The sequence below is a fragment of the Hylobates moloch genome, unplaced genomic scaffold (genome assembly GCF_009828535.3).
Source record: "Hylobates moloch isolate HMO894 unplaced genomic scaffold, HMol_V3 SCAFFOLD_2, whole genome shotgun sequence".
Taxonomy (NCBI): Eukaryota; Metazoa; Chordata; class Mammalia; order Primates; family Hylobatidae; genus Hylobates; species Hylobates moloch.
This window is the reverse complement of record NW_026652277.1, coordinates 117,364,624-117,436,712: the sequence shown is the minus strand read 5'-3', so window position 1 is coordinate 117,436,712 and position 72,089 is coordinate 117,364,624. Positions and strand designations below refer to the sequence as shown.

Genomic DNA, 72,089 nt, shown 5'->3' with positions numbered 1-72,089 from the left:
TCCTTTTATTGTTCCCCGACAAACCAGTTTTGGGAAATAAGTGACTACTTTAAGTCTACTTGGCTGATTCCTTTGAGCCTTGGTCTACTTCAAAGATTTTTAATTCTCTCCCCTTGGCTTTATTGTAAAGGAGATTAAACAAAGAGATGGAGACTGTTTGGAGGACTTGTTAACTTCTATTGATTTCTGGCGTGTGCCATACAGAAATTAGGCAGGTACTTGATGGGAAAACACCAGAAAATACCTACACTTTTTAAATAAAGACCATATTACCATTTCAGGGGATTGGGTTCAGGCCAGTCGTCTATTTAGAACCGCTTTCTCACTTCTGTCCCATTTCGTCCCAAAATATGATGAAGCCTCCAGACCAAGTTGAGAAGGCGAGGTCAACTGTTCATCACTTTTCTCGGGCACACCCCCGGCCTGCACTTTCTCTGGAGAATGGGAAACAGCCCCAGAACCAATAGTTTCGAATGGGGATCCTGTGCCCTGGTCCGCGGCCCAGGGTTGAAGAGGAAGAAGTTCTACAAGTGGGTTATTGATCACGTCCCCTGGAAGAGGTCCTTGGACTAACTCCCCTAAAACCAACAACCTGGACTTTTCTATTAAACAAAAAAAAACCAGAATAAACAAAAACGAAAATCACCGCAATCTGTTAAATGTTGTAGAGAAGAGGGGCGAGGTGGGCGTTTGGGATAACTCTTTCTTACATCTACTTTGTGAACTAACAAGACGTTGTACTTCAGAGTTAAACCGGAGAGCTCCCCGTTTTCTTTTAGGGAAGCCTCCAATTAGCGTGAGGACATTTATTTTCACAAATAGTAGCCTAGTAATCAAGTTCATCAGATATTTGTGACTCCTGTCGGCACCTGCCGCGTGCTGCTCGTTCTGGGCACAGCTCCCCAAATCCTGTGAAGCCAGCACCCGAGCCCGATGCAGTTCTTCCAAGAGAGGCCTGAGTTGTGGTGTATTTCCAAGCCTAGCGCCAGAGGCCCAACCACTGCACAACAGGGTGGAGGGCCCTCAGCAGCACCCATGCTAGCTTCTCCTCGAGGCTTTGTCGGCTGAAGGTGCTGGAGCGATTGTGGTTAGCAAGGGTGGCAGGACGCAAGGTGGCGACACCTGCAACTCAGCAGTTTATCTGAGGAGGGTCTTCAAAGAAGCTCCGTGTGGTGCCCCTCACTCGAAACCTATGTTCACCACACTGGGCAGGTCCAGGACACTCAGAATCATTCACCCTGTGCTCTCCCACTCAAGACTCGGGGAACCTTTAGTGGATTGCTTCGGAGGCTCAGCCTGCTAGTCTGTAAAATGGGAATGATGGATACAAACAAACACTTTGCTTCCTCTCCGCGGTTCACTTCGGTTTGTAACAACAATCTGTAGAGTGCATGCATTCTGGAAGCTCCAAAACTGGTTGTTTGCCTAATGGGAAAATCCAGGCCAGGCCAAAGGTTTCAAGTCTAAGCATCTCAAGTCAGACCGTGAGAGGACACATGGATGGCTGGCCTCGGGCCAACTCCAGGGCCTGTGTATACATGGCTGCCGAGGCAGAGAAGAGCCGCTTGAAAGGTCTGGAGGGCCACACACTGCGGCCTCTGGGACCGTGCAGCCACACTATGCCCAGGTCACTTTCTGAGGGAGCTGCCACTGATTTTTGCTCGGAAGCCTCCAATTGCGCCTCTGAGGGCTGCGAAGACTGCCCTCAACGGAGAAGAGGGAGCCTTTGATCCAGCGGCCCATGAATGGCAAAAGCCGGGGGGTGGGGAGGAGGAGAGGAAGCGGCTCCGAAGAGTCAGGGCAATAAATTGAAGCCATGAACATGTCCCTCTAACCTCTGGCCTGGCGACTCCGGGATGACACCCAGTTTAAATTACCAGCACTGCAAGCGGGAAGGGGCGAGCGCTGGGCCTGGGTTCGGGGCGCCTCCCCGGCCCTCCTTAAAGAGTGAAAAAGCGTGAACGACACGCGAACAATTTTATCAATAGGACCATGTAAAGGCCGACTGTGAGGAAAGTTATTTATTAATATAGCCAATTGTGGTTGGTTCCCAGCCCCGCGAGAAGAAAGAGACTGCGCCAGAGGCATTCACACCAGCTCGCCGAGTTTTATTCTGTCCTGTGGCTCAGAGTTGAAGTTCCCCAAGTGAAATAAATTGTCCACAAAGGAGAAAAGGAACACGTTTTCTTTTATTTTTCCTCCCCTAAAAAGCAAGGGTGAAACCAATCTAATGTGCCCAGTGGAGCAAGATGGGCCGTGAAAGGCTGGGTGTTAAAAGTAAAAGCGGGCTGTGCAGCAAATGGGATGGAAAATTAAATGAAATTAAATAGCTTGAACGGCCGTATTGTCCCTTATTAAAAAGACACATTAATTACATGGTCTCAGCCTTATTCAAAGACAATGTTGAGACTCAATCAAAACATTCCACTCGGCTTTTTTTTTTTTTTTTTTTATCGACTTGAAATGGGCGTCCAGAGGCCCCGTTAAAGCGAAATCTCTCCTACACCGAGGTGCGGGGAAAGGCGGTTTAGGGGCGTCCTGCTCCCTGCCCACAGTGGAAGCGTTCGGGCAAGGCTCCCGCTCCGGTAACAGGTTGCCCTAACGAGGCTGGAATGCTCACCAGCAGCCGCCCGCCCTCCGAGGGGCAGGCTGCGGAGAGCTAAGTCCCACCCGCGCGCGGCTTTCGAACCCGGCAGCGTTAGGGGGCGGCCCCGCCCGGCGCATAGTCGCGAATGAGCGAAGAGCTGGGAATGCGGCCGGCGCCGAGCACGTGTGACCTGACTCGGCTCCTCCTAGAGGAAAGGAGCCCCTTAAGACTTTGAGGCTGAGATGAGCGGCTTCTTTCAGACCACACTTCTCCGGGGCTGCTCGTCACCGTCGCTCAAAGGCCTTGAGTTTCAGGTCCCCAAGGGGACCGAGTGAGTTGTCCCGGGGGTTGGGGGTGCTCAGCCTTGGAGGCCCTGGTGCTGGTGACTCACCAAACACCCCTCCCTCCTAGGTCAGCGCGGAATCCCGAAACTGGGGGCGGAGGAGTCCTGAACCCAGGAATACAGAGAGCCGCGCGGGGTCAGAGACCCCAGGCGAAGGAGGTTAGGGAAAGCAGAGAGAGGCCTGCAAGCCCCGCTTTCAGTAGCCGAATTTTGGCCTGAGGTGGCCTGGGCTGCACCCCCCGAGGGTGTCCGCGCGGGCCGGGCGGGCGGGTCAGTTCGGACCAGCTGCGCGGCCCCCGTGGCGCGGGTGGGACATTAAGGCGGTGTCTGAATTAGGGCGGCGGCGATGGGCTCTGGGAACGCCACCAGATGACACGCCGGCGATGAGGCCATTTTCCCCTTAATTGCATGGCCGGTGGATGCGCGGCGGCCGGGAGGCTCCAAAGTGGCAGCCAGGACGCAGCCCGGACGCCGCTGGTGGGTTTTGTGGTGGCTTTTTTGTTGTTTTTTAAGTCCTCCGTTGGAAACGGCTCAATAAAAGTATTCAGAATCCCTCTCAACTTGCCTTTTAACCGGAGTTCTCCAACTTATTTCTTGCTTCTTTCGGTTGACATGGTGCAAAGAAAAGTCAGCGAGCGTGTTGCTGAATTGCAATGTCTCGGGGCACCTCCACATTCAGGGCTTCTCTGCCGGCCGCTGCCGAATGAGCCCGCACTCAATTCGATTTTCCTTGCTGTTGGGCACATTTAGGAGCGCCTCTATTTGTGAAGTTCATTTCTAGGCAAATGTATTCAAGAGCTGATGGGAATGAATAGGACCGTGTGTCAGCCGCCCCTAATTGGGATTAAAGCACTTAGGAGCATATGCAGAGAGTGACAGAAATTCTCAGGTTGCATTGTGTTCAGACTTCCACCCGCTCCGACACTCCTCCTCCAGGGGAGATTTATAAAGATTGCACGGAGAAACTGAGGAAAGAAAAGCGAAACGGGAAACAACCGGGCTAATGGCTCACGATGGGGCTGCGGTTCCGCAAGTGGTGGTGACAGCTTCTGAGAAAAGATGCTGGGGAATAATTGAACGCGGGCGGGGGAGCAGGTCTGAACTCTTTAATCAGAAAGGCGGAGAGTTAAAAGGCGAAATAAAGATGTTCTTGAGATTCCCAGACGGTATTTCCCCCTTTTCTTCTGTTTTTTCTTTTCCTTGAAGAGCCTGGATACATTTCTTTTTATCTCTACCCTCCCACACCCACACTAAATAACATATCCTCTCTTGGAGCAATAAGAAGAACAATTTGGTACTCGAATTGGAGAGGGGAAAAGTTACAAAAGAAACAAAAATTTTTTTTTGTATGTCGAAGTCTTCACACCCAAATAAATCAATGAAAGTATTTTCTGACCTATGAATGTGTGTGTAAAGTATACACATGCTATGTTAAACACAATCATAATATGTATTTATATAATTAAGACTATGTGTAGATATATAGCATGGTAAATCTCCACCTAGAAGAGGCTGCTGGGTTTCTGAGCTGAAGTGATAAAGCTTCCCCCAACCCTCTGCTCTGTCACCAAAGCTGGAGGGCAGTGGAGTAATCATGGCTCACTGGAGCCTCCATCATGGTTCACTGCAGCCTCCACCACCTGGGCTGAAGCGATCCTCCCATCTCAGCCTCCAGACTAGCTGAGGCTACAGGTACTTGGCTATTTTTTTATTATTATTTATTTTTTGGAGATTCCATCCAGGCTGGTATTGAACTTGTGGGCTCAAGTCAGCTTTCCAAAATGCTGGGATTACAGGCATGAACCATGGTGCCCGGCCCACAAGGCCTTTTAAAACCTGAAAATCGACATGGAACTAAGGCTAGGACAGTTGTCTAGGCAGAGAGAAGTGACAGCCTCTTTTAGCCCTTGAGGAGCAGAGAAGCCAGAAAGGACAGATGAACACTGAACAAAAGAATGAGGGGGAAAGCAGATACTTCTGAAATTATCTGGATTTTCTTTTCTGTTTCTTCTTTTTTTTTTTTTAAATTCATCTGCAAACATTGGTTCCCAGGAAAGGTGAGAGACTCTGGTTGTCTGAGCTCAGGATAGGAGAGACTTCTCACTATATTCCTTTTGGTATCATTTTGGATTTGGTACCATAATATATTTCCAATTAAAAGTTATTCTTGCTGGATGTGGTGGCTCTCGCCTATAATCCCAACATTTTAGGAGGCTAAGGCTGGGGGATTGCTTGAGAGTTTGAGACCAGCCTAGGTAACATAATGAGACCCTCCGACTACAAAAAAATTTTAACAGTAAGTTATTCTTGATATTACATTTTTTAAATCTGTATGAGGACAAGGGGAAAAGAGGGAAGAAATAAAAGGATGGTAACATGGAAATATGAAGAAGAGATGACAACCAGCAATTTTTATAATAAATTCCTATTCAAAATTAGACTCCCAAACTTACTCTAGAAACACCTGCTAACCACAGGCTTAGCCATGGTGGGAAGCTGTGTTCTCCAACTACAAAGGAGATTCTGGATAAAGGGGATGACCATGCGACAGAGTGACAAGCTCTCCCCACCCCACAACCATGTCAAGCCATGAGTGGAATATTTTATTTCTCCTTCAATTCCTAAAACCTTCTTTCTCCCCCAGGCTAGCCCACCTCATAAAGAAAGAACATGTGAATCTGTGTTCAGGAGGCACAGGATTTTCCTTTAACCACAAATCTGGTTTTAAACTTTTTGGAAAGTAATGCATTATCAGAGGAAGCTGGCCTGGCAGATACCTTGGTAGCCCCTGGGAGAACCTGTGAGCAGTTGAAGTTGATCCAGTGGTCACCATGATAGCAAAAGAAACAAAACAATACAAATTTCCTGCTTATGTCACAACTAAGAGCCAAATTTAGGTTCATAACCAGCATCTTCGAATAGCAATTAGAAAGTTCACTAGTAGGATCTGTGTGTTCTTCTACTGTCACTAATTATGTGTCTGATGCAATGCTATCACTCGTGTTATCCACACTCATGTTATTTATATGCGTGAGCAAGTGATGATACATTTCAATTTCCTGAAAGTATAGTTGAATTTTATATATCCCTCATTTTACAGTAGGATAAACATTCAGATAACCTTTCCAACACATAAATAATCACAGTCTAAAATTTTGGTAAGGTTACACAAGGTAAATTTTATGTACATACACAGATATTTTTAAAATAGTTTTATTGAGATTCACAAGCCATAACATTCACCCATTTAAAGTGTACAATTTTTTTAGTGTATTCACAGTTCACAGGGTTGTACAACCATTACCGCAAGCTAATTTTGGAATATTTTCATCTCCCTCACTCAAAGAAAGTTCGTACACAGTAGCTACCACTCCCCATTCATCCCCGGCCTCTCCAGTTCTAGGCAACCACCAGTGTTTTTCAGTCTCTAAAGATTTGCTTACTCTGGACATTTTATCTAAATGGAATCATACAACATGTGGTCGTGATTTTTTATTTAGCATGTTTTCAGGGTTCATCCATGTATCAGAGTTCATTCCTTTTTGTGGATAAATAATATTCCACTGTAGAGATATATCAAATTTTATTTTTCCATTCATTAGTTAATAGGCCTTTGCTATTATGAATAATGCTGTTTTGAACATTGGTATACATGTTTGTGTGTGTGTGTGTGTGTGTGTATGTGTCTGTGTGTCTGTGTTTGTATGTGTGTGTGTATATATATATATATATATACACACACATATATATATACGCTTTTGTTTTATTTTATTTTATTTTATTTTTTTGAGACAGAGTCTTGCTCTGTGGCCCAAGCTGGAGTGCAATGGCACGATCTCAGCTCACTGAAACCTCCACCTCCTGGGTTCAAGAGATTCTCCTGCCTCAGCCTCCCAAGTACCTGGGATTACAGGTGTGCATCACCATGCCCAACTAATTTTTATATTTTCAGTAGAGACAGGGTTTCACCATGTTGGCCAGGCTGGTCTCGAACTCCTGACCTCATGTGATCCAACCACCTCGGCTTCCCAAAGTGCTAAGATTACAGACGTGAACCACTGCGCCCAGCTGTTTTTATTTATTTTGGATATATACCTAGGAGTAGAATTGCTTGGCCATATAATAACTATGTTTAATTTTGGGGGGATTGTCAAACTGTCTTCCAAAGCAGCTACACCATTCTACATTCCCACCAGGAGTGTAGAAGGGCTTCAGCTTCTTCACATCCTTGCCAACACTTATTATCTGTCTTTTTAATTATAGCCATCCTAGTAGGGATGAAGTGGTGTCTCACTGTAGTTTTGATTTGCATTTCCCTAATGGCTAATGAATAATGCTCAGACATACTTTCATGTGCTTTTTGCCATTCATATATCCTTTTTAGGGAAATGTCTATCTAGGTCCTTTACCCATGTTTCAATTGGGTTATTTGTCTTTTAATTATTGAGCGCACACATTTTTTATAACTTTTTAAATGCCCAACGCATAACAGGCTATTAGGTTGAACGATCATAACAACACTATGAGGTAGAATTTATTATCTATCTTTTACCAATGAGAAAATTTCAAAGAGGTTAAGAAGCTTATTGGGGTCACACAGTAAACAATGGAGACAGAATTCCTCTCACATCATTCTGGGCTTAAAGTCCAGGCCATTTACACTCGACCTCACTGCATTAAGGGGCTTAATTGATGTCACTTATCTGTTCTTCTCTATGCAAATGATTAAGTTACCACAGGACATCCTAGTAGTTGAGAGAGTGGGCTCTGCAGTCAGAGTGCCTAGATTCAAATCCTTCTTCTGATACTTAGACACGTGAACTTAAGCAAGGGTAACCTTTCTATTCTCCAGTTTCCCCATCTGTAAAATATGAGTAATAAAAAGACCTACTTCACAAGTGCTCAGCAGAGCACTCAAGACATAGGATATACTTAGAAATGTTACTTATTAATATTCTTATAATGATACTATGCTCACCGTTTACTGAACCCTATGATAATGTATTTGTACCGTTAGGCTAGGGATTGTATATGATAAATTAAATGGAGCAGGACTTCTGGCACCAGAGGCTACTTGGACAGTCACATAAGATACAGTCATGCATAGCTCAGGGCAACAAATAATTGATGAAGCGAAGCCTCTCTTTGTAGATGTATTCTATCTCATAAGTGAATAAAGAGTTTGAGAATTCAAGCATTATTGTTTTGGAACCCTTAGTGAAATAATGAATCCAGGCAATGATAATCAGTGATGGCTAGCAGCACAAAAAGCAAGACAACTACATATTATGTGCCTCTGAATGGAAGTAGGCAACACCGCCTGTGAAATAATCTTGCCAAAGCAAGCAAGCAAGCAAATAAACAAAATCAAACCTGAACCTGATTGTTCTCTCATAATAGAAAATAGAGAGGAAAGACGAACATGATCAACATCGGTGGGACCCAATCAGCAAAAACAAAACAAAAACAGACTGTGGCACCCTTTACTGGACAAATCATTTTTATTTTTAACAAATAAGTTGCAAAGTGAAAGGGAGAGGGAGGGGGAACCAACACATTTAAAGAGATTTAAAGAGTGTGATGGTTTAAAAATATGTCCACAGATTCTTTAACAACTCACACCTCAAAAAGCGGAACCTTGAGTGTGGGCAAAATTTAATCACTTGTTTGTAACAAACAGAATATGGCAGAAGTGACGGTGTGTGATTTTTGAGACTAGGTCATTGCACATTCCTTCTTGATATCTCTACAACACTGACTAGATATTTAGTGATATTAGGAATTAACGTTAATTTTAAATTAAATAATTTTAGTATGGTTATGTTTTTTTAAATCCTTATTTTTCAGATACATGCTGAAATATTCACAGAAGAAATATGATGTCTGGGATTTGCTTTACGTAATTCTAAGGTGAGAGGGCAATGAGTAGAGGTATAGATCAGGATTTTTCAACCTAAGCACTAATGACATTTTGGGCTTTGTTGTAGGGGCTGTCCTGTCATTGTATAATATTCAGCAGCATCCTTGTCTCTACCCACTAGATGCCAGTAATATCCCTCCCCCATTGTGGTGCCAGACATTGACAAATGTCCCTGAGGGAGAAAATCACCCTTCGTTGAGAACCACTGGGTATAGATGAAACAAAATTGGCCATAAGTTGATAATTATCCAATTTGAGTGAGTGATGAGTACATGGGCATTTGTTACAATATTCTGTCTATTTTTGTATGTGTTGGAACTTTTCAAAATAAAATGTTATTCAAAAATAAGATTTTTTTTTAAAGTCCAGTAGGAGAGAAGAGATGTGAGACAGTCAGTGGGTATGTGTACATGCTCTCAAATCTGAGAGGGAAAAAAAAAGCCAAAACAGGTTCTTTGCTTCTGTGATCTTTTAAGAAGCTATACCAGCTATGGGCTGGAGAGAATGTGCTGAGTTGCAGGGTGTACAATCTAAATAGCTACCTGGAATCTTCAAAGCTACAGTGGTACCTTGCTAGACCTAAGAAATCCACAGGCTTCACAATGAAAAAAAAAAGGTACTTCTGTGGCATTGAATAAAAGTCTTTCTACTCTTCTCAGTTGGAATAGGAACCACTAAATGTAGTCTGAACTTAAGCCAATTATAATGGCCTGAATTCATTTTACTTATACAAATACCTTCCTTGTTAAAAAAAAACTGGTGAAGTTATTCCACATTCATCCTTGACTTTTAAGCCTCAAAGTCATGTTTGGAAAATAGCATGGAGGAGAAGAGTCTTCAATATTATCCCTCAGTTTGGGGATACTGTGCTCCTAACAATATCCTAAGACATGTCTGGATCAGTGAGGGTTCTGAGGTAATGGGGAACTGTGTCCTCCCAAAATTCACATGTTGAAGTCCTACCCACCAGTACCCCACTCAGAATGTGACTTTATTTGGAGACAGGGTCTTAACAAGATAACCAAATTAAAATGAATTTATTAGGTTGACTCTAATCTAATATAACTGGTGTCCTCATAAGAGGAGGCATTTGGACTCAGACATGCATATAGGGAGAATGTCATGTGAACATGAAGACAGCCACCTATAAGCAAAGAATGAGGCCTGGAATAGATCCTTCCTTCACAGCCCTCAGAAGAAATCAATCTTATCAAAACCTTGATTTTGAACTTCTGGCCTCCAGAACTGTGGGACAATAAATTTTTGTTATTTAAGCCACCCTGTTTTGTGGTACTTTGTTAAGGCAACTCTAGCAAACTGATACAAGTACAAACACCAAAAACTCTCTGTGAAGGGTTGAAGCAGAAAGGGATAAGAAGTGGTTCTGATTCTATGTAAATGTAAGAAATACTGACTTCAAGGCTACTTCCCCAAGAAAACTCAAATTAAACCATAAGATGGCTCGACTGGAGACACCACAGCCAAGGCACAGGACGCAGACCTGACAAATTACACCGCTATCTCTGAGAATGGCTCTCTGCCCCTACTGCCTCAAGAAGTTTGATACTCTGCTGCTGACCTCACAAAAAGGGATTCCACACAGGTGTTTGCTTTTTCACATTACTTATTTCCAAATCAAAGTCTCGGGTGATAGTTTCTGACTTAGAACCTAAGCCATATTGCTATGTCCCATATGCAATAAGAAAGCTGAGAAAATGAGCATCTGATTTATAAATAGGGAAAGGATGGAGCCATAAGTTAGAATATTCCCAGTCATAGTTGAAAGGTCTTCACAAGCATGATACAATTTCACTACACTGCCTTAGTCGCTGTAACAAAGTCTTCTATTACCTTCCCAAGTATTCATTTTTTCCATCTTCTAATAGAACTGTGATTGTGTCATATTACTGCTAGTTGCATTGCTGTCTGGAAAAAAGACTATGTGTCCCAGCTTCTTTGTGGCTGTGTAAGTCCTGGTCAATATGATGTAAAAAGAAGTGTCTTTTAAGACTAAGGAGACAACTCAGCCCCCTTTGACTTTCCTCATGCTTGAAAGGCAGACATGATGGCTGGGGCTACAGAAGCCATCTTGGTCCATGATATAATCCTGTGTATAGAAGACATGTACTGAGGATGGCCAAACAGAAAGATAGAAGGAAGCAGGATCCCAGATGACTTAATGGAACAACCACACTAACCCTGGATTACCTATGGCTGGACTTCTTTTAGGTGAAAATAAACTCTGATGTCTAAACCACTACTTGGCAGGGGGAGGGAGAAAGTTCTTTTACTCAAGGCTGATAGCAATCCCGAAGTGGTACTACTAACATATGGAAGATGTTGGTTTGTTGCCTTTTTGGCTTTGGCTTTGTGTGTGTTATCAATAAATTAACTTTTTAGATTTCCTCGTAATTTGTATTCATTTTTATATTTGAGAGTCTTATACATAAATATACCTTTTAAAATGAGATACTATTGATTTTATTTTACCAAAAATATTTGGAGAATAAAAACAAATGTTTAAGTCATTAACATAGGAACGATTCTTCTGAAAATAGCTATTTAATGTTTAAAAATAAAGACATCCTTTGAATCCAGGACATCATTGCTGTGCATTTATGAATTTGTAGTCTGTCTTGATTCATTTTGTGTTGCTATAACAGAATACCACAGACTGAGTAATTTACAAAGAAAATAAATTTATTTCTTACAGTTCTGGAGGCTGGAAAGTCCAAGAGCATGACACTGGCATCTGGCAAGGGCCTTCTAGTTGTTAAGAAGGTGGAAGGACAATGGCCGGGTATGGTGGCTTACACCTGTAATCCCAGCACTTTAGGAGGCCGAGGTGGGTGGATCACCTGAGGTCAGGAGTTCGAGACCAGCCTTACCAACATGGAGAAACCCCGTCTCTACTAAAAATACAAAAAAAAGTTAGCCAGGAGTGGTGGCGCATGCCTGTAATCCCAGCTACTCAGGAGGCTGAGGTGGGATAATTGCTTGAACCTGGGAGGTGGAGGTTGCGGTGAGCCGAGATCGTGCCATTGCACTCCAGCCTGGGCAACAAGAGCAACACTGTCAAAAAAAAAAAAAAAGAAGGTGGAAGGACAAGAAAGTGCTCTCGAGAGAGCAAGAGAGACAGAGGGGGCAGAACTCACTTTTACAACAAGCCCTTTCTCCCAATAACTAAGTCACTCTCAGGATAATGATAACAACGTTAGTCCATTTATGAGAGCACAGCCCTTGTGACCTAATCACCTCTTATTAGGCCCCTCATCACAGAACTATTGTATTGGGGATTAACTTTCCAACCCATGAACTTTGGGGAACACAATCAAACCAATAGCATGGTCTGTGGTCTAAATTCCGGATATTGTCAACCCCAACATTTAATTATATTTTAGTAGATGCTTAATAAAGGATATTAAACTATTCATATAGCATCTATCTTCTTCAGAGTTGATCAATTTATTCATTCCTAATCTTAAACCAGCTTTGTGATATATTTTAGGCTTCTAAGGGAAAAGTAACAAATGCAAAAATATTTCAAATGCAGGGAGAAGAAGTAGGTTCACATCACTGAACATGAAAGAGATACCCATACATGTTTCCAAGGTCAAACCAAAGGCTATCATTATATGGTTCTTAATTTTATCACTGATGGTGATGCAGAGGACTTAAAAAAATTTAAGCTGCTTCATCTTGAGTCATGTGAGGGTTGAGATTATTTGATAGAAAGAAATAATAAGAAAGAATTCAGTAGAGAGAAATAGATGATAAAGGAGTGGGAGAAAAAAGTAAAAGAAAGGAGGAAGTGAGAAGCTATTAGAAATAAGTTCTATACTTGAGCAACAGATAAAAATGGAATGATTTGCTGATTAGTATAACTGAAAATATGGGGATGGGTGGATTCTGCAGGACAGCATCTGGATTAAATACTTCATAAGAAAAAATGTAATTCAGCAAAAGTCTTTCTCTTCTGTGATAACATGACAGACATTTCAGTGCCTACTTGCCTCAAAAAGAGGAGCTTGACACAGAGCAGCAATCAGAAGCTACTTACTCTTTCATCATTAGACCAGAAAGGAAAGGACATTTTTTTTAGAATATGTTGCCGAATAATTAATGAAGTTGACAAGTTGAAGGCAATTTTCTGGTTCTTATTTTGACAACAACTTAACTTTGTTTTTTATAACCCAATGATGCTGGATAAAATAAAACCAATTGACAGAGAAGTCAGGACAGGACTTGGTTGTTTCTGAATATGAAAAATATCTAGAAAGATGCTTCATCTTTATCCTTTACCTTATTCTGTTGCCATCATAGCATATATGAATTCAGTTTTTAATTACTTATTTTTAATTTTTGAAATATATAACAAATCATGCATAGCAAAAGTTTTGTTCTGTAGAATTGATACTCTCCTTCTCTCATTGTTACATTTCACTCAGTCACAGATTAGAGAAGTTGTGTAATATTGCCAGAAAGAATGGCTCTTTTGATTTCCACATAATTTTTCCAGTGATTGTTTTTACTCTCTTCAGGGGTTAATTTCTTGTAGTAAACTGTTACATAATCATCCCCAGTGAATCGAACCTCCTGGTATTCATGCTCTTGTATAATCTCCTTTCATAATGATGTTAGGCTTTGCCATATGACTTCCTCTGGTCAATGGGACATCAGTAAATGTGACACAAGCAGAAGTTTCAGTACTTGCACCTGTGTGTCATCCCCTTTTAATATGCTATTGATTACCATATGAAGAAGCCTGATCTAGTCTTCTTAAAAGACCACGTGGAGCAAGAGGTCCATCCTTCAGCTCTCTACCAAATGAGTATAGCCACTTTAGTGAGCCTAGGTGAGACTAGGGAAAGATCCATCCAGGTAAGCCCAACCCAAAGTGCAGAATGGTGAACAAATAAAGTATTGTTTTATGTCACTAAGTTTTAACCACCAATTATTCAATGACAGGTAATAGATAGCTACACCTCCTCTGAATGAATATAATTAAATACAACAGAGATAAATGTGGGGGAGACTGCCTCGATTCAAATGATCAGCGGTCTAGAAATGTGAGAAGGTAAACTATTTAGACAAGAGATAGCCAACAAACTGGGGATTGTGACTGATCACAAGTATGGAAGATATTAAGATATCAACCCAACAACCATCGTCGCCATATGTTTTTTTGCTAGCAGAACCCTGAGTTTGTGTAAAAGTGGTCAAGTGCTTTAGGGACTGCAAAGTCCCTCCAGACTCCAAGAGGTGAATCTTGAATAACTTAAGTCAGTCATGGTAGTTCCTTTACCCTCATTTTTGACTGGTTTAGGAAGAGGCATGTGAAACAATTCTGGCAAAAAAAAAAAAAAAAAAGAGCAAGTGTTTTGGAAGTACATGGTTTTTTTTTTTTTTTTCATCTTAAAAGTGGTATCTAAAAGAAAACAGTCTCCATTATTTCTGTCTTTGCATGTTTTGTAAGAATGAGATTCTTAGAAAAGCAGCAATCAATTGTGAAGAAACAAACCTGAGGACAGAAACCAACATCCACGTCAAAGAATAAAGAAATGTTAGGTGTTTATTTGAATAATTAGGCAATAGTTTCTGTAATCTAAATGTGAGATGTGGGTATTTTGCTTTGCTTCTTTCTCTTGCACATTGGGAATTGAAATGAGAGGGTGTTTTGACTAATTTTTCTAACTAATGTTTTGCCTCCTATGCTTGCAATTAATTTACTTTTCAGTATTGTTTGGTCTTTTAAAAACTGGTTAGAAACTTGTAAGAACATTACAACTCTATCACCTTTTCCGAAAATAAATGTGAACAATCGATTCTACATTCTTGATACAAGAAATGTTACAATGCACGCTGGAATCTCAAAAAGACTTCTGTCTCTGGAGCAATGCAATTAGATTTTCCAGTGATTAAATGGGTCATCGCCGACAAGAAGTTATTGCTCAGGGCATAAGATTGTACTTCATTCCATCAAAGTGATGCTCAAGTTCAGAAAGCCGCACAGAAAGCACCCTTAGACAAACACAGACGTGGGAAAGGAATAAACTTGTGAGGCTCCATCAGTTTCCCCATTTGGTTCTCCGGCCTCTTGCGAAACTGTCTGACCTCCGGCATCTTCGGAAACGCAGACGCTGAGGAAGCACGGACAGAGAAGCGCTTGGGATCTCTGCGGGCCCAGCCCAGGCCAGTAACCTGCAGCCAATGACTGACGTCCCAATCTCTAGTCTAGGGACTGGGGGCTGGGGCGGCGCCACGCTGCTTTCCCGGGAGCGAGAAGACTCTGCTGGACCACCAAGCTCACGTGCAAAAAAGCTCGCGGCTCGGCCTCTGCCCCTGTGACAGGCGCCCAGGGAAAGAAGAGAGCCTTGGCTTCCTCAGGGGTCGGGGGATGGGGATGGTAAGGACGCCGCGCCGGGGTCCCTCTCCTCTTGGGGGTGGACGTGCCAGCAGATCAGGCTGTTTTCCTGCGAGGACGGAAAGGGAAGGCTCGCTCCTGTCTCCTCAATCCCAGGGCCCCGCGGAGCCCCCATTCTGCGCTGGAACTTCGCCTCTTCCCTGCAGTGTCTCCCCCTCAAGTCTCAGGCCGAGCTTATGCCTTCTTAGAGATCGGCTTCTGTCGCTCTGGCCCTTTCAAATCCTAGAAAGCAGCCTGCAGAGAGAGAACCGCGCGCTGAAGTGCGAGTGGCCACGCGCCTCCCGGCGGGCGCCAGCAGCTGCCTCGGGACAGCCGGCGGAGCTAGGCGGCTGCGTCCGTGGGCACCCCGCCCCTGCCGGGCACCACCGCCCCGCGCTCGCGCCCTGCACCCTACCTGGTGCCTCCGATCCGCCTCACACCCCTTGGGGAGCGCCGCTAATTTGCAGGGGGCAATGCGCAGGGAGCCGGCCTTAGGGTTCCGAAGCTCGCACAGTGGGAGGAAGGCGAGGAGGGGTAGGAAGGCAGATACCCGCTGTGACTGTACCAAGCTGGTATTGGACTCCCTAAGCAAGAAGCCTTTTAAAATAATTTCATTAAATGCTTTTTTACTGATGATAATGACATCAATAATAATAAAAGAGATCCTGGCGCTCACATTCGTCTGTAAGAGTTTGGTAGCAGATCTCTTGGTGTGACCATCATTCATGCTTTCCATGAACACGCAGTGAGCACTTACTGTGCGGCAGCTCTGCTCGTGCTTGACTGGCACCATCCTAGCCCCTCCCAGGCCTCTCAAATATGAACTTCCCCCGTGTTTTCAGGAGCACTGCAAGGTAACTCTTACACGTAGTTTTCAAAAGGTCTGGAGAGCCTGGTGACCATGACAGAGAAAGGCACAGTCATACATAGGAAAATGATGTCTAATTTACTTGTATTGTTCCAGGCTCCATGCCAGAGTGAGGCCTAGGTTTTGATCCTCTGGAGAAAAGGTACCAAAGTCGATGGTTTGAGGGACATCAGTCACTGCCTTGTGGAAGACTAGGAAGACTGGAAAGATTATTTTTCTCATGCTAAACTGTTTACCTTTTTTTTTTTTTTTTTAAGACAGGATCTCCCTGTGTTGCCCAGGCGGGACTCAAACTCCTTGGCTCAAGCGATCCTCCTGCCTCAGCCTCCCAACAGCTGCGAGTGCCATTGTGCCCTATTACTTTTGTTTAAAAAGGTTCGAATATGTAAAATCAGTTCTATTTAGTCAAAGAGTTACAATTATAGCTCAACTAAACCTGCAGTCAATATAAGTATTCACACCCTAAGAAAAAGCACCACAAAATGATGACTGTGATCGTAAATGGTTGATTGGTTTCCTGTGTCCATAATGGACAATATTATGAAGCACAAACAGGAAAACATGTTTATTAAGAAGTTTTTTTTTCCTTCCAGGAAATTCTGTAGGTGAAAATGTTGAAATTGTCAGTTGAAATATCTGGTGAAGTCTAACATTACCATTAAATAAAACGCAAGTGACAGGAGAGTACTGATGTATATTCCTCTTGGGACATTAACTCTTTCTCTGCTAGTTCCCCCCTCACACCCCCACCCCTGAATTTGCCCACAGCCATGGCAGGGCCGTCCGTGTTTGGGGATGCCAGGCAGACGTAATTCGGCTTCAGAGCGCGTTGTTTAAGCAAAAGGGTGTGTGTACGTTCCCCAGGCGTCCGAGGACGGGCAGGCTGGCAAAGGCTGGCCCTGGACACCGCTGGGAAAGGACACCACCGGGCTGGCTGCTGTTGCTGCTGGGGCTACTCCTCCCTGCCCCGGCCCTCCTCCAGCTTCTCCCGCCGCAGCCGCGCTTCCTCCTCTGGGGCTCTCGCAGCTGTTTAGGTTTAAGGTACAGGAGTAATTTCAAGCTTTTTCTGATCCCACCCCACCCGCTCCCACCCCCCGTGAGACTGGCCTCTGGGCACCACGGGCTCTTCTGTCTCCATCCAGCTCAAATCGAAGCTCGGAGAGGAAGCCCCACAGCTGCGATTTGACCCTGCCCCAGCCGACCGAGATGAAAGCAGCTTGTGGAGGCTCCTCTGGCACCTGGCGCGGGCACTCGAGGGAAGAAGCCCTGCGCCGAGCAGCGCAGCCTCGGCTTTTGAAGCTGCCCTCCATGCACTTCCTTCGGCTTCCAACCCGAATCTACGCCCCATCCGCAGAGCGGGCTGGGTGAGGTTGTGTGGCAGCAGCAACCCCGAGGGAAAGAATTTTGTTTCTTTTTAAGGCCCTGCTGCATTTCTGGTTCCCAGCCCGGAGCAGGGGGCGCCTCGCTCCCCGGAGTCCCACAGGCCCGGGCCGCAGCTGGGCCGGCGCGGTCGACAGGTGTGTGACGCCGAACCCCGGAGCACCGGGAGGCGGCTGGGAGCCAGGGCAGAACGCCCGGGGCGCATCCTCAGGGAGGAATCATCTGGCGTTCAAGCCGCTCTCGGGTCTTTTGCTGGATCTGCAGATCGGCTCACGCAGCAGGAGCCCAAGGAGCAGAACCTGGGCACGCCAGACTTTGCAGTCGCGCACGCCACCCAGCGCCCGCCTTGCGCTGGTCTCAGCCGGCATTCCCTCTATTAGGCAGATCGCTTAGCGCTTGGGTCGGTTTTAGTTCTCCAGGGTCTCTCTCCAAAGGAAGCGCAGTGTAGTCGTTACCTCTCTACTCTCAGCTCCTAGAGCGATACCGGGCACACAGCAGCGCACAGTAAAGTATTGGTTCTTTCATTTAACATGTGTCTGTTGAGCACTCACTATGTCCTAAACACCGCAAGGCCTCTGGCCTCGGGAAGCTTAATTTCCAGTTGTTTGGATGAATGGGAAAAGAATAAGGTATTGTTCTTGCATTGCTATAAAGAAATACCTGAGGCCGGGTAATTTATAAAGGAAAGAGGTATAGTTGACCCACAGTTCTTCAGTCTTTACAGGAAGAATGGTGCTGGCATCTGCTCAACTTCTAGGGAGGCCTCAGGAATCTTACAATCATGGTGGAAGGTGAAGAAGGAGTAAGCACGTCACATGGAGAGAGCAAAGGCAAGGGAAAGAAAGAGGGAGAGAGAATGGACGATGTGATTGGAGGGATCTTCCACAGTGATCAGCTCTGTGTCCTGTGGACAAATTACCTGCTTTCTATGGAATTTGGTATATTTCCTCTTTACCTAGGTAGGAAGATTTAGGTATAAATGTAACCTGCAATTCCAGTCTTTTGGAAGAGGACTTAAAGAGGACAAAGACTTAATAAGTGAGAGGAAAAAAATGAGGGGAAAAAAAGAATAAACTGAAAGGGGCACCCAGACCGTCCAACGATTAAAAACAAGCCCATAGCCAAGCACGGTAGCACGCACCTGTAATTCCACTTACGGGGGAGGACAGTTTGAATCCAGGAGTTTGAGGCCAGCCTGGGCAACATAGTAAAACCCCCATCTCAAAAAACATGCTGGGGCTAACCACATGTCTCGTTTTCCCTTTTCACAAAGAAGCATCATGAGTTTAAATCATATGAACTTTTCTCTGTTTTTAATTTAGTTCAAGGACTGCCAATCAAAGGAACTAGAATCATAAAACAGGTACATCCTGACAACCTCACCCTGAAGTGGGAATACCACTACCCCAATACTTCTAGCTTTCTCTTAAGCCACTTTAGCTTCTGGCTTTGAAAAAGACCTGTGAGGCCTGAGGTAAGAGAAAAAAGACAAAGTGTTTCTTCTTATGTTCTTTGAACAGAATGCCCCTGAGAGTCTAACCTCTGGGAGGCACACTTTTTTCACTTCAGCTCCTGAAAATGACTTTGTAATGGAAACTGATTAGTTTGGATGGAGGGGTGATGGAGTCAGATGAAAAAGTCAGGAAGATAAGTTCAGGGAAGTAAGACCAAATGAAAGATTCCTGAGTTATTAGCCAGACTTTTACTGGGATGTGGAATTAGGTTTACAGTCTGTGATTAAGAGGTTGAGCTGTTTTTTTCAGAAGTGTGGTACCCTGTCTAGTGGGCCTCTTTGAACTTAGATTTTGGGTCTGTAAAGCTTTTCATTTTTTTAATCACATTTTCTGAAGAATTCCATACATAGTCCCAATATTAGGAAGTAGTCCTAGCAGTTATTATTATTCTAATTTTTTAAATGAGCCTCAAATAAGTTACTTATCCAAAGCCACATGGTTGGTTAATAGAGGAGCCTTTGTTAGCATCTGGGTCTGATACTCAGCTCAGCGTTCTGCCCACCATTCTGCAACAGGAAAAAAATTTTTTAAACTTAACCAATAAATATCTATTGAGGACCTATTAGTAGCTCAGCACAGTAGGAAGGCCTGTGGAAGTGTGCTATTTGCTGGTCCTTAATATGTTCAACTTTGACACATACCTGCTTTGTTCCTTCTTGGCACTAACAGTATAATATAGAAGTCATACACACTCTAGGCATACAGTCTGGAATTACTTCCTGGCTCCAGGATTCTACAGCCACACTTCATTTTATTGTGTTTCACAGATATTGTGCTGTTTACAATAAAAAGTGTGTGGCAACTCTGCATTGAGTACATCTATTGGTGCCATTTATCTGTTATGGTGATCTGCGATCAGTAATCTGTGGTGTTATTGTTGTAATTGTTTTGGGGTTCCATTAACCATATTTATATACGTCACCAAACATAATTGATAAATGTGTGTGTTCTGACTGCTCTACCGATTGGCAGTCCCCACCACTTCCCCTCTCCTCGGGCCTCTCTATTCCCTGAGACATAACAATGTTGAAATTAGGTCAGCTACACCCTACAATGGCCTCTAAGTGTAGGGTGAAAAGTGAAAGTGTTCAAGTGAAAAGAAAAGTTGCAAATCTCTCACTTTATATGAAAAGCTAGAAATGGTAAGCTTAGTGAGGAAGGCATATGGAAAGACAAGACAGGCACAAAGCTTGGCCTCCTACACCAAACCGTTAGCCAAGTTGTGAATGCAAAGGAAAAGTTCTTGAGGAAAACTAAAAGTGTTGTTCCTATGACCATACAAATGACAGGAAAGCAGGACAGCCTTATTACTGATGCAGAGAAAGTTTGAGTGGTCTGAATAGAAAATCATACTAGCCACAATACTCCCTTAAACCAAAGCTTATTCCAGAGCAAAGCGCTAACTCTCTTTAACTCTGTGAAAGGTGAGAGAGGTGAGGAAGCTGCAGAAGAAAAGTTTGAAGCTAGCAGAGGTTGGCTCATGGGATTTAAGGAAAGATGTGGTCTCCAAAACATAAAAGTGCAAGGTGAAGCAGCAAGTGCTGATGCAGAACCTGCAGCAAGCTATCCAGAAGATCTAGCTAAGATTGCTGATGAAGGTAGCTATACTTAACAATAGATTTTCTATGTAGGTGAAACAGCCTTCTATTGGAAGAAGATGTCATCTAGGATGTTCATAGCTAGAAAGAAATCAATGCCTGGCTTCAAACTTTAAAGGAAAATCTTCTGGAAAGGATCATCATTTGTCATAACCATTAAGAACATTTGTGGGCTGGGTATGTTAGCTCACACCTGTAATCCCAGCACTTTGGGAGGCCAAGGTGGATGGATTGCTTGAGCACAGAAGTTCGAGACCAGCCTGGGCAAAATGGTGAAACCCCATCTCTACAAAAAATACAAAAATTAGCTGGTCGTGGTGGCATGCACCTGTAGTCCCAGTTACTCAGAGGCTGAGATGGGAGGATCATTTGAGCCCAGGAGGTGGAGGTTGCAGTGAGCTGGGATTATGCCACTGCACTCTAGCCTGAGCAATAGAGCAAGACTCTGTCTCAAAAAAAAAAAAAAGTTAAAGTGTTAAAAAAAAATTTGTAACTCATGGGAGGAGGCTAAAATATCAACATGTTATTCACAGGAGTTTGGAAAAAGTTGATTCCAACCATCGTATATGACTTTGAGGGGTTCAAGACTTCAGTAGAGGAAGCAAGTTCAGGTGTGGTGGAACTAGCAGAACTAGAAGTGCAGCTTAAAAATGTGACTGAGTTGCTGCAACTCACGATCAGACTTGAACAGATAAGGAGGTACCTCTTACAAATCCTCAAAGAAAGCGGTTTATTGGGATGGAAGCTATTCCTGGTGAAGATGCTGTGAACATTGTTTAAATGACAACAAAGGAATTACAATACTACATAAACTTAGTTCATAAAGTATTGGCAAGGCCTGAGAGGACTGACTCCAATTCTGAAAGCAGTTCTACTGTGAGTAAAATGCTGTCAAACAGCATAGCATGCTACAGAAAAATGTTTTGTGAAAGGAAGAGTCTACTGATGCAGCAAGCTTCACGGTTGTCTCTTTCTTTCTTTCTTCTTTCTTTTTCTTTCTTTCTTTCTTTCGAGATTTTAACACATGTCTCATAGTAACTGATAGAAAAAAGCAGACAAAAAGATCAGTAAGAATATAAAATATTTAACCACATAATTAACAAACTCGCTGTACCCACAAATGTGTAATAATAAACACACACCTTTCAAATCAGAACACTTCAGTTAGTTTGCCATGAATAAAGCAAATCATAAGTTGTCTTAGTTTTTAAAAATTACCACAGCCACCCCAACCTTCAGCAACCACTATCCTGATCGGTCAGCAGCCATTAACATGGAGGCAAGACTCTCCACCAGCAAAGATTATGACCCACTGAAGGCTCGGGTGATCATTAGAATTTTTACCATTAAGGTGTTTTTTGGCCGGGCATGGTGGCTTACGCCTGTAAGCCCAGCACTTTGGGAGGGGAAGGTGAGCGGATCACCTGAGGTCAGGAGTTCAAGACCAGACTGGCCAACATGGTAAAATCCCATTTCTACTAAAAATACAATAATTAGCTGAGTGTGGTGACACACACCTGTAATCCTAGCTGCTTGGGAAGCTGAAGCATGAGAATTGCTTGAACCTGGAAAATGGAGGTTGTAGTGAGCTGAGATCATGCCACTGCCTTCCAGCCTGGGTGATAGAGTGAGACTCTGTCTCAGAAATGAAGTTTTTCTTTTTGTTTGTTTGTTTTGTTTCTGTTTTTTGGGTTTTTTTGTTTGTTTGTTTTGAGACAGAGTCTCACTCTGTTGCCAGACTGGAGTGCAGTGGCGCAATCTTGGCTCACTGCCACCTCCGCCTCCCGAGTTCAAGCGATTCTCTTGCCTCAGCCTCCCCAGTAGCTGGGACTACAGGCGCCTGCCACCACACCCGGCTAATTTTTGCATTTTTAGTAGAGATGGGGTTTCACCATGTTGGCTAGGATGGTCTCCATCTCTTGACCTCGTGATCCGCCTGTCTCGGACTCCCAAAGTGCTGGGATTACAGGCGTGAGCCACCGTACGAGTCCAAAAGTATTTTTTGTTTAAGGTACATACCTTGTTTTTTATGCTATTCCATACTTAATAGACTACAATATACTGTAAGCATAACTTTTATGTGCACCGAGAAACCAAAAAAAAAATGTGTGGCTTGCTTTATTGCAATATTTGCTTTATTGTGGTGATGTGGGAATGAACCCACAATGTCTCCAAAGTGTGCTCATGTCTATGTGGACTTGGGCATGTTATTTAACCTTTCTCAGCCTAAGTTTTCTCATCCATAAAAAGAGCATCATAATAATACCTCCTTAACAGGCTTGTCAATAGGACAAAATAAAATGTGTGCATGTAACTGTTATTAACTAGGGTAACATTTCAGGTAGCTGAGTTAGATGTTTACTGCTGAGTTAGATTTTTACATAGGTAGATCAAGAATTTATTACCCAGGAGCTGAATAAGGATTTCTGTTTTTAATAATGTGCATTAAAAGACTAGTGAGATTAAATGTGTTTCTACTGGCTTTACAATTTGTGAGTAAAGGTAGCATTACATAAAATAAAATCCTAGATAAAAAGTAGTATCACTGGCTTACCAAATTCAAGTATTGTTTTTATCATAACTTGACTAAATCATGGCTTTCACATTAAGGAAAACTTTTAAATTAGCACATCCAAGGCCCTGGCCATAGGAGCCTGATCTTGCCTCCAGTGTTGTCACTAATTGTCTCTTCTTAAAGAAATACTTCCTGTAAGACCATTTCAACTTTTCACTATGCTCAATATGCCTTGATTTCCCCCTCCTATCACGTTAGAAAGAGGGAGAAAAAACAAAAATATAACAGCTTTTTCTCCATTTTAATCTATTCCCATTTACCCACTGTTTTAATAATTCACATAAAAATTATTTTCCAATTTCAATTGCAATTTTTTTTTTTTTTGAGACAGAGTCTTGCTCTGTTGCCAGGCTGGAGTGCAGTGGCGCGACCTCGGCTGACTACAACCTCCATCTCCTGGGTTCAAGCAATTCTCCTGCCTCAGTCTCCCGAGTAGCTGGGACTACAGGCGTGCGCCACCATGCCCGACTAATTTTCTGTATTTTTTTAGTAGAGATGGAGTTTCGCCGTGTTAGCCAGGATGGTCTTGATCTCCTGACCTCGTGATCTGCCCATCTTGGCCTCCCAAAGTGTTAGGATTACAGGCGTGAGTCACCATGCCCGGCCCAAAAATGTTTCTAAGTTGCGATTTTTTTTTTTTTTTTTTTTTTTTTTTTCTGAGACAGGGTCTCGTTCTGTCACCCAGGCTGAAGTGCAGTGGTGCAATCATAGCTCACTGCAATGTCAAACTCCTGGACTCAAGGCACCCTCCTGCCTCAGACCTGAGTAGCTAAGACTAGAGGTGTGTGCCTCTGAGCCTGGCTAATTTATTTTTATTTTTATTTTATTTTATGTATTCATTCATTCATTCATTTAAGACAGGGTGTCTCTCTCTATTGCCCAGGCTGGAGTGCAATGGCGCAATCTGGGCTCACTACAACCTCTGCCTTCCAGGTTCAAGCTATTCTCTCACCTCCGCCTCCCCAGTAGCTGGGACTGGCACGCACCTCCACACCTGGCTAATTTTTGTATTTTTTGGTAGAGATGGGGTTTCACCGTGTTGCCCAGCCTTAATTTTTTTCTAGAGATGGGGTCTTGCTATGTTGCCCAAGCTAGTCTTGAACTACTGGGCTCAAGCGATTCTCCTTCCTTGACCTCTCAAAGTGTTGGGATTATAGGCATGAGCCACTGCATCCAGCCTAAATTGCAAATTTAAAGAGATTATGTCCTTTTTTCCTTTTCAGCACTTTAAATGTCTTTGAAGGTCAATGCTTCTTGGTTAGTACAAATAGCAAATGTACATTTTAAAATTTTTAATAAAAAACTAAACATCTGGCCAGGCATGGTGGCTCACACCTGCAATCTCAGCACTTTGGGAGGTCGAGGCGGGCAGATCACCTGAGGTCGGGAGTTCAAGACCAGCCTGACCAACATGGAGAAACCCTGTCTCTACTAAAAATACAAAATTAGTCAGACGTGTTGGCGCATGCCTATAATCCCAGCTACTTGGGAGTTGAGGCAGGAGAATCGTTTGAACCAGGGAGGCAGAGGTTGCGGTGAGCCGAGATCACGCCATTGCACTCTAGCCTGGGCAATAAGAGTGAAACTCCGTCTCAAAAAATAATAATAATAATAATAATAAACTGAACGTCTTTGAACAGAAAAGTTTGGGAGCTATAAGAAGATATAAAAATATAACAATGTTCCCTGATTTCAAATCACTTTCAGATAAGTTTTGTTCTAAATCCTGATAAGCGGAACAAATAAAATAAGCATAGCCTACTGGGCCGGAAGTGTTCAGCTGAGCATCTGTCTTGACAACATTGAAAGTTATTTTGGTGACTTCTCAAAGCAATTGGGATTTCAGTTAGAATTTCTATCAGATGGACCATTTTTCCCCTTCCCAGGACACACTGTGCTTGTAGCCCCACAAAATTTGTTGTACTCCTTCTTCTTTTCCTATGTCAACTAGAATGCCAACAGAGTTTTTAAACAATAAAGAGATTTATTTTCACCTAAAAAAATGTCCAAGCAGGACAGTGACCATGGAAGTTAGAATCCACTAAGGAGTGTGTAACAACTCACCTGCCAAATCAACTAAAAAAAAAAATCCAGATATAGGCACTTGAGAGGTTAATTCAATGGTTCCTCAACATTGTCACCATGAACTAATTTTTTTCATGCCCTTTGGTTCTGTCATCCTCAGCTTGTCTTCACAGTCATAGCACATCTGCCACACAACAGTGATCACATACAGCAGTTTCTCAACTTTGGAAGTTGGTATTTGGGGCTGAATAATTCATTGTTATGGGGGGCTGTCCTGTGCATTGTGGAATGTTTAGCAGCATCCCTGTTTTCTGCCCAGTAGATGCCCATAGCACTCTCCCCACAGTTACAACAAGCAAAAGCATCTTCACTCTTCAGTCATTGCCAAAAGTCCCATGGGGAGTGGGGACAAAATCACCCCCAGAACTGCTCACTATAGACACAACAGTCAGTAGCAGAAAACAGACTGATTTTTTTTTCCTCCAAATACTTTAGTTTAAGACCTCGCTCAGAAGTTCTCAGCAGACTTTCCCCCCATGGCATTGGCTAGAATTGTCACTTGCTCATGCCTAAACCAACCACATACAAGGTAAATGGGAATCAATGCAGCCCTCAGACTCAGGCAAGTGAGATGCTGTACCAACCCACACCTCAGCATCTTTGGAGTATATATATATATATATACACACACACACACACACACACACACACACATATATATATACACACACACATATACACAGACACACGTATATATACATATATGTATATACATATATACACACATATATACATACACACACACCTATGTATATATATTAAAAAATTTTTTGAGACAGAGTCTCACTCTGTCACCCAGGCTGGAGTGCAGTGGAATGATCCCAGTTCACTGCAATCTCTGCCTCCCAGGTTCAAGCGATTCTAGTGCCTCAGCCTCCCAAAGTAGCTGGGATTACAGGCTCATGCCATGTAATTAAAATTACGCCTACCTAATTTTGTATTTTTAGTAGAGAGTATTTTTAGTATTTTTAGTTTCACCATGTTGGCCAGGCTGGTCTCAAACTCCTGACCTCAAGTGATCTCCCCACCTCAGCCTCCTGAAGTGCTGGGATTACAGGCATGAGCCACTGCACCTGGCCTGGAGTATATTTTTAAAGTAAACTTTGTATTAGGCCATTCTTGTGTTGCTATAAAGAAATATCTGAGACTCAGCAATTTATTTTAAAAAACAGGTTTAACTGGCTCACAGTTCCACAGGCTGTACAGAACAGGCATCTCTTGGCTTCTGGGGAGGCCTCGGGAAGATTTTACTCATGGCAGAAGGTGGAGCAGAAGCTTGCACATCACATAGCGGGAACAGGAGCAAGAGGTGGAGGCTGGAGGGCCACACTTTATAGCAAACAGATCTCATCAGAACTCATTCACTATCATGAGGACAGCACTATGCCAAGAGGGATCCTCCCCCTGACCCAAACACCTCCCACCAGGCCCCACCTCCAACGATGAAGATTAGATTTCAACATGAGATTTGGGCAGGGACAAATATCCAAACTATATCAAACCTTTTATTTTGGAATAATTTAAATTTACAGAAAAGTTATAAAGATAGCACAGAGTGTGCCTATTTATCTCTTACCCAGTTTCCCCTAATATTAACATCTTAACATAACTATGGCACATTTGTTAAAATTGAGAGACTGTTATTGCTTCATGACTATTAATCAATTTTCACAGTTTATTAAAATTTCACCAATTTTTCCTACTATGTCTTTTTTCTGTTCCAGGATCCCACGCAGGATACCACATTACACTTAGCAATTAAGTCTCCTTATTCCCCTCTGGTCTGTGACAGTTTCTCAGTCTTTATTTGTTTTTGATGACCTGGATATTTTTGAATAGTGCTGGTCAGATGTTTTGTATAATGTCCCTAAATTTGGGTTTGTCTGATGATGTTTTTTTTTTCTCATGACTAGTTACAGGGTTACAGACTTTTAAGAGGAAGACCACAGAGGTAAAAGTAGAGTTCTCTCCTTATCACATCATGTCAGGAATACATACTACCAACATGACTTATCACTGTTGATGCTAACCTTGATCGCTTTGTTCAGGTAGTGTGTGCCAGGTGTCTCTGCTGTAAAGTTACTATTTTTTCCCTTTACATAATCTATTGTTTGGAAGCAAGACACTAAATTCAGCCCATACTCAAGGGGTGAAGCTTTAAATTCCATCTCTGGAGGGGAAACTGTCTACATGTATTATTTGGAATTCTTTAGTATGGAAGATTAATCTTTTACCCATTTATTTATTTACTTAATCATATACTTACATATGTATGTCAGCATAGATCCAGGTATATTTATTTTATTATTTGGGTTAAAATACTATACTGTTTGGTTGTTATGGATGGTTAATTTTAGGAGTCAACTTGATTAGGCTAAGTATGCCCAGGTAACTGGTAGAACATTATTGCTAGGTGTGGCTATGAAGTTTTTTCTCCTCGAAGAGAAAAAGGACATAGTAGGAAGAGATTTCAATCAGTTGACTGAGTAAAGAAAATAGCCCTCACCAATGAGGTGGGCATCATCCAAACTGTTGCATGATTAAACAGAACAAAAAGACAGAGGAAGGGTCAATTCACTCTCTCTTCTGGAGTCTGGACATCCATCTTATCTTCTGCCCTTGGACATCAGTGCTCCTGGTTGTCAAGCCCTCAGGCTTGGACTGGAACTACACCACTGGCTTTTCTGGATCTCCAGCTTGAAGATGGCAGGTTGTGGGATTTCTCGGCTTCTATAATCAAGCATGCCAATTATATATATAATCTCATATTGGTTCTGCTTCTCTGGAGAACCCTGACTAATATAGTTGTTGCTCATTATCATGTGGTTGTTCTCATTATCATTTCAATGTCTTGATGTATATTCTTCCACTTATTTCTTCTTGCTTAGATATAAATAAGTACACAGGCGTAAAAATATGTTTGTATGTGTATTTATTCTATAGAAGAAATTTGGTCTGGATGTCAAGTCTGAAAAGGATGATTGTTTTAGAAGCACCCTCAAGTAAGTCTAAAGCACAGTCAAGATTAAGGACCACCAACCATCCTAAGCCAATTATGGTTGTTCTCGTCAGGGCAGTCCCTAGTTGTGTGGGGCCCTAGACACTTTTTTTTTTTTTTTTTTTTTGGTGTGAAACCTCTATGTATATAAACAAAGGAAATAAGGAGAGAATGAAGTAGAATGGAATTAAAGCTGAAAGTTCATAAAGAGAAAAACTAAGAGCATACAAACTAAAGCTACAATGCAGAGACTATGAAGCAGACAGAAAATACACAGAATGGGGAAATAGTATAGGCCAGTTGGAACAGGAAAACAAGAAACACACAAAAAGAAGTATGTCTCAATTCCGGATAGTTTTCTAGTTACAATTCTAGCGCCAATCCACGTTTCTTTTTTTAATGAACCGTAAATTTATGGAAGTAACTTTGCAATGAAAAAAGTTCAATTATAGTATGTAGATGTGAAAAAAATGAATAAAAACAAGGAAGAGAACTGACCAATGCTGCAGGGATAAATAGCATAATGAAAGAAGTTAGGGGAGTATCCAGTTTACAGCCAGAAAGTGAGATCCATTCTGAGCTTTAGTTTGAAAAGCACGTCAAAATCAATCATTTCAGAAGACCACTAGACAGATAGACTTCCCCAGAGTTTGCAGATCTGGTCTTTATTTTTGCAGACTCAGAAACATGAGCTGCCAGATTACTAAGTCTAGTCTGTCTCTTGGGTGTAAATGCATTGATCAAGCTCATAGAAACTCATACATTAAAAACCCAACCAGGCGCAGTGGCTCACACCCATAAATCCCAACAGTTTTGGAGGCTGAGGCAGGAGGATCACTTGAACCCAGGAGTTTGAGACCAGCCTGGGCAACATAGTGAGACCCCATCTGTAAAAAAAAAAAAAAAAAAAAGCTGCAAAAAACCTAATATATAATCTGTCACGGGATTAGAGTTAAAAAAAGAAAAAACAATACAAATTAATTGATTTATAAAGATAATTGCCAATTGACTAAATACTTTTTTTACTGCTCATAGCATTATATTTCCATAGGCAAATTAATGTGGGAAACCAAATTATTATTGAAAGATTGCTTCATAAGTACAAAATTAGATCAATAGAAGTTGATTGAAGTTAGTGCTATCAAGTTATAACAATCTGATGCATCCACTTGTATCCTAAGAACATACTTGCTGAAGAGCCTAGATACTTAAGTCTGTGGGCCAGAGCTGATTAATAATCTGAAGACACCATAGCGGTCAAAATAATAGTCTCCAAAGATGTCCTCATCTGAATCCCCAGAACCTGTGAATATGTCATGTTACATGGCAGGGAGGAATTAAGGTTGCAGATGGAATTTAGGTTGCTATAGGGCTGAATTTAAAATGAGAAAATTATCCTAGATTATCCAGGTAGGCCCAGGGTAGTAATCACAAGGGTACTTTAAATGTGGAAGAAGGAGGTACAATTTAGAGTGATGCAATATGAGAAAGACTCAACTGGCCATGGCTGGTTTTGAAGATGAAGGGGGCCATGAGCCAAGAAATGTGGAGACCTCTAGAAGCTGGAAAAGGCAAAAATATAGATTATCCTCTAGATTCTTTAGGGAGGAATACAGCCCTGCTGACACCTTAATTTTAGCATAGTGCGATGCATCTACGACTTTAGGACTTTTTTCTTTGTACAAGATTTTATTAAAGTTCTTTATAGAACACCATCCAGACTCCAGACACAGCTGCTAAGGAGACCCTGTTATGCTGTGGGGACTGGTTGGGACATGGCAGGTGGCTCTGGCTTCCTACCCTTCTGTTCTGAGATGGGAGTGGTGGAGAGTATCTCATCTTTGGGTTCCATGAACCCAAAGGTTTAAAAAATCCTCAGCGAAAAAAGGCAAATCTACTAGATAGCTCGTGATCTTTCTCCATGAACCCAAAGATGGGTCCCCTGCCCCTGGTCAGGCAGGGGCTTCCTAAGGCTAATCTTACCAGCTGGTTCCCAGGGAAGCATGATCTTCACCTTGATGCCCAGCACACCCTGTTGGAGCAGCACATGGTGCACAGTGGTGTCAACATAGTATTAACAGGGTCCCAGCTGTGGATGATCAGGCCATCCACAAACTTCATGGATTTAGCCCTCTGTCCTCAGAGTTTCCCGGACACAATGACCTTGAAGCCTTTGGTCCCATGCTCCATAATGAACCACAGCACACCACATCAGGCCTTCTGCACAGCAAGCCCTCCTAGGTGTTTGTAACACAGAGACTCTGCCTGGACAATGGCACATATCTCTTGTGGACACCTTTTCAGCATAAAGCTCTAATTTACCCTCTGAAAAGCCAAACCTCTTCTGAACTACTGCAGTCAATTCCCAAATATGCCAGCCCTTCTCACCAAGAATATTCTGTGTTCTGGTGGCTAAGGTAAAGATTTCTGTCCTAGTTGGTGTAACTCAGACCTCAACTCCAGAGTAGCTATCTTCAGCCAGCTCCTGAATGAGAACTTCATTCAGTTCAGCTTTGAAGATACCATCAGTGACAAACTTCCTCTTCTTGGAAAACTGAACCACCATCTTGCTGTGGCACACCAGTGAAAGGAAAGGATGACATTTAGGACTTCTGACCTCCAGAACTGTAAAATAAGGTAATTTGTTATAGCAACAATGGGAAATGAACACAGACACTCTGCCAAAATTTGATCTTTCTGACCTCTATTTATGAATTCCATAAATTTTCCTTTCACCATCTTTTAAAGCAAACTAATATAATAACTTGGTGTAAACTTTTAGTTACATCACAATCCAGACAGGCTTCCCCAGCTGGATCACCTTGATTGGTGTTCACCAATTATTTGGACACTTCTTGTTCTGGCGAATCTTGTATGCGGGCCATTTCTTGATCCTGGGAATCTCCAGACAATAGGATTGAAGAGATCTGGCTCTAAGATTTCTTACTGATACATTTTGTTCTCTCAGAGGCCATTCTAGACTAACCAAAAATGAAAGGTGAATTCTGGAATCCCTCCAAATGTCTGGGGACACCAAATCTCGGAGTGTACAGGGCAGAACAAATATCTAATGGCATGAGTAAGCTGGCATATTGTAACCCAACATATTTGATTATTGTTCCCTGCAGAATACAACTGCATTACAGTGTCAAAGGCTTGTCTTAAAAGACAGAGCATGTTCCTCCTTGTATCAAGCTAGATACAAAGAGATCTTCCTCATCTCTGAAAACAGAGTTCTTTATAGTCCATGTTATAAAGTCCAGATTTGTTCTAAATTTAAAAAAAGCTAACAGTTATTGAGCTTTTAATGTGTATCAGGCACTATTCTAATTTCATTTAAGTTCATTTAAACTTCACCACAACCCTATGACTTACCAATAATTATCCCTGTTTTACGGATGAAGAAACTGAAGCTCAGAGTGACTAAGTAGTTTGACCAGGGTTAGAAAACTGGTAAGTGGCAGAGCTATTATATGAACCGTGTTAGTCTAGAGACTGAGTTCTTAACTAATACACTTTATACTACAGTTTGAATATATCCCTCAAAGCTTACATGTTGAAAACTTGATCCCCAATGCCATGATGTTGAGAGGTGGAGCCTAATGAGAAGTGATTAGGCTATGAGGCCTCTGCCCTCATGAATAGATTAATGCTGTTATCCTGGGAATGGGTTCCTCATAAAACGATGAGTTTGGCCCCATCTTGCTCTCTCTCTCTGTCTCTCTCTCTTTCTCTCTCTTTCTCACCTTCTCTTTGTCCTTCTGCCATGGGATGATGTAGCAAGAAGGTCCTCACAAGATGCCAGCCCCTCAATCTTGGACTTCCCAGCCTCAAGAACCCATGAGCTAATAAATTTCTGTTCATTATGTGAAAGTTGTCAAGATCAAAATGGAGTCACTTGGCTTAAAAAATAAAAATAAAAAATAGAGCCTCAAAGGGCCATGAAGGAAGGGTTCTCACAAATAAATGCCTGGTAACAAAAACTATCACAAAAGATGCTGCAAAAACCATAACATTGCACAAACACCACAGCAACCTTGCACACAAAACAGTATTTCTGTGAGGATATCTGCCCAGCAACTGCTTATCTAACCTTGGACTGGTGTCACCTTTGTAATTGATCCTTGTAGCCATGGCTAAATTATCTCAAAACAATTATGTAATCCTTTTCATTTTTTCTTTAAAAACCTTTGTGTTCCTTCACCTCCCTAAATACCCACGTAGTTTACTAAGGGTGCACATACTCCTATTGCAATGCCCTATTCCCTAATAAAGACCATTTTCCTTTAGAGAGCTTCTCTGTTATCTTGGTTGACAATTATAAATTACCCAGTCTGTGCTATTCTCTTATAGCACAAAACAAAGACACTTTTCCATAATTTAGAAGTGTATTCATCTTCAACAAACACAGGTATACCAGAACAAAAATAAAGGGAGGTACAGGGGATGACTACATAAAGAAGAGGATGTTTTTCACAATAAGGACTATTAATAACAAAGCAAAGTAATTATCATAATAATTTAATTAAAAATGAGAGGATTATCTCCAACAATTGTGTTTGAGAAGAAAAACTTGTACTACAAACTTGGAATAAGGTGCTTATAGCAGTTTAGTCATAGTAGTTCTGTTGAAGCTGTCTAGATGGATAAAAAAGTTATTGCACTGTGAATCAGAAGAATTGGATTCCAGGTGTTCTTGCCACTATTTAACTAAGTGAGCCTGATAAAGCCACTAACCTTCTAGCTTCTAGTTTACCAGAAATAGTATTCATGCTGCTGGAGAAAGCACCGTAAGAAGAAAAGGGATAAATGCTTTCTTGTCACAGGAGATTGAACACTAGCATCAAGAATTTATTAACATTTTAAAATACTAAAAGAGTATAATTGGATTGTTTGTAACACAAAGGATAAATGCTTGAGATGATGGATACCCATTTACCCTGATGTGATTATTACTCATTGTATGCCTGTATCAAAATAGCTCATGTACCCCCATAAATATACACACCTACTATGTATCCACAAAAATGAAAAATTAGAAATTTTTTAAAAAGAATTTATTGAACACATCCCATTTGAAAAGCACAAGGTAAGTTGAAAATTGGAAGGGACAACATTAATTTATTTCATCAAGTTTAAATTAGTGGGTAGTGAGGCCTGAAAAACAATACTCCTAAAATTATAAAGAAAGGTTTAAAAAATCCTCAGCAAAAAAAGGCAAATCTAGATAGCTCATGATCTTTCTGCATCCAGGTAAGCTGGGATATCTATGCATTTTAACAGCTTTTGTAAATTTCTCTATTCCACTAGAGATATCCTTAAATGAAGTTAGCTTTTGGTTCAAGTCAATTTAATTCAACCTACATTTATAGAATGCCCTCAAAAGCAATTTACTCTGAAACTAAGGAAGCCTAAGCCCCAGGCCTGTCACTTGCACAGCCCCCATGAGTACTGGGAGCTGCTGGGCATTTGGTGGAAGCAGAAACCAGGTCACAAACAGGAAGAGGTTCTATGTAGCACTTATGGTAAATTGCCTAAAAGAGTTCACAGAAGGAAAGGACCTGAATTTCCACAGCTCTACTTAAGTTTTTGTGGCTCTTTTTGCATTCTAAATGTAGTACTCACTTTTCAACATAATTTTGTATCCATAATGTTATATCAAAGCAAATTCTATAAGAGATTTATACAAAGATGAAGGATCTCACTGTTTTGTAGGAAGAAGAGTGCAGCATTAGGTATAAAACAAAATTGCGGGGCACGGTGGCTCATGCCTATAATCCCGGCACTTTGGGAGGCTGAGGTGGGTGGATTATCTGAGGTCAGGAGTTTGAAACCAGCATGACCAACATGGTGAAACCCCATCTCTACTAAAAATACAAAAAAAAAAAAAAATTAGCTGGGCATGGTGGCAGGCACCTGTAATCCCAGCTACTTGGGAGGCTAAGGCAGGAGAATCGCCTGAAGCCATTGCACTCCAACCTGGGTGACAGAGCAAGACTCTGCCTCAAAAAAAAAAAAAAAAAGTGCTAGTCCAGTAATAGTAACAAAGTGTAATAGGATCGCTTAGAATAAAACATTAGTAATACTAATTCATTGCAGTATCCTTATCTTCTGGATGATGCCAGGCTTACAAAAACAAACAAAACAAACCCTGAGAGAGTTGAAGAAATCCTGAATCTGTGAAATAGCCCATGGCCTGGAGTTTCTTAAGGTAGGGTCTTTTAAATATAAACATAAAGATATATATATATATATATATATATTTTTTTTTTTTTTTTTTTTTGGAGATGGAGTCTCACTCTGTCGCCCAGGCTGGAGTGCAGTGGCTCAATCTCAGCTCACTGCAAGCTCTGCCTCTTGGGTTCATGCCATTCTCCTGCCTCAGCCTCCCGAGTAGCTGGGACTACAGGCGCCCGCCACCACGCCTGGCTAATTTTTTGTATTTTTAGTGGAGACAGGGTTTCACCGTGTTAGCCAGGATGGTCTCAAGCTCTTGACCTCGTGATCCGCCCACCTCAGCCTCCCAAAGTGCTGGGATTACAGGCCTGAGCCACTGCATCGGCCAATATTTTCTATTGTGATCTGTAGTGTAATAGACAGTAGTGTTCATCAAGTATACTACACACTCCTTTACATTTCTCAGCTTTCTTTTTTTTTTTTTTTTTTGAAACAGAGTCTCACTCCAACACCCAGGCTGGAGTGCAGTGGCGCGATCTTGGCTCACTGCAACCTCCACCTCCCAGGTTCAAGCGATTCCCCTGCCTCGGCCTCCCAAGTAGCTAGGATTACAAGCATGCGCCACTATGCCCGGCTAATTTTTGTATTTTAGTGGAGATGGGGTTTCACCATGCTGGCCATGATGGTCTGATCTCCTGACCTCCTGATCCGCCTGTCTCAGCCTCCCAAAGTGCTGGGAGTACAGGCGTGAGCCACCGTGCCTGGCCTCAGCTTTCTTCACAGTTAAAAATTGGAGGTATGTGTCTATTCTGGTCAATGGCCCATGAGAGAAGGTGATTGGGTTGTTTCTGTTTCAAGGCTCTTAACCCTGGGTAAGCGCTAGTATGAGTCCTCTGTGCTCTCTCTAGAAAGATTTTAAACCTAAAAGTAAAGACCATCAAGATGGAGTAATTGAAGGATATATAAATATTACATTCTTGAAGATCTGGAAGACAACCACCAAGGAGAGCAATCCGACTTTATGGGACTTTATGGGAGTGACGTATGACATGTAAAATACTTTGATGTTAAGCTATGCTGATTAGGGGTGGGGGTGGGGAGGTGTTACCACAATTTCACCTAGTGTAGCTTATCCAGACTAATTCATTCTTTTTTCTTTTTCTTTTTCGATTTGGAGTCTCACTCTGTTGTCCAGGCTGGAGTGCAGTGGCACAATCTCTGCCCACCGCAACCTCTGCCTCCTGGGTTCAAGCGATTCTTGTGCTGCAGCCTCCCAAGTAGCTGGGAGTACAGGTGCGCGCCACCACACCCAGCTAATTTTTGTATTTTTAGTAGAGACAGAGTTTCACCATGTTGGCCAGGCTGGTCTCGAACTCCTGACCTCAAGTGATCTGCCCATTTCGGCATCCCAAAGTGCTGGGATTACAGGCGTGAGCCACCACACCTGATGCAGACTAATTCTCACATACAAATAAATGCATTTCACATCTTGACTGTGTGTGTATGTGTGCGTGTGTATGTATATACATACACATATATAACTGAACCAAATTTAAATATAATATCCTTGCTATTTCTGATTTACTTAGTATTTTCTGTTCTATGTAGGAAAATGATTATACTTAATTTTACCACAACCTAATAGGTCTCCACCCACAATGTGAAAAATACTGTCTTAAATTGCCTCAGATGCTGACTGTCTATAAACAATTTTCTGGCGTGTCCAATTATTTAGAAAAATAATTATAAGTTTTACAATAAATGCATTGCTACAATGAAAATGAAATGGAAAATACAAAATATTTCATCTTGTAAAATTAAATTATGGCTTTTTTTTGCAGTATGTTTCTATTTGGTGCATACATGTACATACATGTGCATACATATATGCATGAATGTTTTTAGACATTCTGCAAAACTGGGGGTTCCGCTGCTCTGTAAGTTTGCACTTTATCACTCCAAAAGAACTCCATTAAGATCGCGGCCGAGATCGCGCCACTGCACTCCAGCCTGGGCGACAGAGCGAGACTCCGTCTCAAAAAAAAAAAAAAAGAGAGATCGCGGCCAGGCGCGGTTGCTCATATCTGTAATCCCAGCACTTTGTGAGGCCGAAGTGGGCGGATCACGAGGTCAGGAGATCGAGACCATCCTGGCCAACATGGTGAAACCCCGTCTCTACTAAAAATACAAAAATTAGCTGGGCGTGGTGGTGTGAGCCTGTAGTCCCAGCTACTTGGGAGGCTGAGGCAGGAGAATCGCTTGAACCTGGGAGGCAGAGGTTGCAATGAGCCTAGATAGCGCCACTGCACTCCAGCCTGGGCGACAGAGCAAGACTCCGTCTCAAAAAAAAAAAAAAAAAAAATCGCTCGATCCAGGCCGGGCCTGGTAGCTCACGCCTGTTAATCCCAGCATTTTGGGAGGCTGAGGCTGATGGATCACCTGAGGTTAGGAGTTCCAGACCAGCCTGGCGAAATCCCCTCTCTACTAAAATACAAAGATTAGACGGACGTGGTGGCACGTGCCTGTAATCCCTGTAATCCCAGCTACCTGGGAGGCTGAGGCAGCAGAATCACTTGAACTCAAAAGGCAGAGGTTGCTGTGAGCCGAGACTGTGCCACTGCATTCCGTCCTGGGTGACAGACCCAGACTCTGTCTCAAAAAACAGGCCGGGTGCGGTGGCTCACGCCTGTAATCCCAGCACTTTGGGAGGTTGAGGCAGGTGGATCACGAGGTCAGGAGTTTGAGACTATCCTGGCCAACATGGTGAAACCGTATCTCTATTAAAAATACAAAAATTAGCTGGGCGTGGTGGTGCGCCCCTGCAGTCCCAGCTACTCGGGAGGCTGAGGCAGGAGAATCCCTTGAACTCCTGGAGGCGGAGTTTGCAGTGAGCCAGGATCGTGCCACTGCACTCCAGCCTGAAGACAGAGCAAGACACCGTCTCAAAATAAATAAATAAATAAATAAATAAATAAATAAATAAATAAATAAATAAAGTGAAAAATAAAAAAAGAACACTTGATCCCTGAGAACAAAGTCATCTTCATTTATTTCTCTTTCCAATCACAGGAAAAATAAGTCACAGAATATGCCATTGTTCTGTTTTTGAAGTCCTGGAAGAGGTAAAAACAGAACCCCGTGTCTGAGCCACTTCGCCCAGGTTAGACCCACTCAGCAACTCGGGGACTGAGGACATGAGACCGAACGGCGTGGGCCTCGGGCCAGAATTGGCAAGACGCTCTCGCGAGAGCCTTCCAACCGCCGCGAGCTCTCGTGAGCACTAGTTTTCTATCTCAGCACCCCCAAGGGTCAGCACCTACCCGCCGGCTCCCTCTGCTACCGCGGGCCGGAACTTTTGTCGATAGGAACGGGTTTGCACAGTTGAGTGTTGTCGGCCGGCGTGAAGGAGACTAGGGGGCCATCCTCTTCCTTTCGCCGTCGCCGCCGCGGAGCGGAGTCGAGCCGAGCTGATTTGATCGAGGAGCGCGGTTACCGGACGGGCTGGGTCTATGGTCGCTCCGCGGGCCGCTCCGCCGGCTGGTGCTTTTTTATCAGGGCAAGCTGTGTTCCATGGCAGGGAACTTTTGGCAGAGCTCCCACTAGTAAGCGATCTTCCGTCTTCTCACCTGGGGCCGGTTTTTGGGGGGGCTGTGAGGACGGGGCCTGTGACTCCCCTGGGCCTGGATCCCGGCTCAGTTCCGAGTGCCGGGGTCCTCATGGGAGACCGCAGCGGCCAGAAGCAAGATGCGCTTTTCTGAGGCGACTCCCTTCCCCGCCCCCAGCCCCAGTTTCGGGGAGGGAAGGATCTGTGAGGGGGAGGGGTGGGAGAGAGTTTAGTCTCCTGGGAAGGAACGTTTCGGAGTTTAATTTCGGATTCTTGGTTTAGCTAGGCCGCGGGGGGTCGGATAGAGTGGGCACAGGTACGGGAGGTGTGACTCAGCTCAAGACTGTGAGGCTACCTGTTCAGGACAGTTGTGGCGTGCTTTTGCCTGGGATTTCTTCGGGTGATCGGCGTCGTGGTCTTTTGTCATTCACTGTATATCTTGAGTGGATTCAGTATTATGAGGAGAGGAGAGAGTCTGGCTTGTTTCTGCCTACTAACCGCTTCTTGCCCGTACTTTATGTCTAGATGGAGTTTTATATTGATAAGATATAGGGCAGGTGCCCTCTAAATTTATCCATTTCATTAGCCTGTGCTTTATATTTTGTTTTAAAGGCCTATTTTTCCAGTGACTTTGTTTACCTATTTCTTTAACCTTTTTCATGAATAAGTTCTTGTTTCTGTCAGTGACCATGTGAGAGCTAGAATAATATTAAAAACATTTATCCCTAAATACATTTGTTTAAGCAGGCAGGAAGGTGCGTCATGGGGTTAATTGAACATTGAGTAGGCTTTCCACTGTATAGTTGAAAGATGAACAGAATTTGACAAAGAAGGTATCTTAGTATAATTTTTTATGCTAAGAAAGCATTAGTAAGTAATTTAAATTTCGATTCTGTGAATAGGATCTGTTCCTGATGTTCATTTTTTAGCCCTTCGCAAGGAGAAAAAAAGAAACAATGAACTCGGTAACCTATTTAAGGAAAAGCAGGTTTTCCTCTTGCTATAAAGTGATTCTGTGGAGATGACATGTTAAAGAAGCTTTACCACTGATCATATGTGTGTGTGTATATATATGTGTGTGTGTATATATATATATGTATATATATGTTGCATTGTTTTCACACACTGAAATATTGCTTGGGCAAAATTAAAGTATCGAAAGTTTAGGTATTGGAGTTGGAGCTCCTGAAAAAAAAGTTTAGGTAGTGGAGAAGAGATATTCTGATAAACTTTGAAAGAAGCTGAGAGAATTGACAAGTAGCTGACTGTTGATTTTTCAGTTTTTCAACTTAAAAAAAAAGATCCTGCCTTATTTTCAATAGTGTTCTCATTATACTTTCACTTATTCATAGCATCATAAAAACATTTTTTCACTTTTCAAATATAAAATTATTATAAAGTTAAGTGTACTTCTTTGAAACTGTTCTTTCCTCCCAATTCAAATAGTCCTAAAAGAAGGGACCATTTTGCCTTGCTCAAATCCCTTGAGCAATCATGGAGTTTCTCATCTGGAGAAGGTAGCGAGTGTGGAAGACAAGACAATTCTGGAAAAACAAACGAAAAGATTATGAAAGGCCATTGTCTTAGGTGAATTTGGTGAAAGAGGGCAATTAACATTAAATATGCTATATCTCATGCTTCTAAGATGCACGTTTTCACACTTTAACATCTTTGAAATCAGCATGGCAGTTTCTTTCATAGCATATGAAATAATGATGAATCCTAGATGTAATCTTAAATTTGATGAAATGCAGTATTTATAAATTTTTTTAGTTTATCCTCCATACAAAGTTCTGTGAGGAAAACTCATAAAATGTTTGTGAAATTTATCTTTTTAAAAACATAAAATGACTCTGTGGGGATGAAATTAATTAGCAAACCACAGTGTAGTTGAGGTAGAACAAAACACAGTCTGTGACCAAAATGAACTAGAAGGGCACTAAGTATTTGTTGGTTGATTGAATGCATTAATGAACAAGTAACAAAAATAAAAACTACAAAACTAACTGTGGATACTTTATTGTGTGAAAAAGGAAACTTAAAATACAGTTACTTACTATCTAGAAAATAACATCATAATAGTACCATATATGGAATGTAACCAAAGCTTGAATGTATTAGAAAATCAATATCCTGAATAATTGAGATAATAGAAATATTCTATTTAATAATATTAAGAAGGAAGCATGAAATAAACCTAAAGAAACAGAAAGAAGGACTTAAAATAGATAACAATGATGCTAATATATTAAAAGGAAAAAAATTATAAAAGCTCATTTTTAGAGTAAACAAAAACAGTAGACCAAACTACTGCTAGTTAAATCAGGGGAAAAAGGAATGATACAAAAATACAAAATTAGGAATGAGAAAAGTAAACCCAGGTGTACTTTTGGGTTATCTCCAGGGTTTTAAATTTGAAAGCCAAAGCAAGTTAAGAATATTACTCAAGAGCTATGCATTATTTCATGGGTAAATACTTTCCATCTTTCAAGAGAACCTCCTTTTGAAATTGTTCCATTTCATACAGGAAGAAGAAAAGCTTTCTAATTCTCTTTATGAAGCCATGATAACACAGAAAAATCTAGCAAAGGGAACACTAAAAACAGTCTCACTTTTGAATATTGATGCAAACATTGTAAATGAATTATTACCAAATGCAGTCTAACATTACACTGAAAGTATAAAACGTGACAGTGGATTTTATTATAGAAATATAGTCAATATTAAGAAATCTATTAAGCAGTAAAGGTATTAAAAAACTAATACAATTCAACATTTATCCTTGACTAAAGCTCTTACTGAAACAGAAATAGGATGCTTCCTTAACATGAAAAACATTAAGCATCAGCAGTGGTGAAACATTGAGATAATTAGGGTGCCTATTTAAGATTTTACCAATATGCTAGTCAATACAATTGATACAAAGGAGATATAGAAAGAATGACAAAACAGTGACAAAATTATCAATACGTGGAAATAAAATTAATGAGAAAATTCAGTTAATTGAGAAGTTATTAGAAATAATAAAGGTTTAGGAAGGTGACCAGTTATAAAATGCAAAAATAAAAGCTTTTAAAAAATGGATAGGGAAGTATAATTTACATTAGCAACAGAAAATATACAGAGGGAAAAATATAAAGAAATATACAGAACCTGTAGGAAGAAAACTTTAAAAGTCCATAGTGGCACATACAGATTTTAATAGAGTTTGAATTCTCAGTAAGATGTCATTTCTCCCTATATGGATCTTTAAATGTAATGTAATCACAAAATTTGAATGGATATTCTTCATTAGGACTCGACATAATGCTTCTAAAGTTTAGGTCTTAGAATAATAATTGTGATAGAATAGTCAGAAATTTTCAGAAGAATAGAAGGGAGTATTTTTCATATCACCTATTAATTACTTAATTTTCTGTGTTTTAAAGTAGCACAGCATATGAAGAAGAAAAAAATAGGAAATTATAAGGAAGATCCAAATATAATGATAGAATTATAAATCAGGAAATACCTTAGCGCATTTGGATAAGCATTTGACAAAATATTTAGCTGGATCCCTACTTTATACTCTGTACCAAAATAAATTCCAGATGGATCATAAATTGAAGGAAAAAAGCCCTTAAGGGTATTAGAAAATATGGGTGAATTGTTTTTTATGTTTTTGAATCAGGAAACGCCTCGCTATGCCTGACAAACATGGAAGTAAAAGGTAGATTTAAGTAAGTGATTCAGATTTCTGTATTACAAATAAATACTCAGAGATATTTAAACTTGGGAGAAATTTTGCGCTTATTTGACAAACGAATGATTTATTATTCATACTATACAAATTTTAGATCAGAAGAATCTCTTAATCATTAAAAAAAATCGGTAATCCCATTAGAAAAATGGTCATATTAGAATTAACATTGTACAAAAGAAGAACTGTGTTAGACCAATAAAGACATGGAAAGATGTTTAACCTCAAAAGTAAACTACAGGGAAAAGACACAGTGACATACTACTTTGCCTTTAAGTTACAAAGTATTTAAAAGCGGCAGGAACCCCTAGGATTTTTTTTTTTTTTTTTTTTTTTTGACAGAGTCTCACTCTGTCTCCCAGGCTGGAGTGCAGTGGTATGATCTCAACTCACTGCAACTTCTACCTCCCGGGTTCAAGCAATTCTCCTGCCTCCGCCTCCCAAGTAGCTGGGACTACAGGTGCACGCCACTACATCCAGCTAATTTTTGTAATTTTAGTAGAGACGGAGTTTCACCATATTGGTCAGGCTGGTCTCAAACTCCTGACCTCAGGTGATCCACCCACCTCGGCCTCCCAGAGTGCTGGAATTACAGGCATGAGCCACCACGCCTGGCCAGGATTAAATATTATAAGATTCACTCATGAACTGTTAATACAAATGGAAATTGGTATAATGTTTTTGGAGGGTAAACTGACAATGTGTATCAATAAGTTACCAGCAACACTGACCCATTAATCCTACTTCTGGGAAGTTATTTCAAATATATTATTAATCAAATATGCAAGGAGAATTACAAAGATATTCATTAAGAAGAATATCCAGGAAAATAGTAGCAAGAGAGTATTTTTTTATATCAGCTATTAATTACTTAATTTTTTGTGTTTTAAAATAGCACAGCATATGAACAAAAAAAAAAATAGGAAATTATAAAGAAGATCCAAGTATAATGATAGAATTATAAATCAGGAAATACCTCCGTGCATTTGGATAAGCATTTGACAAAATTTTAGCTGGATTCCTACTTTCCACCAAAATAAATTCCAGATGGATCATAAATTGAAGGAAAAAAGCCCTTAAGGGTATTAGAAAATATGGGTGAAAAATAATGACCTATATTTCCATCAGTGGAGATTGGCTAAATAATGATCCATCCATAAAGCTGTATAAAAGAATGCTGAATAACAAGTTCATTGACATAAGACTTCAAATACATATTGAATGACAAACACAGGTTCAAGATAGTTTTTTCTTTGAGTCATGTCAATTTCATATCTGGTTAAAAATAGCACACCTGACTAGGCAAGAGGAGGAGGCTATCAGTGTAACACATTCTGAGGCAGTTTTTAATATAATTAGGTTTGTGAAGTAAGGAAATTAAATGCCATAGTTACCCATGAACAGCTGGAAAACTATATACTTCCTCAAATCTAAGCCACCATCAATTGGTGCTAAATAATTCCACCATTATCTTATATCACTAAGAAAGAATAAACATGCTGCCAATTAAAACACGAAGGCATCACAGATTGTAAGACATATCTTGATAGCAGAGCCAGAATCGATGAAATACAAGCTAGTAACAGACTAAGGAGGAAGAAGGAAAAGATTAGAGCAGAATTTTTTTCAGGACGTATTTACATTTATTAGTGAGATAATTCTTATTAGTCACATTTCAAGAAATGTGAGAAATAATTGTCTTTAAGGTTACTTTTTGCACTTTGTACTTCTCAGAATATGAACAATGTGTTCAATCTTAGAGTGTTTCCTCTGACCTTGCTTGTTGATTTTCTGTAACATGTCTTTTCTAGTTTGCAGTGGATTTTGGATAAACAAGATCTGTTGAAGGAGCGCCAAAAGGATTTAAAGTTTCTCTCAGAGGAAGAATATTGGAAGTTACAAATATTTTTTACAAATGGTAAACTTTTTAAAAAATTGGTTCAAATTGTATAGTTGGTTACCTCTGAATAAAAATGTCTTTGTGTGGTAATTTGTGAACTGTTTTAGTGCATACCTAACATTTTTATTTATACAGGTATTCTTTTTACAACGTATTCATTTATCTTTCTTTTTAGTGATCCAAATAAAGTTTTTTTGTGTGAATTTTACATATCACAGGCACTCAAGACAATTTGAAAGTGTTACCTAATCTCCCTAAGGCTTTATAATAATTATTAGACCCAGTTCAAGGTTGGCTAAAGCAAAGTACTTTGAGGATAAATGATTCTTTGGATTGACATTCCTATAGTGATCATATCTCTTAGAACTTTGCTTTGAAGGGAAGAGGATGTAGGGATAGGTCTTTACTCTGACATGTAATAGGTTTGTCACATAATTTTTTTAACTTTCAGTTCACTGTTTTGTAAACTTACCTCTTTTTTTTGAGGATTCATTATGGATTTTTATTTATTTATTTATTTTGGTGAGCTGTATAAAGCTAAGTGTGGTGGCTCACACCTGTAATCTTAGCACTTTGGGAGGCAGAGGTGGGCAGATCACTTGAGGCCAGGAGTTTGAGACGAGCCTGGCCAACATGGTGAAATTCCCTCTCTACTAAAAATACAAAAATTAGCTGGGCGTGGTGAGGCACAAGAATCACTTGAACCTGGGAGGTGGAGATTGCAGTGAGCCAAGATCGTGCTACTGCATTCCAGCCTGGGCGACAGAACGAGACTCTGTCTCAAAACAACAAAAAAAGTGGTAGTATTAACAAGTTTCATCGGTGTCTAATATTTTCTTTTTATGTTTATTATAAAGATAATATGAAAAGCATTAAAAATATTTAGAAGATAGACGGGAAATACTTATTCAACTCCATCAACGGATGAATAATTTTTTTGCTGTGGGGCAATTTCTGTTTTGTTGTTGTTTTGTCGTTATTTATGCATACCTATATATTTCTTAACACATTTGCAAATCCTAGTATTAGACAACTGTGACTCACATAGACCATATGTAGGTTTTTTCCTTTGTTAAAAATGAACATAATTATGATTTAACCACATGGAAGTTACTGTTCAGTGTTAATATATAATGATACCAGAAGATACATTTAAAATTTCATTATTTACCTTTTAGTTATCCAAGCATTAGGTGAACATCTTAAATTAAGACAACAAGTTATTGCCACTGCTACGGTATATTTCAAGAGATTCTATGCCAGGTAGGATTATTTTTAATTTATTTTATTTATTTGAACTCTTATCTAATGCTGATGAACCTTAGCACAGTGTAAATGAATCATGTGTCTACCATAGAGTTATCTTGATTTTTCCCAGTGTGTTTTCTATATGAATGATATTTAACTTTGTTTTATCATATTTTAGGTATTCTCTGAAAAGTATAGATCCTGTATTAATGGCTCCTACATGTGTGTTTTTGGCATCCAAAGTAGAGGTATAAAACGATTTTCTGTTCTTCATCAAAGTGTAGTCAATGTATGTTGGTTACTCTGCCCCAGTTTTCACATTGCCTATGTAAAATTTATAAATGGTAATTTAAGCAAAATACTAAAATTGTACAAAATCAAAGAAATATATACATATCCTTATATATTCACTTAACAGACACATACAGCACTTACTGTGTACCAACTGACTTAATCTTTGTAACAAACTGGAATACATAGTAGTAGTATTCCCATTTTATAAATGAAGAAACTGAGACAGAGATGAAGAACTTGCTTAAGATTATATAGCTAGTAAGTGTCAGAGCCCGTGTTTGAACCATGGGAGTCTTGTTACCAATCCTGTGTTCTTAACTACTTTCCTCTGCTGCCTTTGAGACATCTATTGTTTGGCACTGAGTAGTATTCAGTAAGTACCACAGCTTGCCTACCATAACCTGAGAATGTCCCTTATCCTTCTCATCCATATGCTTATCTTCTCCTGTCTTCCCTCCCATCATCCTGATGATTGGCTGCCTACCAAGCCAGAAGGAAGGCAAGGATTAGGGGAAGCTATAGCTATATAGAGTCTTAACAAGTAAAAGTTGAGGTTGTGAGCATAGAGAAATTAGGTAAGGGAGAGAAGATAGATAGGAACTTGCAGCAGAGACTGAATTTCTGTTCAATTTTTTTACCTTTGTAGTGTTTTTGAAAGAGCTCAGCTAAAGTCCAGAAAATAATAGCAGATATTGGCTGTTTTTCATAAATAATTAATGTAGTCTTTGGTGGTGTGAAATCTTTGCATTATGTTTCTATTTTTGGATAATGTCTTAGAGTGGTATTCTTAGAGTTGTATTCTTGAATATTGAATGTGATTTTTACCTAGTAAGTTTACATTCTTTTTGGCACCCACTTTGATTTAGTTTTGTTTTAGCCATGATTTAAGATTATCCATGACATCTTTCCCAACTATTACCTAAATAATGACAATTGACTCTGTTAGAAATAATATTACGACAAGCTTTCTAGAAGTTTATGTTTTCTAATTGTGAGTGGTAGTTTAAGAAGGCAGAATCAGCTTTGTTTTTGTTAAGTTCTTTAATGGAAAAGAAAGTGTTTATTAAAGGTCCTTATTATGGATTGAGTTTTCTAATTCTAATAATTCTATGTAATATTTGATTTTATTTAAATATTACCATGTAATAATTTAATTTTAAGTCTCTTAAGCACAGGCAGTATGGAGAACCAAGACCAAAAAATCTTTATAAACATTTAATCTTATAGATTAATTTGAGGATTTTAATCTATTGTACTTGTTAAATATTATTATTTGATTTACTGAGTAGAACTCTGTGATGTGATTTACTGAATGAAAGTTTTCCCTTTCAGTTTTGGATAAAGAATTATTCCTAGGCTGGGTGTAGTGGCTCACACCTGTAATCCCAGCACTTTGGGAGACCGAGGCAGGCGGATCACCTGAGGTCAGGAGTTTGAGACCAGCCTAACCAACATGGCAAAACCCCGTTTCTACTAAAAATACAAAAATTAGCCGGATGTGGTGGCAGATGCCTCTAATCCCAGCTACTAGGGAGGCTGAAGCATGAGAATCGCCTGAACCCATGAGGTGGAGGTTGCAGTGAGCCAAGACTGTGCCACTGTACTCCAGCCTGGGTGACAGAGCAAGATTCCATCTCAAAAAAAAAAAAAAAAAAAAATTATTCCTGAGAAAGAGAATGTAGTCTTTCAGATTTGGTTGTAGCATTATTTTTTTTTTTATCTCTGTGACCAAATCTTTCTGTATTTTCTCTAGTTTTATGGAAATTGTATGGACATCTCATTTAAGAACATGTCTCAGGCTTTTTCTTTTTCTTTTCAGTTATAGTTGGAGGTTTAAATGTAAAACAAATATATTAGTACACATACATTTCCCCTACACAGGATAAGGATGTAGGCTGAAGGTATTTAAATAGATTTTTAGTTTAGCTCCTTTTGTTGGATAAGAAACCAACTCTTGATTTTTTTATTTTAAAATGAAGTGAAGGCTTTAGAACTCTTATGAGGCAATAAATGAAACAGTATATATAAGGTGGATCGTAATAAATTTTAGTATTTTCACAATGGTTGTTGTTCACTTGAAAGAGGAAATGGGAACTGACTTTGGAAGTGTTACATAATTCCTATCTCCCTGTTCTAAAAAGGATAGTAACTGTTTATATGTTTTTTGTGTGTGTGTTTTTTTTTAGTTCTTTTGGTGATTAATTAAGGTTTATCTTATTCACAGATTCGACTGTTTTATCATAAAATGGCATAAAGTATCTGTTAGTACAGGTTGAATTGAATAGGAAACATACTTACTATTCTTGCAATTAAGTATAGAGTGTAAACAATCTTCTTGGAAACTAATTTAAATGCAAAAACTGACACTGTAACCTTAAGGCTTGGTTTCTAATTTGGTACTTCTTATTGTTATTAAATTATAAAATTATTTTAAAATGTGTCTTAAGTTGTAGCAATTTGGGGGAAAGGTAATACAGGCAGAATATCCCTAATCTGAAAATCCTAAATGCTCCAAAATTTGAAACTTTTTGAGGGCCGACATGACATTCAAAGGAATGCTCATTGGAACATTTTGCATTTCAGATTTTTAGATTAGGGATGCTCAACCAGTGTAATGCAAAATATTCCTAAATCAGAAAAATCTCTGATCCTTAGCATGTCAGATAAGGGGTAGTCAACCTGTACATTTAGGGGTTTAAGTACTTCACGCCTCAAGTAGTTAGAAGGTGAACAGATTGTAAACAGGAGCAAGGAAATCCTGTTTTGAATAGAGTTCAGATACCCTTAGATTCATTGGGTTAACATGTACCTGCTTTTCTTTCTTTAGGAATTTGGAGTAGTTTCAAATACAAGATTGATTGCTGCTGCTACTTCTGTATGTAAGTGCAAAAAGTATATCTGCTTTAAGGATGTAATTCTAAAGAAAGCTCCAGAGTACATAGATTTTTTTTTTTTTAGTTTATGAGACATATGAGAGATTGGTTGGCTTTATTAAATTTCCTGAGGATACCTTTATGTCTAGTGTAGTTGGCAAAAAATCAAGCTAAAAAAGGTTTTTTTAAAAAGATATAAATATATTACTTTTAATGTCAAAATGGATAGTAATTATCAATCCAAAAACATCAACTCAGTGGCTTTTAATCTTATAAGAGTAAAGAAAAAATTCTGTTTCCGAATTTTATGTATTTTATTGTTTTCTAATGGCTATTATGTCATTCTTATGGGTAGATATTAATATCTATGTGCAAACCCATTCCTGTGTTGGGTTGTTATGAGGACCAAATGAGTAAATATTTATAAAGCTTTTAGAACAGTGCCTTCCTTAGTATGTTACTTTGCTGAGGCTGCCGTAACAAAATGCCACAGAATAGGTGGCTTAAACAACAGAAGCATATTTTCTCACAGTTTTAGAGCATGGAAATCCAAGATCAAGGTGTCTGGCTATTTTTACATGGACCTTTCTCTGAGCACACACACTCCTGGTTTGCCGTCTTCTTGTGAGGACAATAGTCTTACAGAATTAGGCCCCACTCTTATGTCCTCATTTAATCTTTTTTTTCTTTTTTTTTGAGATGGAATCTCGCTCTGTCACCCAGGCTGGAGTGCTCACTTCAACTTCCGCCTTCTGGGTTCAAGTGATTCTCCTGCCTCAGCCTCCTGAGTACCTGGGACTACAGGCATGTGCCACCATGCCCAGCCCATTTTTGTATTTTTTGGTAGAGATGGGGTTTCACCATGTGGGCCAGACTAGTCTCAAACTCCTGATCTCGTGATCCACTAGCCTTGGCCTCCCAAAGTGCTGGGATTACAGGTGTGAGCCACCACGTCCGGCCTGTCCTCATTTAATCTTATCCCTTTAATGGCCCTCTCTCCAAATACAGTCACATTCTGAGGTACTAGGAGTTAGGGCTTCAACATACGAATTTTGGAGGGGGACATATATTGGTCCACAATATTCAGTAAACTTTAGGGGCTATCATCATCATCATCATCATCATCATCATCATCAATGACAACAACATTATTATCATTGGAAAACACTGTACCAATGCAGTGGCATTGGTACCAAGATAAAATACAAGGAATTTAAGGACAAAAAAAGACACATAAAAATATTAATACAGAAGGAAATAAATAGTATAAGAGAGCTACAGAGAATGCTGTGAATGTTTCGGGTGGGAAAAGATTGTTTCATGAATCCAGAAAGGATTAAGTAGAATTTGGTGAAGGAAGTTGAACTGGGGAAATGGAAGAGATAGACAGTCTAAGAACACTGAATAGTTTAGTCAAATAGGGAAAACTCATGAGTTAGATTAACTGAATGGTGAGTAAGGAAATAGTGGGGAAAAATCCTTACCTGACTAATATCAGCTAATAGAGGGCCTTTGATGCTAAATGAAGGAATCTGCACTTTGTTCTATTGACAGTAATGAAAGTTAGTTAGTTATGTGAGACGGAGTCTCGCTCAGCCACCCAGGCTGGAGTGCAGTGGCACGATCTTGGCTCACTGCAACCTCTGCCTCCCAGGTTCAAGCAATTCTCCTCCTCATCCTCCCTTGTAGCTGGGATTACAGGTGTGTGCCACCACACCGGGCTAAGTTTTGTATTTTTAGTAGAGATAGGGTTTCAACATTTTGGCCAGGCTGGTCTTAAACTCCTTACCTCAGGCCTCCCAAAGTGCTGAGATTACAGGCGTGAGCCACTGCGCCTGGCCAGTTTTATTTATTTTTACACATGAGGGTAATGCCAGCATTGTGCATTAGGAAGGTAAATCTGACCCACCTCAGCCTCCCAAAGTGCTGAGGTTACAGGCATGAGCCACTGTGCCTGGCCAGTTTTATTTATTTTTACACATGAGGGTAATGCTAGCATTGTGCATTAGGAAGGTAAATCTGACAGAATTATGTAAGATGAATTGGAGGAGAGGGCAGGTAGAATTAGACAAATTTTGAAGTTATTTACGTCCCACAACATGGATGAACCTTGAGGACATTATGGTAAGTGAAATAAGCCAGTAACAAAGACAAATATCGTGTGATTACACTTACATGGAATACTTAGAGTAGTCAAATTAATAGAGATAGAAAGTAGAATGGTAGGGCTGGAGGAAGGGTGGTATAGGGAGTGATTAATGGGTACAGAGTTTCAGTTTTGCAAAAATTTTGTGTATCTTAACACAATTTAAAAACAAAAACCTTCTGAAATACAGTCAAACTGCAAACTGTATTGAGTGCTGTCACTTACCACAGGGTGCTGTGAGAAATAAAACCTAACAAGTTTAAAGTGGAAAAAATAATTTTTAAGTTGCTGAAGTCATACCAGTGAACACTAATGAAGGCTTAAAATAATATTGGCAGGCAGCAAGAAGAACAAACGAGCCAGATTTGAGCGATAGAGTCAGCATTTCTTGTAAAAAGAAGGGATTTAAGAAGAGTCAGAAATGTGTTTTGAGGTTTTTTTGCCAGGGGTTGGGGAGCTGAAGCTGGTACTGAAAAAGAGAGTAAGTGAGTTCTGAAAAGAATTAAATTTAATCTTTGACATTCTAAGTATAAATATGTTAGTAGAACATCCCCTTAAAAATGTGAGGCCAGCAGTAGAAATTTGGAATTTGGTAACATTTAAGAGTTGTACAGGCCAGGCATGGTAGTTCCTGCTTATAATCCGAACACTTTGGGAGGCTGGAGCAGGAGGATTGCTTTAGAACAGGAGTTCAAGACCAGCCTGGACAACATAGCAAGATTCCAGCTGTGCAAAAAATTAAAGAAAAATTAACTGGGCTTGGTGGCACACACCTGTAGTCCTAGCTACTCACCTGTAGTCCTAGCTACTCAACTAGGCTGAAGTGGGAGGGTTGCCTGAGCGCAGGAGTTCAAGGTTGCAGTAAGCTATGATTATACTACTGCACTCCAGCCTGGGCAATGGAGTAAGACTCTGTCTCTAAAAATAAAAAAAAAGAGTTGCACAGTGTCTTATGCTGCTTAGAAAAAGACGTGAGCCAAAGAAAAAAACCGATCTTTGAGAGAGAACATAGTGTCATTAACAATGTGGGGGTGGAGGTAGAAGCCAGATTGCAAGGAATTAAGAAGCGAATAGGTGCTGAGAAAGGAATAGTCTAACTATATTACAAATATATGAACAACTTCAATGAAGGGAATTGGGGGAAAGGTGCTGACATAAGTAGCTTTGGAAATGATTAGAGTATAAGAGTAAAGGCAAAACGAACTACACATAAGCACTGTACTCTAGTTGATGAAGTTATTACCCATGGGTGTACAAGTTAACAATTCTGATAATGCTATACATATATATGGGAATTAAACAATTACATAAATCAGTAGCAAATGTTTGAGAGCCGGGTTTCTCATTGTTGGAGTGGGAATTTACAGATAAGCAAAGGGCTGGAAACAGCATGAACTCGTGTACCTTAATACAATATAGACGGTTACATATAGAAATATTTATAGATATGTGTATATACATGGGTTAGTGTGTATATTTCTTGGCTTTCTCAGCTGAAAGAGTCTGTAAGCAATGGCATACCAGTAGCAATGAGCTCACCTAGTACCCATATCTTGGTTTCTAATATCATTCTCCAATAAAAGGTACCAGGGCTCCTTGGAGAAATGGCTGATTCTAGGACTGGGGCAAGAAATACACAAGATGGACCTGGACCATCTCATAATGCCAGTAATAAAGAAGTACTCAAAACAAACAAGAAAAACAAAAACCTACATTGATGAGGATATGTCAAAAGGATATAGGAGCCAACTAAGAGAGCTCCCACTGACCAAAGCTGAAAGAATTTGAGCATCAAAATTTTAAAAATAGCATTGGATAATAACTCAAAGTATAAACTAAATATCCATGAGTCCATACTGATATAAATAAATGAGGGAGAAGAGACATGTCTTCCATGCTGAAGAATTCCAAATAATGTATGTAACTATTCTGCCCTCAAGTAGAGGGAGCATAACTCCCCACTCCTAGGGTGCTGGCTATACATGTTAACTTCCTGCTAGTGTGTACATATGGAAAGGGAGGAAAAAATTAACTTTACAGTGGGGAAACCTGAGAAATACTGCCTTAGCCAGGCGATCAAGGTCAGTAGCAACAGTGATAAATCACATTAATATCATGTATCATTGATGTGATATGATGAAGATGGAACTTTATCTCAGTGGTCTTCCTGTCAAAAACCCATTTTCTCTAGTCTAATGAGAAAAACATCAAACAAATTCCAGTAGAGGGGCATTTGACAAAATACTTGACTGGTACTCCTAAAAACTGTCAAAGTCATCAAAAACAAGGAAAGGCTAGAAAACTGTCACAGCCAAACAGTGTAAGGAAACATGACAAATAAACGTAATCTGGTATCCTAGATAAGACCCTAGGATAGAAAAAGGACATTGGTACAAACTAAGGAGATCTGAAAAAAGTACAGAGTTTAGTTAATAATAACATTTCAATATTGGGTCAGTAATTGTAACAAATGCGCCATACTAATGTAAGATGTTAATAGTAGGGGAAGCTGGGTGAAGGCATGTCTTGTCCACTTGGACTAATATAAGAAAGTACCATAGACTGGGTGGCTTTCACAACAGACATTTATTTCTCACAGTTCTGGAGGCTGGGAAGTCAATAACGGTGGGTATAAGAGAACTGTGTATGATCTCACTGAGTCTACAAAAATAAAAGGCAGAGGAATATAATTAGGTAGAGTTTGTTTTGCTTCTTTGAAGGGAAATTTGAGCATATTAGTATATGATGGAAGATTTACTGAAGGAGGAAAGGTTAAAGATGAAAAAAATTAGTAGGAGTTATCGATTGAATAGATGATAACAAGTGTATAAGTGGTAAGACAAACAATAGAGAGGAGGAATGTATTTTTCTCCAAGTTGGAAGAAAAGGATTAAAAGATAGAAAAAAATGCAGAGCAGTTTTAGCGTGGAGTAACAGACATGTGACAGTATCAGGTAAATATATTCTCAATAGAGGTGTTAGGTGTCAAGGTCCAGGGGATAGGGATGTAGATTTGTTTTATATAGAGAGATAATTTTACTTTGTTGATTGTCTACCATTATATAAGAACCTGTTGTGCTGGTATACTTTACATCACAAGGATTTGTAAAACTCAGAAACCTTAATAGGTACGTCTTAAATTTAAATAAAGGAGAGAAGAAAGGAAAGATTATAAATTTACTAATGTCAAGTTTAAATTGTTCTAGGTTTCAAATCCTGGCAGATATTACACATCTAAATTAGCTGTAGGGCACTTAATTTGCAAAACAAATCATTTTGAAAATATAGTGCAGAAATGGAATATAGACAGAAATGGAATTTCTGTCTTTTTTTTTTTTGAGATGGAGTCTCACCCTGTCACCCAGGCTGGAGTGCAGTGGTGTGTTCTCAGCTCACTGCACCCTCTGCCTCCCGGGTTCGAGGGTTTCTCCTGCCTCGGCCTCCCGAGTAGCCAGGACTACAGGCGCATGCCACTACACTAGGCTAATTTTTGTATTTTTAGTAGAGATGGGGTTTCACCATGTTGTCCAGGAGGTCTCGAACTCCTGACCTCAGGTGATCCACCCGCCTTGGCCTCCCAAAGTGCCAGGATTACAGGCATGAGCCACCGTGCCTAGCCAGAAATGGAATTTCTTTTCATTTCAGTGAGATCACTTGGGCTTTGTACAAATGGTAGCTGACACCAAACTTTTTTTTTTTTTTTTTGAGACGGAGTCTCACTCTATTGCCCAGGCTGGAGTGCAGTGGCGCAATCTCGGCTCACTGCAAGCTCTGCCTCCCGGGTTCACGCCATTCTCCTGCCTTAGCCTCTCCGAGTAGCTGGGACTACAGGCGCCCGCCACCATGCCCGGCTAATTTTTTTTTGTATTTTTAGTAGAGACGGGGTTTCACCGTGGTCTCGATCTCCTGACCTTGTGATCCGCCCGCCTCGGCCTCCCAAAGTGCTGGGATTACAAGCGTGAGCCACCGCGCCTGGCCGACACCAAACATTTTTTAGGACCTGTCAGTAGTTACTTGGTTGAATTAAATGTGTCATAATGGCTTGAATACAGTTTCTCAAATAGTACTTATATGTATATGCTCACACCATTTTAAGGAGATGGGGGATTGGTTAACATTGTTTTTTCATTTGTACTTTAGTGACTAAACAATAAAGTAATAGATAATAGAGTACTAACTTTATGTGTTACTACTACTTTATGAGTAACTCTAGAGACCTTTGCACATATATTAATGCTTTTATTAAAATAAATATGTGATAAATACCTGGTCATTGTAAAAAGTTTAGAAAGTGCAGATTAGTAAAAAGTTCTTAAATCTCACAAATAACCACTGTTAACATTTTTTTGGTGTACTATCCTCCCAATATTTTATATGTATATTTTTTACCAATTGTATATATTGTAAACACATGTATAACCCCTGTGTTCCTTCTAAGCTCAGTCACTGGAAAACAGAAGAATACCATTCTGTAGCTGAAAAGATTTTAGAAATGATAAAAGCCAGTGATTTTTTTTTTCCTGATCTTTTTCTTTTTTAAACATCAGAACCCTTTCTTAAGGTAGTAAATATAAAATTGAAGCTGTGTAGAGTGTCCTGCCACCCAGTCTTTCCCCTTCCCTGAAAACAAATAAAAATCTGGGTCGCTAAGTATTGCCAAGAATTCCTGCTGAAAATAATTTTGCTCTACCCTCTAATATTCTGCTCTGTTAAAGGAATTTTGAGTTAATTTATTTCCCATTTTCTCAGTTTAAATTTTTTTTTATTTTCTGCAGTAAAAACTAGATTTTCATATGCCTTTCCAAAGGAATTTCCTTATAGGATGAATCATGTAAGTATATGGTATAAAATGGAACACTTATCAAAGCTATATATAAACTAGCTCTATTTTATATTAGACTAAATTTAATAGTTTCCTAGAAATGGCAGTTTCAAATATTACTTAAATACAGACATCATTCTAAATTAAAGCTAAATAGCCTTTATCGTTTAAAAAGAATACTTCATAGTAGTGATTATCAACCCTGGCTGCTCATTAAATCACCTTGGGAACTTGTAAATAATACTGATGTTGGATCCTTTCCAGAACAACAAAATCAGAATTTTCAGGCTTGGGGCTCCCAACATTGGTACTGTATAAAAGCTCCCAGGTGATACTACTACTCAGCTGGGATTAAAAACTAATGGAACAATATGAAATATAAGGTGAATTTCTATTGACATTTTAATGGTATGTCCTTTTTCCACCTTGCAAGGGATTTGTTTATTCTCTTTAAGTTACATTTTTTTAATTAAGTAGAAATAATTGTATTTTTGCATTTGCTGAGTAGAAAGTATACTGGAAAATCTGATGGTTTTACAGGATATTTTAAATAAAAGTGAGTAATAAGAATGATAGTGAGAAGCTGGCTTTTCCTTACAAGGATTAAAATCCTTATAATCATAATTGCATTTATAATATAATAGTAATTTTTTAGTGCAGATATTTATTTTAATATAAACTATGTTTATTGTCTGGATTTTTAAAACTTTTTAGTAAAAATTTTTGATAAATTATTATAATGTCTGTAATTTATGTTAGATTAAGTGGACTTATCTAATTTGGTTTCATATTGACATTTCATTTATAATCTTTGTTTTAAACAGATATTAGAATGTGAATTCTATCTGTTAGAACTAATGGTAAGTAAATCTTCTGTGATTAATAGATTAAAACATTTTTAAATTAAATGAAGTTGGAAATTATTTAAAGAAATGATTTTAGAGAGGTACATTTTAAAACCATCCACCTGATATGTGATGGTGAAATAATGGTAGCCTATTTATATTAGCATCTAGAGTCTCTCTGAAGCCTGTAAAATAATTTGTATATCCTACTTAGGATGGGAAAATTTTTCTGTTCTATAGTAAGTAACTATAATGAAAGGATTACAAACAGACAAGTCAGGACATTAAACCACTGTAAATTATGTGCACAATTTGTGTGTGCGTGCAGTGTTATTTAAAGATAGATTATGTCTTTGGCAGAATTCTGCTCCTCCAGTTGGGAATTATGAATTTATAGGCTAATAAGAGGTTTCAGTGTGTTGCAGATGTGACACTTTGAGTCTCTAAGGGAATGAATGGATGCTGACTGACTGCCAACCGATTTACCAAGGTATATTCCAGAGAGAGCACTGCCTTCACTATTATAGTAGAGTTTAGGGCTGTCATACTGCTAGCTTAAGAGAATAAAAGGGAAGCAAGCATGAGTTAGTGAAATTCACTTTGAAATACACAATTACAAATCAATTGGGTAATGATAACATTTTTGTGTTGTAATAAATCTGTTTTTTATACATACACATTTTTTAAACTGTTTCTAGGATTGTTGCTTGATAGTGTATCATCCTTATAGACCTTTGCTCCAGTATGTGCAGGACATGGGCCAAGAAGACATGTTGCTTCCCCTTGCATGGTAATTAGAACAGAAGTTATTAATAGTGTAACATGTTATTAGATAGGAAGGTTGACAATTAAATATGAAGTTCAGTATTTTTAAAGTCATTAAACTATTGCCCCAAGATATTTTATGTTGAGCAAAATACCACTTGTTGAATTTTAATAACTATAGTGGTGTAAATGCCAAAATGAAAACAATCCTAAATTATCTGTTCCATAAATATACCTATTAAAATTTAATTTTATACAAAACACAGACTGTTAACATAAAAATTAAGACTGAAGTTATCTTTAAAGTAATCAGAATACTTTTTGGTAGTATGCAACATACGTATAAATTTACTGTATAATTTCTGGTTTTTTAATTTGATTTTTCTGATTTTAAAAAAATTAGAAAAATGTGTTTATAATTTGTTATGAGATTTTGAAATTTAAAATATATTTAGCTGTAATTTTATTCATTGATATGTGCTTATTTGTTGTCACATTCATGTATCCATCCTTTTGCCTTGATGTTTTCACTTTTATAGCTGTGCTTCAGTAGCATAAAAAGGAAATAAATGTGTGCAAAGATGGGAAATCTGGCCCTCTCTGGAGGAAATGTACAATCAGATGAGGTAGTTCTGCTTTCAGTAATAATATGATTTACATTTCTATAGGAGGATAGTGAATGATACCTACAGAACGGATCTTTGCCTACTGTATCCTCCTTTCATGATAGCTTTAGGTATGTAAGCATGGTGTGCCTTTATGAGTTAAATTGTTATAAACTTATTTAGGTCGTCCTAAACTAAATTTCACCCTATTGTACTTTATGTTTTTATGTTCCATGAAGTAATAGACTAATCCTTGCATGTGAGCTTTCAATAATATGAACTGCAACTGTCACAAATCAGGATTATTATTCCCCCACCCCCTTTTTTGGTAAGTTTTTTTTTTTTTTTTTTTTGAAACCATTCAAAATAGTTTTAATCAGTGTCTGCATAGAACATATTTGTTTGTTTAGAGGGAAAAGTTCAGAATTAAGCCAGCTAATATTAGTTGTAGCATGTAAAATAATTGGGCCTTTCATATCCTGAGCCCAAACAAATACTCAGAGGTTGAGTAAAGGAGCATCTGTGGTCCATAATGCTTGGCTGGAGGAAGAAGTTAAGTACATTCATTCTACTGTCTATGGAAAGCAGTGCTGTAATGGGTGGAGTCAGATAGTCCTAGGCTTAAACTTTACTTCCTTTACAATTGTGGGAAAATTATCTGACCTTTCCGTGTTTGCTTCCTTAATTGTAAAATGGAGAGAATACTAATAATTCCACTGAGCCGTTTGAAGAATTAAATGAGATAGGTTGTAGAGCACCAAATAATGCCTGTTATATATTGGGTACTTGTTAATTTTTGTTCCTTTTCCTTCTATTGATTTTTTTTTTTTTCTTGAGATGGAGTCTCACTCTGTCTCCCAGGCTAGAGTGCAGTGGTGTGATCTCAGCTCACTGCAACCTCTGCCTCCTGGGTTCAAGCGATTCTCCTGCCTCAGCCTCCTGAGTAGCTACAGGAGGATTATAGGTGTCCACCACCATACCTGGCTAATTTTTGTATTTTTAGTAGAGGCAGGGTTTCGCCATGTTGGCCAGGCTGGCCTTGAACTCCTGACCTCAGGTGATCCGCCCTCCTTGGCCTCTCAAAGTGCTGGGATTACAGGCATGAGCCACCGCGCCCAGCCCCTTCTATTGATTTTTGTAACTCCATCCTCTTGATTTTCCCCTCTTATTTTCCATTGGTTCCATTGGTTTGTCTTTGTTCAGTTGTTCAATTATTCCTTAAATGTTGATGTTTCTTGGCCTTCTTACATCAGGGCTGACAAATAGGTTATACTTACACTTCTGTATTACTGGCAGTTCCCTGAAAGGACCATTTGAAAGGATTTTGAAGTGGTGTCTTACCCAGTGGGTAGGAATACTGGGATCTGCATAGGTAGGAAGCAAGGGATAACAGAACATGTGTCACATCTTTGCCATCCCTACTGTCTTCTTCTTGGGTACTTTCACTGAGATTCATGGCTTCTACTATCACTTACATGCTGAAACATTTAAATTTCTTTATTTAGCCAAGATCTTGCCACTTGGCAGTTCTTTATATCCATCCTCCTTTTACATAGCTCCACTTGGCATCCCACCAGCACATCAGACTCATGATAAGGATTGAGCTTATCACTTTGTCCCAAAATGTGTTCCTCCTTTTAATGTCTTTGCCAGTTTGGTGAATAGCACTAGTTATATGCCTTAGTTGGAAACCCAGCAGTTAGGCCCTTTCATCTCCCTCAATACCCACATGTAGTTGTTTACCAATACATTTTGTGCCTTCCTCTCGATTGTTCCTTCTGTAATCTCATAGTCATCTTCTCATTTCTATCCATGTTACCACAGCAGTCTCCTAACTGGCTTATTAGCCTCCAGCACTCCCATCCTCAGAGAGCCTATCTATCCTCCAAACTGTTGAGCTAGGCTAATGGTTTCACCTGGGGATAATTTTGCCCCGAGGGGACATTTGGCAATGTTTGGTTTTAGTTGTCATAACTAGGGTAGGGTGCTACAGGCATCTAGTGGGTAGAAGCCAGGGATGCTGCCAAGCATCTTGTAGTATTCAAGACAGTGTCAAAGAGTTGTTCAACCTAAGATGTCAGTAGTGCCAAGATTGAGAAACCCAGAGCTAGCCGAATTCGTCTCCCAATTGATACACATACTATTCTCTTCTCCCACTTTCATTTTTTTTTAATAAGACTTGGCTTAAATATCACCTCTTCAGTGACCCTCCCCGCACCCTTTCAGCATCACCTCAGTCTAGGTTTAGGATGCTTCCTCAATCTTCAGTGTACTCTATGCATGCCCATGTTAATAGCATTGTCCACTGTATTTTAATTTCCTGCTTTTATCATTTCAGTCCTTTGGTTTTTTAACCCCTTCTTGACCTAAGCCCTACTCATAGCTTTGCTTGACTTAGGGCAACCAGTGTGTCAGTTGACATTTGAGTTGCTATTTGCCTAGAATGTCATCCTTAGCAAAGACATGGATAACCAGACCAAGGAGTATAACTTAAGCTGGGGCGGGTTCAGGGTATCTAGGCTGCTCAGTAGAAATTGTTTTAGGCAAAATTATGATGTAGATTCTTCTCTTTTGTTAGTTTATATTGTATATAACATATATAACTAATATTGTATACAGCATATTACATTTTTTTTCTAACCTTTATTTGATTACAACACTGAATTCTGTAAGGATGTGCCCAGCTTTCACACAACTTGATCATGTGCTAATAATGAAAAGGAAGAAAAAAGGCCAGGCAACACTGCTTTTAACTGAAATGTGGAAACATAGTCAACATTGTTAAAACCTAGTGTATTAATTGACATTTTTGTTTGTTTTGTTTTGTCACACTGACTTCTGGTGCAGTTTAACTGCTACTTTGTACACTACTCAAGGATAACTTCCCTTTTCTGCTCTCCTCATTGGATGTTTTTCCTCTTTAACATGCCTGACTCTCAAGGTAACTGCACCATGAGTAGCACGCAGTGAGGACCAGATGTCAAGAACTTGATGTAATCTAGTAATTTTTTCTGTCTCGGATTACGTTGATGAGATGGTCAGTGGTAACTCTCCTATGTAGCTGTTTAATTTTTTTTTAAGAGTGTTGGAAAATACACAGGAAATAGTGAAAAATCTTTGTTAGATCATATATTCTGTGTTTGCAGTTAAACATGGACAGTTGTCTCTCATTTTCATTTCAGCTTGCCTACATGTAGCCTGTGTTGTACAGCAGAAAGATGCCAGGCAATGGTTTGCTGAGCTTTCTGTGGATATGGAAAAGGTATTCTGTAAAATTCCCTTAGTTGTATGTAAACTTGAATGTTTAAAAATTAATGTCATATTTACTTATCGTGAGCCTAAAATCTTGTGATGTCCACCAGGCTAAGAAGATTATTGATTACAAAATATTAAGAAACATGGGCTGGGCATGGTGGTTTGTGCCTGTAATCCCAGCACTTTGGGAGGCCTAGGTGGGCAGATCACCTGAGGTCAGGAGTTCAAGACCAGCCTGACCAACATGGTGAAACCCCGTCTCTACTGAAAATACAAAAATTAGCCGGGTGTGGTGACATGCACCTGTACTCCCAGGTACTTGGGAGGCTGAGACAGAATTGCTTGAACCTGGGAGGCAGAGGTTGCAGTGAGCCAAGATCATGCCACTGCACGTGAGCCTGGGCAACAGAGCGAGACTCCGTCTAAAAAAAAAAAAAGTTTGGTAGGAAGAGTTAATGCTGATTATTAAGTTATGTATCTCTTTTCAGTTTAGGATTAAACAGAATGGTAAACTTTTGGTTTAATTGGTTGCAAAGTAGCCTCTAATTCCCAGGATTATTTTAAAATCTCCCTGGTAACCACTGAATACTACTGTGAACTTCTGTAACATAGCCTATCTCCTGGCAAAATGGCTTTTGCTGTGTTTCTAGCTTTTCTGCTCAAGTGTTAAATGCATTAAAATTAATCCTAAGGTTAGGTTCTACTCAGGTGGGAAAAATATGGCTAATTTGGAAACTAGTTGTTTCAAATTTGTAGCTGCCAGTTTTTGAGCACCTTAATGTATGTGTAGTTAACAGAATCAGAACATCTTTTGTGCACTACCCCCGATTAAGTTGTTTAAAATAACTTATACTAGAGGAGTGTGCTCTATAGTGGTATATTCCCTCATGATTAGAACCTTTATTCTTAGTATGTTTCAGTTTAAAAGATATCATCAGATGTAAGGAAATCAACTGCAGAGATAGATTAGAATGGACAGTGCACACATGCTGAAAAATGAGAGGCTAGAAGGAAAATCCTAAACAGCACTGTGGTGAAAAATACTGCTTTCAAATTTATCAGGATTTAAGGACAGAGACTATTTACTGTTTTCTGAGGGTTGTGTAGTAAGTGATGTATGCTCTTTATATAAGAAATGTTGCTTGTTTTTGCCACTGAGAACTTTTCAAATATTTTCTTCTAGATTTTGGAAATAATCAGGGTTATTTTAAAACTATATGAGCAGTGGAAGAATTTTGATGAGAGAAAAGAGATGGCAACCATTCTTAGTAAGATGCCAAAACCAAAACCACCTCCAAACAGGTACTTTGTAGACTTTAATTATTGATGTCATTGAATTATATATCATACTTACCATATTTTTCTTAGATTATGTTGTTTTGTAGTTTTTAAAACATTTCTTCCAAAACTTCATGATCCATGTTAATTTTATTTTTTAAATTTGTGATTTGATTGAGAATGTCTCATTTAAAAAAATCACTAATCTGATTAGTAACTTTTCCTAATGCAGTGGAGGTATATATTACAGGTATCTCTCAACATATGGTCATATACCATAAATTTAAAGCTGACAGAATTAGGCAAGTTCATCTGAAATTCAGGGCAGAATTCAGAACTATAGTAGTTTCATGTCAGTTGGATTCTGTGCCATCTTTTTTTTTTTTTTTTCACTGCTGGCTATTGTCCTGTTTTATAAATTTCAGTAGCAATTTTCAAAAATTTCAATGAATGATCTGATATTGTAAAGATAAAGAATTTTGGTTTTTAAGTGATCCTAAGATCTACAGCACATAAGAATATATTTTTGCTAAAAATGAATCACCTGTGCTAAGAGAGTTTTTTTTGTTGTTATTGGGGTGTGTGTGTATGTGTGTTTTAAGTAAGATCTGTTCATTTAGTTCAGTGGTTCTCAGCCCTCACTGTGTATCAGTTCATTTGGGGCAGGGATAAAAAGAAGGGAAATAAAGAAATGCCATCCATCTTAATTGTTTCTTTAGAAAAATGATTGTTATATAACAAGATAGATTTATGGATTGCTACTGATAAGTTAATGTTACAATTTGGAAAAAGTTAATATTTTATTCAAGGAGCTGTTTAAGGCAGTCATTCAAACAGCTACCTTTGGATGCATTTTTTGCAGAAATTCCCTGAGTGATTCTCCACTAGTGGCAGGGCCTGAAGCTGCAAGATGATGGTGGACAAGATAAGGCAATAATCCTATTGCCAAAGTTACTGGTATTTTCAGTTTTAGTTATTTTTAAGTATTCAGCATTTTTATTTTAAGTATTCAGCATTTTTCCAGGAAATTACCATATTTCTTGCTGACTTATAAAGGTTTGCTGTATTTATATATGATTTTATTATGCCTTTGGACAACAGTTTTGGGTTTTTTTTTGTTTTTGAAGAATACTTCTTGTTTTTCATAAATAGTAGGAATAGGATTTTATATGTAAGATTTAATTTTATAGGAAATTTGTTTAGAAGAAGCTGTAATCTCTATGTTGAGTGATACCTGTAATAACAATGAAATCCCATACTCTAATTTAAAGTTTTTGAGTATATATGGACACTAACTTCCAGAATGCTTGTTATATGTGAGGGCACAAAGTTATATAAGAATAAAAACATAAAACCAAATGTTAGTCTTCTGGATTTTAATTTTTCACATGTCTTATAATGAGGAATGTCTTTGTTCTGTATAGTTGTGCCACAGAATAATGAATTTAAAAGTCAGTAGGCTTATCAGGGTGTAAAAATGGATCTTTTAATTGGTATAAAATCTCTTTCTTCCCCCATTTGAACAGTGAAGGAGAGCAGGGTCCAAATGGAAGTCAGAACTCTAGCTACAGCCAATCTTAAAACATTCCGAAGAATTCCATAGTGGACCACTTGGAAATAAACCATTGGACAGATTTCAGTAATGTCTACAGTGGAACACAAATGAAAATGAATAGCTTGTTTCTGTCAAGCATATTGGAAAGTGATTTTATTTTTGCAAAATAAGTTTTTCTTTATCTAATATGATTCTAGTACATAATTGATTAAAATCTCTTGATTATAAATGTTTGGAAAGGTTCTAAGGGGACCTACAGACAGACATACATAGACATTTCAAAATTAATAGCTTTTGATTAGTATAATATTTCTTAATTTGGATAATAGAAATTGTAGCTTTTTATTAAGCCAGGAAACATGAAGCATAATTTGTTTAAAATTCTCTTTGGTCACTGAGGGACCAAAAAAGGACGTAAAATTTACAGTCAGTCTATGAGGGTTTTTTCCCCTCCATAAGTGTAACTTTAAAACTGTATTTAAGGAATCAAATCTTACAAAATCCTGGAAGATTTTGGTAATGATGTTGATAATTTCAGGGAAATTAATCAAGTACCTATATTGATTTAAAAGTGTATTTTATTCAATAGTTTGAGGATCTTGCCATGGAAGATACTAGCCCAGCCTAGCAGAAAAGTGCAATATGTATAGCATACTTTGACATTTTAAACATGATAGTCCATAACCATTTTGAAATGCTGGGCAGACTACATGAAGTTATTTATAATTAATTCAAAGCTAATCAGGCATTTTGAAAGCTTAATTGGATTCAAAAACCATAATGTTGGAATTTGGTAAAATTTTAATGTTGATTTTTACTGTGAAAAGTTTTTTATAAGATATACACACCCTAGTTTAATGTTGTGTCTTGGTGTGGATTTACAAATTTACTACAGGTATTCTGAACCAGGAACACAATCAGGTTTCAGGCCAGTTTGATACTGGCTGTCCTTAATTCTAATATGAGAGTAGGACATCATACTAAATGTTATGTCAGTGGGACTGTACTGTCTGTGGAACTTAGCAAATTAATCATTTTCTTCAGACTTGAAGGAGAGTGATAAATAAAATTTGGAGTCATAGGATATTGATGCACAATTTAAGGATTAAACATTTTTAATCAATTGTGGATGATGGCTTATTAAATTAAATGTTGACTTCCTAGTATAAAACTGCAAGAATAAAAGTAACTTCTCCAGCTGTATCGACTAGTGTCTTGAATTTATCTTTTTGAATTTGCCTGATGTTGTCTTTTGAGAATTCTTCTTCCTTTAGTTAAGTATTAAAGCCTTTTATAGGTTGTCAAGGGGGTAATTTCAAATCATTATAAACAGATTTTAAATAGAAAATTTATTTCTGATGGAGGGTATCAGATGAGCTGGAAAAGGAGACTGTGTAAAGTCAGACTGATGACATATATAGGTTTCCTAGGCTTAATAAGAAAAAAAGCTCTCCTCAGGTCTGAAGGAATTAATGTTGGGCTTAGGTGAGACCTATAGTCTTTAAGTGTTTATTTTTAAAATTAATACCATGCCTCATAGTTTTGTTTTCAGTCTCTTATTGTGGAAGATTTAAAACAACATATACAGGAGTAAAGTAGTGTAAGGAACCTCCATGTACCTATCATCTAGCTTCAGTAGTTATCAATTTATGGCCAATTTCATTTCATCTAAACTCCCACCCACTTTCCATAAGTTGCCATCCCCCATCTTATTTTGAAGCAAATCCTAGATATCATATAATTTTATCCATAAATATTTCAGCATATATTCCTAAGAAATAATAACTCTTTAAAAAAACTAAAAGTATTATTGTGCCTCAAAAAGCATTAGTAAAAATAAGATCAGATTTTCAGCTATTTCACAAGTATAAAAATTGTTAGAGTTCTAGTCAGGATCTAAATAAGGATCACACATTACAATTTATTGACAAATCTTTAGTATTTTTATTATTTTTTTTATTATATTTTTTTTACAGAGAGTCTCACTCTGTCACCCAGGCAGGAGTGCAGTGGCGCAGTCTTGCTCACTGCAACCTCTGCCTCCCGGGTTCAAGTGATTCTCCTGCCTCAGCCTCCAGAGTAGCTGTGTCTACAGGCTCATGCCACCATGCCTGGCTAATTTTTTGTATTTTTATTAGAGACGGCGCTTTGCGATGTTAGCCAGGCTGGTCAGGAACTCCTGACCTTAAGTGATCTGTCCACATCAGCCTCCCAAAGTGCGCCACTGCACCCGGCCATGTCTTTTTAAATTCATGAATTCTCAGTCACATTTTTAAAATTCCTGTTTTTGGTTTGCTTGTCTACTAAGAGTCTCTTACCATCTGGATTTTGCTGATTGCATCCTTGACATGCCATTTAATGTGTTATTTTCTCCTCTATATTTTCTGTAAATTGGTAGTTGAATCTACAGGCTTGATCAGATTCAGGCTTGATCAGATTCAGGCTTGCCTGTTTGCTTGCCTCCTTTTTTTCTTTTTCTTTCTTTTTTTTTTTTTTTTTTTTTTAGAAGACCACTGTACAAATAAAGTAGTGGTCCTTAATCAGGAGACATAAAGTGGCTGGGTTTCTCTATGATTTAATAGCAGCCATTGATGATATGTATTGTTTTTAAAAATCAAATATTACCATAGTTGTCCAGTATGATAGCTACTAGCCACATGTGGTTATTGAACATTTAACACGTGGCTAGTGTGAATTGAGATGTGCTGTAAATGTAAAAATATATGTTAGGTTTCAAATAGTACAAAACAAAAGAATATAAAATCTCTAATTTGTTTATAATGATTACATATTTTAAATATTTTGGATACATAGGATTAAATAAAACATTAAAATTAATTACACTTTCTTTTTAAATTTTTTAAGTGTAAGATTTAAAATCATGTAATGGTTTGCATTAAAATTATATTGGGCCAGGTGCAGTGGCTCATGCCTGCAATCTCAGCACTTTGGGAGGCCGAGGTGGGTGTATCACCTGAGGTCAGGAGTTTGAGATCAGCCTGGCCAACATGGTGAACCCCCTTCTCTACTAAAAAATAAAAAAATCAGCCAGGCATGGTGGCCGGTGCCTGTAATCCCAGCTACTCAGGAGGCTGAGGCAGGAGAATTGCTTGAACCTGGGAGGCAGAGGCTGCGGTGAGCTGAGATCATGCCACTGCACTCTAGCCTGAGCAGCCTGGATAATAGATTGAGACTCTGTCTCAAAAAAAAAAAAAAAAATTCTATTGGACAGTGTTGCTGTAAGACATTATAGAGAAAATGTTAGACCCCTGTCCCATTATCCCTACCTCTCATTCCCATTCTCCAGAGGCAGCCACTTTGAACTTTTAGTCACTTCTTTGCTATTTACTTCCACATTTCCAAGGGACAAGGTTTTAATTATAACATTTATTTGAACACTTATTAAAAATGTGCCAATTATGTTCTAAGCTCTCTGCATTTATGAAGTAAATTCTTAGAACAATCATTTTAAAGATGATGAAACTCTGGAGCAGAAATATTAAGTAATTTACCCAGTCACAGATTAAGTAAGTGACAGAGCTTGGATTAGATTCTAATTCTTAGTATCTGGGCATTTGATCAGACGTGGTGGCTCACGCCTATAATCCCAGCACTTTGGGAGGCTGAGGCAAGAGGATTGAGGCCAGGCATTCGAGACCAGCCTGGGCAAAAAAGCGAGACTCTGTCTCTGTTTATTAAAAAATAAATAAAGCATGGGCCGGGCGCGGTGGCTCACCCTTGTAATCCTAGCACTTTGGGAGGCCGAGGCGGGCAGATCACGAGGTCAGGAGATCGAGACCATCTTGGCTAACATGGTGAAACCCCGTCTCTACTAAAAATACAAAAAAAAATTAGCCGGGCGTAGTGGCTGGCGCCTGTAGTCCCAGCTACTCGGGAGGCTGAGGCAGGAGAATGGCGTGAACCCGGGAGGCGGAGCTTGCAGTGAGCCGAGATCGCGCCACTGCACTCCAGCCTGGGCAACAGAGCGAGACTCCGTCTCCAAAAATAAATAAATAAATAAATAAAGCATTTTTAAAAACTGGGCATCTAACCTCCAAATATATTACCATGTTGCCTCCTCCGTTTACACTCCCCTCATTTTTTCTTTTCTTTTTTTTTTAAATTATAAATATTATCTGACTCCCTGCTATGGAAGACGAAGATTTTGCTTTTCATACGTCTCCCCCTATTCTCCTTCCCCAACCTGATCTTACACTGGGACTTCTACTCCCATCATCACTTAATTGTATAATGTTTGTTAAATTCATATCGAATATATAAATGTACATAGATAATATTGTCTTCTATAGCATACCATGATTACATTTTCTTTCTTTTATAATATTTTTCTATTTCTGGAAGTAATTGCCTTGGTTGTAATTCGTTCAACTTCATTTGTATTTTCTATTAATTGATCATCAGAATCGTTTGTCATTTTTTATTTTCCAAATCACAGGGAGAGTTCTTCCTGGAGTTCTACAGCCTTCAGTCAGGACTGACTACTGTCCAAGTAACACAGTTGTCATAATAGAATTGATCATATTGGGACTTCCCTTTGTTTTCTCTTGCATTTAAGAGATATGGGGAATCCAAGTCTTTTTCTTTTACCATAGATAAGGTCTCCCTCTCTCACCCAGGTTGTAGTGCAATGGCACGATCACAGCTCACTGTAACCTTGAACTCCTGAGTTCAAGCAGTCCTCCACTTCAGTGTTCTGAATAGCTAGGACTATGGGTGCACAGCTAAGTTTTAAATTTTTTGTGGAAATAGGGGTCTCACTGTATTTTCCAGGCTGGTCTCAAACTCCTGGCCTCAAGTGATCCTCCTACCTCAACCTCCCAAAGCCCTGGGATTACAGGTATGAGCCACTGCACTTAGCTGGTAATCCAAGTCTTTTAAGTAGTACCTTGTTCTGGAGAGTGCAATGGCTTCTCAAAAATCCTAAGGATATTAAGTTAGGTTTTTTTGGTTGTTTTAAAATTTTCTTTGTTCCCTGCATTAACACTACAGATTGAGCATCCATAATCTGAAAATCTGAAATCCAAAATGCTCCAAAATTCAAAACTTGAGTGCCAACTTGATGCCACAAGTAGAAAATTCCCTATCTGATTTTATGTGATGGGTCAAAACTTTGTTTCATGCACACAATTATTTCAAAATACTATATAAAATTAACTCCAGGCTATTTGTATTAAGTGTACATGAAATATGAATGAATTTTGTTTAGACTTGGGTCCCATCCCCAAGCTATCTCATTATATGTAGGCAGGTATTTCAAAATTTGAGACACTTCTGGTCCCAGCTGTTTCAGATAAGGGCTATTAAACCGGTATTTCCTTTAAGTTCCTTTTTGCTGTTTGGTTTGGTCAAGTCTTTCAAGTTAGAAGCTTGGCCGTAATTGTCTCGGGATCCTTCATATTTGAGAGACACGGAGAAAGCTAACTGGAACATCTCTGTGTACATGCCTAGGACTTTTCAGTGGTGAGCTTCATTATAGGTAAGGGAACAGCAAAACATTTTCCTTAGCCTCACACTCCCAACATTATTTTTTAAAGGTTTTTCTTCAGGATGGGTCAATTTTTCTGGAGAGAAATCTATCAGGTAGTAGGAGCTGAGCTGTCAGTTCTCAGAGACGAAATAAGGCAAGAAGCTAGCTCATTGTTCAGTATGCAGAGTTTCACTTTATCTCCTTGTTTTCAGTAAGGAGTCCACTGCCATTTCTGCCCCCAGAGGTTAGGAGTTTTCACCTGCCATCTTTACCCATTAATGTTAAATTAATGCAAACAGTAACACAAAATATCAGCTGCCTACAAAACAGGTATCATATTGTACATATTCACACAGTAATAATAGCAGCAAAGTATTAAATATTTGACATGTTACCTGATTTAATCTTCAAAATTTTACTGTGAAGTAGGAACTATTATCCTTATTTGGATTCACTTCAACCACATTCTGCCATTATAATACCTTACTGGCTGGGCGAGGTGGCTCACGCCTATAATCCCAGAACTTTGGGAGGCCGAGGCAGGCGGATTGCCTGAGCTCAGGAGTTCGAGAACAGCCTGGGCAACACGGTGAAACCCTATCTCTACTAAAATACAAAAAATTAGCCAGGTGTAGCCAGGTGTGTCCAGGTGCGGTGGCTCACACCTGTAATCCCAGCACTTTGGGAGGCCAAGGTGGGCGGACCACCTGAGGTCGGGAGTTTGAGACCAGCCTGGCCAACATGGAGAAACCCCGTCTCTACTAAAAATACAAAATTAGCCAGGCGTGGTGGCAGGTGCCTGTAATCCCAGCTACTCGGGAGGCTGAGTCAAGAGAACTGCTTGAACCCGGGAGGTGGAGGTTGTGGTGAGCTGAGATCGTGCCATTGCACTCCAGCCTGGGCAACAAGAACGAAAGTTCGCCTCAAAAAAAAAAAAAAAAAATTAACCAGGTGTGGCAGTGTGCGCCTGTATTCCCAGCTACTTGGGAGGCTGAGGCAGGAGAATTGCTTGAACCCGGGAGGCGGAGGTCGCAGTGAGCTGAGATGGAGCCACTGCACTCCAGCCTGGGCAACAGAACGAGACTGTCTCAAAAAAAAAAAAAAATACCTTATTAAAATTTCTCTATTTTTCTTCTTATCCTTTGCTCCTGGAGAAACTTGTAGCATTAAAAAGTGGTACTGATAAAATTATATTTTTCCATTAATAAATTGCTATTTTGGGGGGCACTGAAAAATATTTTTTACTGGATGGTAGAATAAGCATTCAATTTTTTGTGTCTAATCATACAAAATTTCTCAGATTAGCTGCTGATCCTACCTCTATCCAGTATTTCTATGGCATACACATTCTAGATAGCAAAAGGGCACATTATCTCAGAATCCAAGAAACCCCACTGAGATCATAAGCACGGAAGAAAGATGATGTGAATGAAAGAAACCTGAGATACTTTGATTAATTTAGAACTCTGAGGCTATCCACTGTTGCCAGTTTTTTCAGGACATCTTCCTCATATTCCATTATGAAAGAGATGTAGTGTACATATAGCATTTAAAAATGTAATCTGGCTTTTCTCATAGATATCTGAAACTTTTGATCTACCCTTGTATTATCAAAGTAAAAGTGATACTCTCCCATTACTGAAATAAACAGACATTTATTAAATGATGTATTAAATCATATGCTGTATATTCACATTTTGAGGTCTCTGATACTACAGACCTTAATAATGGTTTTACTCCTAAGAGTTTTGTTGGCATAAGGCCAGGTGCTGTGGCTCACGCCTGTAGTCCCAACACTTTGGGAGACCAAGGCAGGGTGATTGCTTGAACCCAGGAGTTTGAGACCAGCCTGGGAAACATGGTGAAACCCCACTTCTACAAAAAATAGAAAAATTAGCTGGCTGTGGTGGTATGTGCCTGTTGTCCTAGCTACTCAGGACACTGAGGCAGGAGAATCACTTGAGCTGCCCAGGAAGTCAAGCTGCAGTGAGCTGTGATCATGCCACTGCACTCCAGCCAGGAGACAGAGTGAGACCCTGTCTAAAAGAAAAAAAAATTGTTGTATAAGTCAGTGCAGTTTAAAAAGTATAATTTGTCCAGGGGCAGAGGTTGCAGTGAGCGGAGATCGCACCACTGCACTCCACCCTGGGAGAAAGAGCGAGACCCTGTCTCAAAAAAAAAAAAAGGCTGGGTGCGGTGGCTCACGCCTGTAATCCCAGCACTTTGGGAGGCTGAGGCGGGCAGATCACAAGGTCAGGAGATCGTGAACATCCTGGCTAACACGGTAAAACCCCGTCTCTACTAAAAATACAAAAAAAATTATCCAGGCATGGTGGCGGGTGCCTGTAATCCCAGCTACTCGGGAGGCTGAGGCAGGAGAATGGTGTGAACTCGGGAGGTGGAGCTTGCAGTGAGCCAAGATCGCGCCACTGCACTCCAGCCTGGTCAGCAGAGCGAGACTCCGTCTCAAAAAACAAAAAACAAAAAAACCCATATATATATATATATATATATATATATATATACACACATAAAATTTGTTAAATCTTTATATCAGAATGACAACTAAAATTGTCTTTCTAAGTTTGATCTAATATAGAAGATACATTATTCTAATTTATTAACCCTTTGTTTATTTGCGTAAATAGAATACATTATCAAGTTTTTTTCTTAAAAAAAAAAAAAAGGGTACCAGGAATCCAAAGGTATATATTCTTGTTCAAGTGTAGCCAAGTGGGGACAACAGTTCCTGTCCCATGCATACAAAAGGTAAAAATAAGTGCTTACCTACCAAACATATTAAATAAAATAGTCAACAATACTGTTAAAGCCTATTGTGTTCCTCTCCCTTCCCCCATTGGAAACCATTCAGAAGTGGATATTATTTTTATAATTTATTTATACTTACACTATATACATCCATATGCCTAAATAATAATATAATATTTTGTATGTTTAAAAACTATACTGGCCAGACATGGTGTCTCATGCCTGTAATTCCAGTGCTTGGGGAGGTAGAAGCAGTAGGATCAGTTGAGGCTAGGAGTTCGAGACTAACCTGGGCAACATAGTGAGACCCTGTCTCTACAGAAAGTGAAAAAACTATCCAGGTGTGGCGGTGCATGCCTGTAGTCCCAGCTACTCTGGAGGCTGAGGTGGGAGGATTGCTTCAGCCCAGGAGGTATAGGTTGCAATGCACTGTGATCTTGCCACTGCATTTCAGC

At 39.6% G+C, this 72,089-nt stretch overlaps 1 protein-coding gene, 1 long non-coding RNA gene and 1 pseudogene across 3 annotated transcripts; 1 reads left to right on the top strand and 2 right to left on the bottom strand.

Annotated features, from left to right (window-relative positions):
• Positions 1 to 21,324: 21,324 nt before the first annotated feature.
• Positions 21,325 to 37,886, bottom strand: LOC131382852 (uncharacterized). The gene is made up of 2 exons (XR_009212436.1): positions 37,769 to 37,886; positions 21,325 to 21,651 (listed from the first exon to the last, which is right to left on the bottom strand). It is a non-coding gene; the product is annotated as an uncharacterized LOC131382852 (long non-coding RNA).
• LOC116470181 (small ribosomal subunit protein uS3-like) lies at positions 30,022 to 30,837 on the bottom strand (annotated as a pseudogene).
• Positions 37,757 to 64,576, top strand: CCNC (cyclin C). 2 transcript variants are annotated; one of them, XM_058435427.1, is made up of 13 exons: positions 37,757 to 38,050; positions 43,603 to 43,709; positions 44,870 to 44,954; positions 45,118 to 45,187; positions 48,061 to 48,112; positions 55,028 to 55,083; positions 55,899 to 55,934; positions 56,618 to 56,709; positions 57,353 to 57,420; positions 60,472 to 60,551; positions 61,728 to 61,846; positions 62,685 to 62,779; positions 63,349 to 64,576. In XM_058435427.1, the coding sequence occupies exons 1-12, from the start codon at positions 38,019 to 38,021 to the stop codon at positions 62,734 to 62,736; spliced, it is 849 nt and encodes a 282-aa protein (XP_058291410.1). In that variant the 5' UTR covers positions 37,757 to 38,018; the 3' UTR covers positions 62,737 to 62,779; positions 63,349 to 64,576. The 2 variants fall into 2 exon arrangements, with proteins under 2 accessions (XP_058291410.1, XP_032011566.1); XM_032155675.2 differs by lacking the exon at positions 62,685 to 62,779 and having other exon boundaries at positions 37,759 to 38,050.
• Positions 64,577 to 72,089: the final 7,513 nt, after the last annotated feature.

What these genes read in the sequence shown, in the direction of transcription:
- CCNC (XM_032155675.2), top strand. Translation starts at nt 38,019, where the DNA reads ATGGCAGGGAACTTTTGGCAGAGCTCCCACTA. An exon ending in TCTATCTGTTAGAACTAATG is followed by an intron (nt 55,935 to 56,617) that starts GTAAGTAAATCT and finishes AACTGTTTCTAG; the next exon opens with GATTGTTGCTTGATAGTGTA. An exon ending in CCAAAACCACCTCCAAACAG is followed by an intron (nt 61,847 to 63,348) that starts GTACTTTGTAGA and finishes CCATTTGAACAG; the next exon opens with TGAAGGAGAGCAGGGTCCAA.